At 35.9% G+C, this 72,089-nt stretch overlaps 1 protein-coding gene across 1 annotated transcript; it reads right to left on the reverse strand.

Annotated features, from left to right (window-relative positions):
• Positions 1-48,703: 48,703 nt before the first annotated feature.
• Positions 48,704-56,061, reverse strand: Nmbr (neuromedin B receptor). The gene is made up of 3 exons (XM_048354195.1): positions 55,640-56,061; positions 51,209-51,557; positions 48,704-49,155 (listed from the first exon to the last, which is right to left on the reverse strand). The coding sequence occupies exons 1-3, from the start codon at positions 56,059-56,061 to the stop codon at positions 48,754-48,756; spliced, it is 1,173 nt and encodes a 390-aa protein (XP_048210152.1). The 3' UTR covers positions 48,704-48,753.
• Positions 56,062-72,089: the final 16,028 nt, after the last annotated feature.

Raw genomic sequence — 72,089 nt, forward strand, 5'->3', positions numbered from 1 at the left:
ACTACCTAATCTGACCTTAATGATTATCATGGAATTATTTTCCTTCCTGTTCTTCTATAGGAAGGAGACATTGTTTCATTTTTCTATTTTTCCTTTGGACTTCTCCACTGATTTATCCTTGAGATCTAAGGCCCTCTAGCCTTGCTCTTAGAAGTAATGATTAATTCTTTGGGTTTTCTTCTCAGTTTATCAATCTGTTGGATTTTATTCTCCTACTATTTCACTCTGCCTCTGAAAGAGCCCCTAGATCTCAAGGGGATAGCACCTTTGTGTCTACTGGTATGAGCCTCTCAGATTTCATCTAACGAGGAAGCAGGGGCATTTATTGCACTATCAAGAAGTTTTTTCTCAGTTGACAGCTGATACCTCCATACGACTGGAAGTTGAGTATGCTCCAGAGTGGAGGTTTCAGTGGGGATAAGGAGGTTAAACTTACAATGTCACTCTGTGGAAATCAAGAACTAGTGACTTAAAACAAGCTTCATAAGTTTACTTAGACTTAGCCTTCCATGTAATTATAATGTTGCTTAATAACATTATCATCAATGAAAGACATTGTGTTGGTTGTGGAATGAGAAGAAACACATCAATGTACTTTACTTACATAATAAAAGATAATTTTATTGAACAGGAATAAATTCACTATGTATATGTTAATATGTTTTAAAGAAAAAGTATTCATAATGTTTCAGAATACATTAGGGAACAGCATTACTTGAAGACTTTTTGCCTCCGTAACAAAATGAGGCGAGTTTTAAGAAGATAGTTGAGAGGGTAGAAATGCCAAAAAGAACATAATTTTTCTTGTCATTAGAGAAATTCTAAGTAGGAAAAGATGTAAAATTTATATTAGCTTTAAAACATGTATATTATATAATACGACAATATGATAACCTAATATTAATATGACACAGAACACAACAAGTTATTGAAAATAGTATGTCATATAGTGCACATGTATATAACATTAAAAGATTATACATGCAGCTACAACACATATAAATAATTATTTTTATTTCAAATATAAGGGTAAAAAGGAAACTGAAAATAAAAGTTGAAAAGTGTGGATTTTCAAAGTAAAATTTGTATAATATCTCTATCATTTTTTAAGTTCTTGAACTTGGCAAAGTTACAGAATCCTGATATAGGGTCTTTCTTATTAAAAAGAACATAGTGCAGTTTCATTTTGTCCTGTTCAACTTTTCATTTCATAATAACCTGAGTGGCTGTCTATATAGCAGATTACCCCTACACATCTCCAGTTAGATTTGTCTTTAGACTAATATTTGAGAAATGTAGGAAATGAATAATTTCCATCTATAGCAAATAATAGAATAAAGCTAAAATAGGGCAAACAGGGATATTTGTAATTTTAACTGCTTGTTTTCAATGAAAACAGTATTTGGTTCCTTTGGCATCTGAAAAGTCTGAAATATGATAGGTACTGAACAAATATTTATAGAGTCATGTTCCATGATAAATGAGCTACTAACATTTTCTATGCATTCCACTCAATTCTTACACATTTATCTTTACTATAAGATGGATAAAAGTAGATCTCAAGTAGTGTAATTTCCCAGGAAAGCAAAAATCAAAGTTCAGCAAAATAAAACACCCAGAATTGGGTCCTCAAAGGGAGTAAGGCAGGGTCAAGTGGAAAAGAGCAGATCAATGAAAAGAAGAGGGGGACATGCAGTGAAGAATTCAATATATATCCTTCCAAATTAAGAAGAGGGAGGGAAGAGATGTGTGACAATGTTGAAAAGAGTGACATTAATCAATATATATTATATTCACAAACTGCTTTGTTGAATGGCAACTCTTTTGTACAAATAGATGTAATCATAAAAAAATGAAACTTGAAGAAAGCTATCTGTCACTTATGATACTGACAGATTTCACATTCATGAAAATAATGATATTTTCCAGGTGTATTTCATTTGTTTTAACCTGTACAAAAGCCTGTTATTCATCTTTAAAACAATTACCAGCAGAATTCCTGCACACCTGCAATTTTATTTCATCTCTATGCACTGTTATGACAAGTATTTTTAAGGATACTGAAAGTGAGATAGCGGTAGTTTCAATACTTTATCAAACTCATACATTTGAATAAATGTGTCATTTTTATAATGACTAAAGTAGCGTTCTGTCTGTATGAATTTTGTCTTCTGTTGCAAAGCCTCTGAATCACTAGAACCAACTAGTCATGAGTTAATGATAGCACTCTTTCCTTCATGTGATCTCATTAAGTATTTATTTCTATTTTCCTCCTTTTTACAGAATTGATTAATAGAGACAGAGTTTCATGTGAAATTTCCCTTGACCTGTGCAGTGTATTTTGACCAAATTCATGCTTTCTACTATATCACCTTACCTCCTCTTTTCTTCTATGTCACCCACTTTAAAAACAGTACCTTCCAGTCAAAAAACAAACATGTTGAATTGAAAACCCTTGTACAACTACTTAAGGGTAATTAACAAAGAAAGTAAGTAAATTTTTTTTAATGATTGTAGGGCCTTCAATTAATAAAAAAAGACATACTGTGTGTGGAGGACTTTATTATGATATCGCCATACATAGATGTGAAATACTTTTCTCTCATGCCCACAGATACCCCGACTCTACCCATTTTGCTCAAGCGATAAGACCTTGATGTTTAAGACTGATTTACAGTACTTTGTGATTGCCAATTCTATATACTTCTGTTGTTGAGTTCCTTAATGATTTTATAGTTCACGTTTTATATGTATAGTAGCCTCTTGTTGTGATTTTTATGGCTGAAGATTAAACCTAGGGCCATGTATGTTGAGTACAGTTCCCAGCACACCAATAATATGCCTTTCAGACCAAAAAGAAGTAAGAGGCTTTAGTTTTAGAATGAATTCTGATAAATATTTTGTGGAGCTGATTGCCTGAATCTGAGAATATTTAAATTCTAATGAAAAACTATAGGAGGGGGTTGGGGATATGACCTAGTGGCATGAGCGCTTGCCTCGTATACGTGAAGCCCTGGGTTCGATTCCCCAGCACCACATATACAGAAAATGGCCAGAAGTGGCGCTGTGACTCAAGTGGCAGAGTGCTGGCCTTGAGCAAAAAGAAGCCAGGGACAGTGCTCAGGCCCTGAGTCCAAGCCCCAGGACTGGCAAAAAATAAATACATAAATAAATAAATAAATAAATAAGATAAACTATAGGAGGAACGATTATGATAACCATCCTGCATGAAAGCAGTGGGTCTTGATTTGAGTCCTTTGTCCTTTTTTAGAAATTACTTTTTTCTTTCTTTAAATAGTTGTGATGGAGTTCCAATTCAACATGTCAATTTTGAGATTATTACTTTTCATGTTGTGAAATGTTGACATATGCTGTAAAGGACAGTCTTTAAGGATTAAAACCTTAACTTTGACATTTTGACAAATAAACATGAGTGCTAATTTCTCAAAGCAGACACATATAACTGATTATTTCATCAAGCACTCAATATAAAATGATAAGTGGTGTCAAATCAAAATTAATCAGCAATTTAAATGACTGACAAGTTGCTTAGAATCTAGGACCCCACCATGCAATTTTATGTGCTCAGGTCTTAGTCTTGAATGTCAATGGTGATAGGAAAAGGAAATACATTTGCTTGAAATGTGTCTCATTACTTTAATACAAATACAATATCTGTTGTATAAATAGGACAAGTGAGATTACAAATGGGTATAGATTATTTGAAAACAAGTACTTGTAATTTTTTCCTTGAGTCATATTTTATAATACAATTCATCAAGGGAAAAGATTATTAAGACCAGAGAATAATGTATATAGTTCAATGCATCATTTTTCAGACTTTATTTTTCATACAGTTTTATCTACATCTGATCACCGATCTCAACCCCCACCCATAAACAATCAAGAATATTTTCTATCTAATATTCTACACATATTTTTCTGGATTTCTAGTTAGCAGTGGATTTTGGATCATTTTCTGATACTTTGTAGAGCTCTGATTCTTCATGATGTTGCAATGTATTTCATAAATTTGTTTTTGACAGTGCTGAGGTTAGAACTCTGGTCCTACTTTTACTAGGCAGGCACACTACCATTTGACTTACACCCTCAGCCACTTGGGGTTTTATTTTGCATATGGGGTTTGGAATTTCTGCTAAAGTTTTGTCTGTTCTCCATTTTTACTCAATGATTAGTATATTATCACAAACCAAATATCTGTGGGGTTTGTTGGTTTTTTTATAGTTTCATTCAACAATAAAGAGCTTTTAATTTTAATATTGTCAAGATGATCAGTAATTTCCTCTCTGTTATCTAGGGTTTCTTAGATATGGCTATCCACATTGTCCTGAAATTAGTTCACAGTTTCTGAATAAAGATATTGTTACATACATGTAGTAATTAATACCACTACTGATTCTTCTCGACCCCAACACTCTGCTTCCAGTGAGAGCCAGTTGTATCTTGCATAGTCCAGGTTTTGCAGAAGAGGAAGGAAGCTCAAAAATAAGAATCTAGTTTTAAAGATAAGGGCAGAAGTCTCTCCTGAGACTCAGGCAGAAAATGTATTTCCCTGATACAAACAAATTTTCCTATGAACGCCTAAAAGTTTGGTACACACTCTGCAGTCTACATTCCAGGGTAGAAAAACATCTCCAGGACTGAAGGTCAGACTGGTCTCTCCTGGGTTTATACCTCACAGGACATCTCCATGTCATCTTTCCTTGAAATGTGAACACACACATTCTGGGAAGGAAGTCTCTGGGGTTTCCACTGTTTATTCAGATATCACTTAATTTCTTTGGTTTGTTTTTCAGTCTAGTAATCCTAATTGTGCTATGGGGGGGGAAATGATTTCTTGACATTCTCACAGCGAGAGTACACTTTTTTTAAAAACACATTTAAATAATTATTTCCTACCACAAATTTGCAAAGATAATCTTCTCTATTCCTTCAAAAATCTTTAAATATCCTACATTGTGTATTTGAAGCTGCCTGTAATTTACACGGATGTCAAGTGTGAGATAACATAAACCAATTTTATTTTATCTTTCCTTGTGGATCATCCATTGTACATTTGCAGTTTATCGATGGATTCTCCTTTCCCCAGTTATCAGTTTCTTTTCTCTAATATAGCAAGGTATCGACAGCATTTTCATGGTTTCCATGATGTGGGTGCTCACCCCTTTCTGCAAATGTGAATGTATACGATGCAAACTGACAGCAAATAGATCTCTCACTCTCTCTTTCTCTCTGTCTGTGTCTATCTGTGGGGTATGTCTCTCTCGCTCTCTGTCTCTCTGTCTCTCACGTTATAATTCCCACATTATCAGTGGCACATTATTTTATTTACCAAAATTGTTAGCTAAATATCGATACCTATTGAAGTACCCTTACCTTCCTTCTCTCTCTCTCCCTCTTTAACTCTTTCTTAATTTCATCCTTGCCTCTTCCCCTATCTTCCATTCCTCTCCCTCTCTCATTGCCTTCCATCTTACTAATGCTTTGCTTTCTCTCCCAATCCCAGTCAGACAAGTATTTGTAGAAAAAATGCTTACCACCTTATATAATCAGTTACCATAACAAATAAGATGTGACAATATTACTTCTGATACAATGTCATTACACTGATCAAGAGGTAGAGAGGATAATAAGAATGCTGCTTCATTTTTGATGGGAATGTACAGTGTATAGTCATGTTGTAAGACATACTTGGAAATTTCTTACAGATCTAAAAAAAATGTTAACATGATGCTGCACCTATTGATTGTCTTGCTATTTAGTAAATGAATTGAAAAGCAATGTCTACACAAAACCTCTGCAAAGGTTTGTAGTGGCTTAATTTTTATTGTTAAAACTTGGATTTTACAGACCATCCAAGTTTCTCCCTCCTCTTTGGAAAATCCTACTTTTTTTTTTTTTTGGCCAGTCCTGGGCCTTGGACTCAGGGCCTGAGCACTGTCCCTGGCTTCTTCCCGCTCAAGGTTAGCACTCTGCCACTTGAGCCACAGCGCCACTTCTGGCCGTTTTCTGTATATGTGGTGCTGGGGAATCGAACCTAGGGCCTCGTGTATCCGAGGCAGGCACTCTTGCCACTAGGCTATATCCCCAGCCCGAAAATCCTACTTTTAAACTTGAATAAACTATACTAGCAGTAAGCAGATCAACAGAAGTTGAGATGTAATCATATAGAACTTTTTTTCAGTAATGACAACAAAAAGCTGTCAAGCCATAAAATGATAGGAAATTCCTTTAAATGTTTATTGCAGTGTGAAAGAATCCAGTTTGAAAAAGCCCATTGTATTTGGTGCAAAATGTATGGCATCCTAGAAAAGGTAAAGCACTTTAGATGATACAAAGACCAAAAGCTTGTGAGTCCAGGTTTATAGAAAGGATAACTAAGTGGAGCATAGAGTTTTAGGGCAATAAAAGTATCCTTTTAATACTGAAATAATGACTATATTATTTTATGTACTTTTAAAAAACCCCTAGGGATGTACAAAGAAAATGTTAAAACCTAATGTGAACTATTGACTTTAGTAATGATGAATTATTAATTCATTCAATTTTAGTTCATCAATTTTAACTACTTATCCAAATTCATACCAAAATATTAATAATAAAGAAAACTATCCAGGGTCAGAGAAAGGAGTAGGTATGAAATTATACTTTTTTGTTTACTTTGTCTCTAAAGGTAAACCTCCTCTAAAAATAAATCCTAATTAATTGAGGCATTCATCTTTTTTTTCTCATTTGACAATATTGAATTTCACAAGGAAAACTAATTTTAGAAATAGTAGGGTTACCATACTGCCTAGAAAAATGCCAGACTATGTATGTGCAGGTCTAGAATAAGTCTATAATCATTTCATTGGAGGAAATGATTGCTCCTCTACATTAGCACCTGCTAAAAGCTTGTTGGTGAGAAAAGGCTTATTTATTGCATTGGCCAGTAGTCTACCTGAAGGTCTGATTTGTAGACAGTTGTAGTTTCTTTGAACATTTTAAATAGTTACCCATCAGATAAGCAATAAGTCTTATTTGGTATCTGTTTCCATCTTACAGAACTAGGATGATTACAGGAGACATAAGGACAAAATGACTTTTGATAATTATCATCATTGATAAAAATAATTCTCCTATGCTCATTTTCATGACTAAAAAATGAATACAGAGCACATAATTTAGCTAAATTAACTAGAATCTTATTGAATGACTGCATTATATAACAATTTCAGAGTTTAATTTATTTGAGGGTGTTACCAGGCACTTGATAAATGACAAGAATTTTAAGTAACTTTGCTTAAGCTCTTGTCTTTTTCTTGAGAAAATAGAAAAATGAAATTTCATATTAAACCTATATCAGATTTCATAGTCATGATTTAAACTGTAATATAATTCTAATTGTTTCACCAGAGAAGGTTTGGGGCTCTTATTCCTGGCATTTTTTGATGATCAATTTCAATTTGCTTTCATGTATTTCATTTTTCCTTTCATCATCTGTCTTTTAATATGGTGAAACTTGGTTATAATACATTCATTTGAATTTTATGAACCCAGTAAGTGTCGTTTTATGGTGCTTTTTTCATTTCTGGAGAAAAAAAGACATTCTCCACCTCCAGAGTTTATTCTTTTAAGCGTTTTATAAAAGCTAGTAAAATTGCTTTATCTCTTCTGACCCCTTTGGTTTTAGTCAGTTTTCCATTTCACAGTTGCAAATAAAAGTGCATCTCAGGTTTTTAGAGGCTATCAGAAACTGAAGTACCAGGGATCAAATTGAGAGAAAAACAAACTCCATGAAGATAAATCCTATAAAAGATATCCTACCATTATTGCACTTATATTATCCCTGTTAGGACATAAAAAGTAAAGAAGTTTTATATTGTGACTACCCAGAAACTCATACTAGAATAGTCTTACCTTCTAAATATTTCTGCATATTTTCCACATGTAGAACAAGAGCTACTGTCCCCTCAGCAATTTGCACTATACCTCACCGTGCTGACAACAGTCAAAGAAGTATCCTGCACCTTAGGAAAATACTGAGAGTTTTTAATCACAGAACAAGTATTCAGTAAATGTCAAGCAATTTTATTCTCCTAATAGTGTCTAATAATGTTCTTAATAGATTAAATTGTGTATGGAGACCTGCATGAATGTATATTCTACTTTAATTTTTTTTCTGAAGGGAACACATGATCTTGTTCATGCTAGACAAGTACTGTACCACTGAGCTACATCACCAGCTCTTTACAAGGACATGAATATTAGTGAATATCTCCCTTATGCAATCAAGACACAGAATAGTTTAATACTCCCATAAAAGTTCCTCTTGATCCTTCTCAGCTAATTTTACCCACTACGCAGAGGTGATTTCTGTTCTGAGATCTAACTAGATAAGATATTGCTAGATCATCCTCTTAGAGCTTAGTTCCTATGCCTTGTACCTTGAGTATATAGAATAGGTGTGGGACTCAGACCAGATTGGGGCAAACCAGCAAAATGTGTGGACAATAAAAAACAAAGAGAGAAAAGAGAATTCTTGAAGCCATACAGCATGTGTCAATGTAACACAAAAATAAAAGTCCTGAAGAGAGAAGACATCAAATTGGGAGAAAAAGTAATCTTGGGGCACTGCTATTTACGATGCAGCTGTGATTATGACCACAGCTGTGTTGACAGATGAGTATGACCACAATTCACTTTTTTTTTTTTATTATCAGGTAGTTATACAAAGTCATTAAGATTTCCTACATCAGGTTATGAGTACAAAGCCTCTTGAATGTCACCTCTTCCTTCATTTCCCCTCATTTTCCTCCTTCCATCTCTACCTTCAGGTTATAAAGTTCCATTTTTACATAATGTAACTGGCTGTAAATAGCATTTTTGAACATGACAAAAATGGAGCTGTGTGTGGCTGGAATGTAAGTGAAATACAGGCCATTCATGATAGACGTTAGGAGACAATGTCAGATTGGTGTTTAATCTGAATAAACCCATCTCTACATCTTCCAAGAATGGAAAGTGTTTTTTGATACCACCCAGAGGGGAATGAGTGTGTGAACTGGCATGACACCAAGTAGTAGCATATTAGCAGGATACTTTTCATAAGGCACTGGTAACTTACTACTCCCGTCTGAATCAAATAGTGAGAATTATTTTGAATCATTGAAACTTAATAATTTTAGTTAATGTATCAGCCTTGTATTTTTCTTTGATTTAATTATAAATGTGATGTACAAAGGGGACACAGGTATCTGAGTCAGGTAATGAGTACATTACCTTTTGAACAGTGTCACTGCCCGTCCCCCCCATTCTTTGGCAGTTTTCTCGTTCCAACTCCCATCCCCACTAAAGTTGTATAATTTATTTCCAGCACAATGTCTAATGGGATTCACTGATTAATTCATTCACCCTTTGCCCCACAATTTCTGACCATTGTTACCTAGTAGTTATTACTTCTGTAGACAGAAAATATGGAAGTTAAGAGAGCTTAACTTTGTATGTGACAGGGCTGTATTTGTTCAGGCAATTTTTAAAATAAAATTAATAAATGAACAAAAGACAATAGGTATAGAATTATTCTTACTCATTTCTTTACATTACCAAAAATAAAACTTTCAAATTCTTTGACCATCATTTTTACTTCCAGAATTTCTCTTATCAATGCTTCATAGATGATTCCTAAATCATTTTTGTTTGATTTGTAGTCATTAAAAAACCAGACCTGAATATCCTTGCTGCATTTTGCTGTTATTTTCCATTATCTAATGGAGGAAGTGGAACATTTAATAGGGGAGGAGGGACTAGTGAAAGGAAGATAGTCACAGAGGGCCTACTGTCCAATGGGTGTGGTTTCTCTGTTCCCCTCCTGCCTTGCTCAGTGCTTTCAGATTAATACACCTGGCTGTAAATGCTCCCACATAAAACAAATATCATAGACTCTCTCTTATTTGATCAATTTCCCTCAGGAGTACCCTCTGGCTCTAACTAAGGCATTCCTGTGGAACATTTTAACTCTAGCTCTTAATTTGACTTATCTTGAAGTCCCTGCTATCATACTACCTTCTTACATGCTACCTACTTATTCTTTTATTTAAAAGTTCAATATTTCTCAAAATAGACACAACTGATGCAGAGGCAACTGCCTAAGGTTTTATACATCTTGCAATCACAATGCACAACTTTGAACTAAATTTGTCCAAAAACCAAGACATAGTATACTAATTTCTTCTTGGCATTGCATCAATGATACAAACATAATGCATCAATCTGGCACTATCATTGTTCTAACTTGATGCTCTGACCTTCTACAATGGCAATTTCTTCTCGTTGAAATTTGTACCTATGATACTTGACTGTATTTCATTTATGCTTTCCTTTACACTGGATGCTCAGTCATTAAAACTTGCTAAGAGAAAAGGCTTAGTAAGTCTTCATCTTTCAATTTATAGTGTTAGAATTATTATTAATTTAAGTCACCAAACAAGACCCATGTTTTGTAGTTATGCAAAACCATACAAAAATACCAAAATTTTGTTATGAATAATATTTTAATAAACTTACCATGTTCTCAGAAGAATACTAAGAAACTAGAAGTTGGGTGATTCAAACAAGATAAGAGATGAAACAGGTAACATCACCACAGAAATAACCAAAATTCAGAAAATAATAAGGGGACTATTTTGCAAACCTTTATGCCAACAAATTCGAGAACTTGGAAGAAATGAATGATTTCCTAGAAAAAATTCACATCCCCAAACTCAACCATGAAGATTTAAACCTTCTAAACAGACCTATATCCAGTATTGAAATAGAAACGACAATAAATGATCTCCCATCCAAGAAAAGCCCAGGTCCAGACAGATTCACTGCAGAATTCTACAAGGCCTTCAAAACAGAACTCACACCAATATTTCTCAAACTCTTCAAGGAAATTGAAAGAGAACATTATCTACCAGACTCATTCTATGAAGCCAGTAAAACCCTCATCCCTAAACCAGGCAGGGACTCATCATGGAAAGAGGACTACAGACCAATTTCCCTGATGAACATAGACGCAAAAATTCTCAACAAAATTCTGGCCAATCGACTTCAACAGGTCATCAAAAAAATCATACACCACGATCAAACTGGATTCATCCCAGGGATGCAAAGTTGGTTTAATATACGCAAGTCAATTAATGTAATCCACCACATCAACCAGAGCAAGGTAAAGAACCACATGGTTTTATCTCTGGATGCGGAAAAAGCGTTCAATAAAATCCAGCACCCATTTATGCTAAAAGCCCTGGAAAAACTGGGATTGCAGGGAACATTCCTGAATATAATCAAGGCAGTTTATGACAAACCAACAGCAAGCATAACTCTAAATGGTGAAAAACTAAAGCCATTCCCTTTAAAATCAGGAACAAGGCAGGGTTGTCCACTCTCTCCCCTGCTCTTCAACATAGTACTAGAATTCCTAGCCAGAGCAATTAGGCAAGAAGAAAATATAAAGGGGATCCAAATAGGAAAAGATGAAGTTAAGCTTTCTCTCTTCACAGATGACATGATCCTATACCTAAAGAATCCCATAGACTCTACCCCCAAGCTACTAGAGCTGATCCAAAACTTTGGCAAAGTTGCAGGATATAAAATAAACCTTCAAAAATCAATGGCCTCTCTCTATGCTAATGACCCGAAGACCGAGGCTGAAATCAGGAAAGCAACTCCTTTTGCAATAGCCCCCCAAAACATAAAATACCTAGGAATAACCTTAACCAAAGAAGTGAAAGACCTCTTTGAAGAGAACTTTAAAAGCTTGAAAAACGAAATTAAGTCAGAACTAAGGAAATGGAAAAACCTCCCATGCTCCTGGATTGGGAGGATTAATATAATCAAAATGGCAATATTGCCAAAGGCTATCTACAAATTCAATGCAATACCCATTAATATCCCAACACCATTCTTTAATGAAATAGAGGAAGCAATCCAGAAATTCATATGGAACAATAAAAGACCACGAATATCAAAAACAATCCTAAGCAGAAAGAACAGTGCTGGAGGAATTACAATACCCAACTTCAAGCTGTATTATAAAACTATAGTAATAAAAACAGCTTGGTATTAGCACCGGAATAGGCCTGAAGACCAATGGAACAGAATTGAAGACCCAGAAATGAACCCACAGAACTATGCCTACTTAATCTTTGATAAAGGAGCTAAAACAGTAGTATGGAAGAATGATAGCCTCTTTAAGAAGTGGTGCTGGCAAAACTGGCTCGACACATGCAACAAACTAAAACTAGATCCTTATATATCACCCTGCACCAAAATCAATTCCAAATGGATTAAAGACCTCGAAATCAAAACAGACACCCTGAAAACACTAAAGGAAGGAGTAGAGAAACACTTGGGCTCCTTGGCGCAGGACGGAACTTCCTTAACAAAGACCCAGAAAGGCTACAAATCAAAGAAAGGTTGGACAAATGGGACTACATCAAACTGCAGAGCTTCTGCACGGCAAAGGACATAGCTCTCAAGATAAACAGAAAGCCCACAGACTGGGAGAAGATCTTTACCGGACATTCAACAGACAAAGGCTTCATATCTAAAATATATGCAGAACTAAAAAATTACCTTCTTCCAAAACAAAACTGCAAAGAACCAATAACCCCCTCATCAAGTGGGCTAAAGACTTACAGAGACTTCTCTGATGAGGAAATGAGAATGGCCAAGAGACATATGAAAAAATTCTCTACATCACTGGCCATAAAAGAAATGCAAATCAAAACAACATTGAGATTCCATCTCACCCCAGTAAGAATGTCCTATATCAAGAAAACGAACAATAACAATTGTTGGAGGGGATGTGGCCAAAAGGGAACCCTACTTCATTGTTGGTGGGAATGTAAACTGGTTCAGCCACTCTGGCAAGCAGTATGGAGATTCCTCAAAAGGCTAAATATAGAACTCCCCTATGACCCAGCAGCCCCACTTTTGGGTATCTATCCAAAAGACCACAAACAAAATCACAGTAATGCCATCAGCACAACAATGTTCATCACAGCACAATTTGTCATAGCAAGAATCTGGAACCAACCCAGATGCCCCTCAGTAGACAAATGGATCAGGAAAATGTGGTACATATACACAATGGAATTTTATGCCTCTATCAGAAAGAACAACATTGTCCCATTTGTAAGGAAATGGAAGGACTTGGAAAAAATTATACTAAGTGAAGTGAGCCAGACCCAAAGAAACATGGACTCTGTGGTCTCCCTTATTGGGAATAATTAGTACAAGTTTAGGCAAGTCATAGCAGAGCATCATAAGGCCCAATAGCTATACCCTTATGAACACATAAGGTGATGCTAAGTGAAATGAACTCCATGTTATGGAAACAATTGTTATATCACAGTTGTAACTACTTTCAACGTCCAATGTGTATCTGTAGCTTCTATTATTGATGATGTTCTTGTATCACCTTCCTGTGGTTGTACCTACACTAACTCTGTAATCTTATCTGAGTATATTGGAAACCGTGTTTACTGGTATTGGAAGTAGGAAATTCAAAGGGAATACCAAATTTGAGAGACACAGGGTAAAAAAAGACAAACAACTACAAAAGCAATACTTGAAAAACTGTTTGGTCTAAGTGAATTGAACACCTCAGGGAGGGAAAGGGAAAGGAGGAGGAGGGAGGGGGGCATGAGGGACAAGGCAACAAACAGTACAAGAAATGTATCCAATGCCTAACGTATGAAACTGTAACCTCTCTGTACATCAGTTTGATAATAAAAATTTGAAAAAAAAAAGAAGTTGGGTGATTCAGTTTCTCAGTTTATGGCATTTAAATACAAAGGGACATGGTTTTTAATCCATGTTAAATGGGTAGGGAAATACCATTTTCCTTATATTTTTATTAGAAATACAATGAACTAAGTTCTTGCACTAATCTGTTAAATAGAGATTATTCTCTCTAAGGTTTAAGCTCAATCTAAATGTGCTCTGAATAGGAACTTTTACGGGAATTATCTAAATTCCAGAGTGGAATTTGTTTAGATTTGTTTACATTTGTTTTAGTTGTGTTGTAAAGATTCCATGAATGCAAATTGCAAATCACAGAGCTAATGTGTGAGTGCTACCTTAGAAACAGATTCCCTGGTATGTTATTTTTTTTATGATTTATTTTCATATTTACTCAAACACCTCATATTTCTGACCATTTGAATGAAGAAAAGTAGGTTCCTGAGAATTAACAACATTAATTGCACATTCCTGGTATTCTGTATACAGGAGCGTGTAGCATTTTCTTATCAGGATGTTAGCTTTCAAACAAGCTAAGTGACATACAGAGACATGGTACTCATTTGTAAATACAGAAACTGGTGTGCAGAGATATCTCCTGAGGACGCTGCTGGGAAAGGACAGAGGCAATCATGACTCTCCTGCTGTTCTGCTCATTCATCTTTTCTTTCCCACTATCAGGTTCGATAGATGCTTTGAACATTCCTGAGGGCTCAGAAGCACTGTTTGTTTTCCCTAATGACTATAATCAAAACCAAAAGGTTGACTGTCCTAAATACCACCCCTTTAATATCTTAAAACCCATTGAAAAGAAACCCAAGTAGATCTACCCAGGAGATGGATATGTAGGACTATGTAAGCGTCTTGAAAATAAAATCAAATGTAACATATGATTTCTGTATTATAATTCTGAAAGTCAAGTTTTTTCATCCTAGAAAATTCCAAATAAACTATAAATGGAAAAGAGAATAATATTAGTTGAAGAGAACTATCATACAATGTTCTTTTTTCCTTTTTATCACTCAAATCTGAACCTGTCTAATCACATTTTAGGGTTGATGTGTATTAAATAATTTTCATTATTAACTTCACTGTTACCTTATGCATTCTTACAAATGACTCAAAATAAATGAATTTGCTGATGATTGCTTAGTTGACAGCATTAGATAATTTTTACTTGTAAAATCTACTAAGCAACCATATGGGGGAAAACAGATTTGTGAATATTGCAATATGTTTAAAATGGTTAATTTTGTTAAAACACAGTACACATAATTAGAGGGTATTTAATGAAGAAAACCATACTTGACTATTTCCTGCTTCTCTTTAGATATCTTTTTTTGTATGTTAATTTTTTTATTATTATTATTTTTTTGCCTGTCCTGGGGCTTGGACTCTGGGCCTGAGCACTGTCCCTGGCTTCTTTTTGCTCAAGGCTAGCACTCTGCCACTTGAGCCACAGCGCCACTTCTGGCCATTTTCTGTATATGTGGTGCTGGGGAATCGAACCCAGGGCCTCATGTATATGAGGCAGGCACTCTTGCCACTAGGCCATATCCCCAGCCCCTCTTTAGATATCTTAAAGCACTGGGTACATAATACCCAGCCAGTTGTAACAAATGACATTCCACTGTTATTAGTCGCTCCTTCTAAACGTTTTCTGGGTAGAGATGTTTTGGGGACTCTGCTCCAGGTTGAGTACGTGGCTGAAGAGTCCCTTTCTATGACCCTTCCCTTAGTGTCTAATTGTGTTACTCAAGTTCTTGTCTCTGCAACAAACACCAGAGAACACGTTTAGTTTGGCTCGCAGCTATAGAGGCTACAGTTCCTATTGGGTTGGACTTGGGGATCTGGGGCCTGTGGTAAGGCAGCACATCATGGTGGAGAGCTCATGACAGAGGAACATACACACCCCATGGCCAGGAAATGCAAGACAAGAAGAGGAGTCTGGAGACTCGCTATTCCAATGAAGAGCACAGTCCCTATGATTTGCTAAGGATGCACTAGGCCTTACCTAGATTCACCACCAATCAACCATGAGCCCCAAAGCTACATAGCATGTACCTCAAGCCCAAATCATAGAATTGATTAACCACACATTTGAATATTGAAATTTTTTTTCAAAATGATTTGTCAAACTCTCTCTACAGAACATTGACTTCCTAGGATTTTAAATGAGACGGCAGAAACTTGCAAGTACTACATTTTTCAGGGTTATAGGACAGAATCTATAATCAAGATCACTCTCTACCATCGTTCTACAGAGCTAGGACAGCTGGAAGCATAGATTTCCTTGAATTTCTCAAATAAAGTTGTTATTTTATAGATTTTATGTTGTTGGTGGAGTTTTCTTTCAACTATTTCTTGCAAATTTTAATTATGTTTCACTGAACATTAGTACAAGTAATGAAGTGTGATGAATTTGGGTGATAGGTATGGGATTTAAGGGCCTCTTTTTCATTTTATGACCAGTATCAGGCTCGGATTGGACCCTTTGCTGTCTCTTAAGTCTTTTGCTTGTAGCACTCTATCACTTGAGCCACACCTCCAGTATAGCATCTTCCTGGTTGGTTGTAGATGGAATCCTGAAGACATGTAGACTTTTCTACCTATGATCCTCCAGGTCTCAGGCTTCTGAATAGTTAATATTATAAATGCTCCTCACCACTACCAAGCTTCAAAGAAATCCTCCTTGCATTGACAGAAATTACCAAAATGGAGACATTGCCATTTGAAATAAAATTTATGACAGTACACTGTGACCTGCATTAGATGTTACTCTATAGAATACGTTTCTCTGAACTTTTCATATTTTACCACTTAAAAATTTTGGGTGTGGGCTGGGGATATAGCCTAGTGGCAAGAGTGCCTGCCTCGGATACACGAGGCCCTAGGTTCGATTCCCCAGCACCACATATACAGAAAACGGCCAGAAGCAGCGCTGTGGCTCAAGTGGCAGAGTGCTAGCCTTGAGCGGGAAGAAGCCAGGGACAGTGCTCAGGCCCTGAGTCCAAGGCCCAGGACTGGCCAAAAAAAAAAAAAAAAAATTTTGGGTGTGTAAAAGATGTCGATGTTCAAACTCTGATTGAGAATGCCAATGTACTCAATAGTTTTTCACCAATCGCTTCTGAAATAATGAAAAAAATAAACTTTAAATCACAGCATGGGTGAAAACAAATGTCTGTTGCAGGGAGATTTAGAAAAGATTACATAAGGTATTTCTTATATCTCCAGGAGAGATACATGAAAAAAATAAAAGACAAGCTCACTTCCAATTTTACTGCAGCCTAGATGAGCACTTCATGTGTTTTTAGCTCACCTGTGTCAGTGTTCATTCTCACTACTTGTCCTCACGTAATAATGACCCTCAGGCTACTTTTCCTGTCATGCGAGTGGTGTTAACAATAGCACATCTCTTTTGCAATCACCTTGAGTGGCAGGACAAGAATGCCTTTCACACTGATGCTGTCTCAAAAGGTTCTCCTGACTCCTTCCAGCTCCAGATCAACCCAAAGCCTTGGCTAGCACATTGTGTTGCTGTTAGTATTATATCTGCCACAAGGATACAAAAAGATAGAAATCTAATGATTAATATGTATTTGAAAAAACGAAAACCAAAGGATGATTGACTTCTTATTAAAGTAGAATCCATTGAATCAAATTTACTCTTGTCAAAAGATTCCAAATGGACTTTAGAAAACTGTAATAAAAGAGCTTTCCAACTATCACCGAAGCCATTTAGTAGCTGTAAAGGTCAGAAATGCCAGCTAAGGCTTAGAGAATCAGAAGAATTACATCATCTTATCTTTTCCTCTGGATGTGAACAATGATGCCATCCAACCTGCCTTAGGAGGAAGCTGTATTTTGTGATTCTTTGGATATCTGATATTGTCTGGGAGTTGATATTAATTTCCTTGTTTGCTGAAATCAGCTGGACAAAACAGTTTTCTGTTTCAAACTGCAAAATGCTATCTGGATCTTTTGTGTATTTATGAATGGGTAATATTGATTACATCCCTGAATAGAGAATTATGGTTTTATCTGGGTTCATTTCAATTTTATTTCTGAAGTAATGGTCTTAACATTCATAAGATTTTAATTAATATCCGTCAATGTCACAGCCAAAAACAGATGGCATAGACAAATTGAGATTCTTTGAGCAGATTTAAATAGGAGGCTATTAATAAGGTGCTGAAAGGGTGTCACAAAAAATCATTCTCAATAAAGCAATATCTTAGAGTTTCTAACAGTGAAAGCCATAATTTAACAATGTCTGAAGCAGCAGGATAAAAATAACCAGAAGAGGCAAGAAGTTGGTGCAAATGGGACTTTCTGTTAAGAGTTGTAATCTTTACCTGATACCACAGGGAGCTCTGTGCAATGTAAAAGCCAGAGGATAAATACTGGGATCATTTTCTCCAGCTTTTTATTCTGCTGCCATGTTCCAATAAGCAGGATCAAAGAATCCAATGGCCAAAGAAAATTGTGAGGTAAGAAAGAGGAGACAAAAAATGATAGAGAAAAAAACATGTGTATGAATAGATGCACATACATATAGATGCATGTTCCTAAACACATATACAAATTTTCGTACATTAAGCTTTTCCTTGTTAACTTTCTTGTTCTTTCTCATTCTTGTTTTCTTGCAAATTCACTTTGTATTCAAATTCTGACACGTGAGTTTTCAGTGTGATATGATATCCTTTGATAATTCAATACACTTTTCAGTTTCATTAAGATATTTCAGATATTAATTCTCTCAGTCTCTTAAAGAACTTATGTTTTGCCTTAACTGATAGTTTAGAAACTTCTAAAGTTAGTAAGACTGTGAACATAAACACAGTTAAAACTAAATACTACTTGAAAAATCCCTTGTTTCAGTGATATCGCCTGTACATATCCTTTGTTCTATGAAAAGTTTATAAAAAAGACATCTGGGCATTCAAACATCGTGTGTTATGTGCAACTAACAAACTCAGTTATAAATGAAGAATGGATAAAATTCTGAAATGCTCCTGACACTTGTAAGATTTATTAGTTTAAATAACAAGCTTCTATAGGATCAATACAGATGTGTGTTGCTTCTTGTGGAGATTGAATGAGTGGTGAAGTCACATCTTTGGGAAAGACAATTCAATATATAAAGTAAACATATATACATTATATTTATATCATACATTGACTTTCCTGCAAATTCTAGTAACTGTCATCTTGAAGCATGATTTCTAATATTTCTTTTACTACATGATATTTAGACTTGGATGAGCACAGTAGGCTGTCATAGTTCAAGGGATTAAAACTGAATGGAAGAAATGAGATATTTAAGACAAAGCCTTCGAGCATGGAAACTAAAATATTCTCTATCAAGTAGCAACTCACTCACTAAAATAATGTTTGAAATTAATGGCCATGAAAGTATTCTAATTTAACATATTCAACAAATATTTATTGCATAGCATTTGGCAGTAAAATAAAATTCTAATTGCTGCAAACAGAAAGGGAGGATATTCTTAGGAGAGGATCACTTAGACAATAGCTATCTATGTGCATCTGGTTGTTTAAAATAATATTTATTGAAATGAACTCTAGGAAATGGAAACAAGAGGTCTTTTCCTTTGCTGCTGTGTCTGATTTTCTTTTTCTTTTGTCTCATTTGTCCATTTACCTGTCTTTGGTATGGTAAGAAGAGAGCACATAAATGGTGGGGAAAGGGTGAACAAATGCAACAGTGGTACTCACTGGATGCAACGTTGAAAATGAACTATACAACTTGTGGGTGGGGATGGGATGGGAAAACTGGGAGACAGTCGGGAAAGAGGAGACATCTTTGAGAATTCAATGTGTTCTTTATTTGACTTATATAACTGTAGCCCCTCTGTACCTCGCCTTTACAATAACAAAAAGTGCACAAAGCAAATTCTACTTGCTGGGTAATGTAGGTGCTTTAGATGGAAAGCATGCATACTCCAATATGAGATGAAATGTGGCAAGGTGTATGTAGTGCCAAGGAACAGGTGTAGGTAGCCTTTGTGGTAATAGAGACAAGTGATTGGAGATTATAGGCATGTCAGAACTTCTTCATAGAATTAGGTGTAGAGGGGTGATTCATGACTGTAAATCCTGGATTTGAGGCCAGCCTGTACTATATAGTGATTTTCCAGACCAGTCTGGGCTACAGAATAAGACCACATATTTAAAAGAAGAAAAAAATCAAAGAAACTATAGAAAATGTATAAAAATATTGTAAATTGTAAAACAGTAATAAAATAAGATGTACTCACTGAGGAACTCATTGAACTTGGTGATAAGATGTTGTTGGTAGCCTTTGTTAATGAAGTATCAGTGTAAAAATTATGGTGTAAATTCTCAGTGTTGTATAGACAATCCCTTTGAACAAGAGAGACAGGCTCGCTGGTTTAGCAGAGTCTACATTGCTGTGTAAAGAGTAATCTAGACTAGTCATGGATGGGGAAGACTTACAACCACAAGAAGAAGAGTATCAGTGAAGGACATTCACAGGAAAGAGGGGAAGATGATGAGTAAAGAGAAGGAAGAACTCCTTGGTGGGTAGAAAACTGTTGAGAATGGGAGGAATAGAAAGTGAAGTAGATGTAGGTAAGTTGGAAGTTATGGATTCTGAGAAAGCCAACTCCTAAGAGCCCAGTGGTTCACTGTTATTTCCTTGGAGTTGTTTTAATAGGAATTGGAAGAACTGATAAGACAGAAAAAAAATTTCACAAGCCCTCTGAGATCGTGTTTCAGAATGCATGCTATTTTCCTCCAAAAATTGATCTTGAAATCCTCACACCAAGCACCTGACCTTGTGACTGTATTTGGGAGTTGGATAGTGAAGAGGAGATTATCTTAAACTGAGACTATCCCAAATCCTTTAGGCCTGGTCTCCTTATAAGGAGAGGATAATTGGATGAGTGAATCTGTGTATACACATACAACTGAAGGATGACTGCCATCTGCATGCCAAGTCAGGACACCTGGAAGAAATTTTCCCTTGTGGGCCTCCAAGGGAATCCAACTTCATTACCATCTTAATCTTAGTCTTCTATTTTTCAAAACTGAAAGCATACACTTTTGTTATTTAAACTACGCAGTCTATATAGTAGTCATGCAGCCTAATTAAATCGAGAGTTCAATCAAGATGAAATATAATAAAATTTTGTAGTGATTTGTTAGCTTTTTACTTTTGGATTTGACACGTAATATAGTTATACAAAGCACATGTAGGAAGGTACTTAAAAACAGGGTATGTGTCTTTATTTTTTATAGGGAATTTGAAATATTATACATTAACTAGAATTTTACTTTTGAGCTATATGTATAGAAGCAATATATACACGGGATACAAGATAATTTTATATTTATATATGCATATATTTGTGTATATAATATAATAGTATACTATGCATAGTAGTATAACATTATGTACTTTATATAAATATATGTACATTTACATTCATAAATAACATAAAATTGGAATTATACAAGCAAGGAATAAGTTGGAAAAATGAAAAAATCTAAAGTCACAGAAACATAGTTAAGAAGCAGAGTTACTGAAAGTTAAATAGATATTTATTGAGGGTCTATCTTCAGGTAGCAACATTGAATACTTTCGGTTATATTGTGACCGTTAGTCAGTAAAGTAATATTTTCTCATGTTGTTATGTTTACAATTGGAGTAATTGAATCTTTCAAAAGATAAGCACCTCTCCAAGATCATATAACTACTAACTATATCAGAGCTGGGATTTAAACATGTCAGCTTTATATAACACAAGAGGTACTATAATAAAGCACACAATTAATTGTTTTATGAATCATATTTTTCCCATGGCTTCTCTGTTCTTACTCTGTGAAGGCAATTAGTTCCACAACAACCTTTGGTGAAAACACATTCAGGCTTTCTTTTAATTAGTTTCAATTCTGACTAGAAAACAGGAACCAGTTGATGTCACTGATAAGCTGCTTTGTATTGAATCATATTTGAAAGCTGAAAGATAACATGAGACTCTTATTGGCAGCAAAATAAAAAGTAGATCATGTTTGGTTATATTTTGCATTACTTGTGATAGTTACATAAACATTACTAAAAGATCAAACAAAACAAGGGTATGATTCTTAAACTGTAAACATAGAAATAGTAAAATAATGTTATGGCTAAGTAAAATGTACATCATACATATAGCTATTGTTAAACATCAATAAATATATTTTGTAATAAATTTTAATTACAATTGAAAGAGAAGTTTATATTATTCAACAGTATTAAATGCATATTATTGAACATTAATAATAAAGCCTTTCGCCCTTGGAAAATATACTCTGTACATTTAACTTTAAGAAATTCAATAAAAACAAAGCCAACATATATTTGCTGAGTCTTGAATACATGTTTCTTAGGAGTGACAACTTCCAGCAATGCATTATTAGAAAAATACCTCTTCCACTTTCATCTCTATTAGCTAGGATCTCCAAATACTGATTGAAGATTTCTTTAAGGTACTTAGTTCTCTGAAATTTGGGACAGTCATGGCATAAGCAGATAAGCCCTAGGTGAGGGTTGACCATATGAAGTTAAGTTGAGGCACACTGAACATCAGGCAGGTGGACACCCAGATCCACTTCCTACCTCTTGCACTATTCAGATATAGATAAAGTGATAGATAGATAGATAGATAGATAGATAGATAGATAGATAGATAGATAGACTGTGAAACCTTGGTGCAAACATTAAGGGGCGTTGTCTCTTAAAATGTATTTGGTTTGCTGTCACATGCTCTCCCCTTAAAAAAAGAACTGAAGTCCTCAAATGATAACTCCTGTCAAGAACACAGTTACTGGGGCTGGGGATATGGCCTAGTGGAAAGAGTGCTTGCCTTGTATACATGAGGCCCTGGGTTCGATTCCCCAGCACCACATATACAGAAAACGGCCAGAAGTGGTGCTGTGGCTCAAGTGGCAGAGTGCTAGCCTTGAGCAAAAAGATGCCAGGGACAGTGCTCAGGCCCTGAGTTCAAGGCCCAGGACTGGCCAAAAAAAAAAAAAAAAAGAACACAGTTACTGGCACCACACACCGGTTGCTCACATCTATAATCTTCCTTATTCAGGAGGCTGAGATCTGAGGATCGTGGTTCAAAGACAGCCTGTGCAACAAAGTCCATAAGACTCTTATCTCCAATTACCCACCAGAAAACTGGAAATAGAGGTGTGGTTCAAGTAGTATAGTGCTAGCCTTGAGCTAAAGAGCTCAGGAACAGCACCCAGGCCCAGAGTTCAAGCCCATGACCAACAGAACACAGTCAATGGTTAGTCTCAACCTACTAGTCATTTGAGTAAGCCCATACCTTCAGCTTGCTCCATGGAACAGAGATGAATTGTCCTTGCCATGTCCTACCTGAATTGTAGACTCACTGAACAAAGTAAAAGATTGTCATTTTTGTAAGTTAAAATTTGTTACATTGTTTTATTATGCAGTGATGAGTAATTGAAAGGAGGGGAATGTTCCAAATTATGCTACTTCTGAAATTTTCTGGCATTTATTTCCCTCTCTATGTTGCAAATATAACTTATAATGATGTAAAAAGTACCCGATCATTTCTGCCTTATTTCTGATTAATATGATGGCATTTGTCTCATAGACTTATATGACATTATGTAGAATGTTACACGGTCTAATTAGGGAAGATCAGTACCTTCTTTGTTAAGAAATAGGTTATAGCTACAAGAGTATATGAATAGGTAACAACTTAAACAATATACTTTATATCTCCAAGTGTACATGAAATGCTGCTTCCTGCATACTTAAGGTGTGGGAAAAGGAGGCAGACTATGAAAGTTGCCCTTTATTTTTTTCCTACGAAAACCACTCTCACGCACTCATGACTTAGAATCCTATTATTGATATCTGAAGTTGGTCCTAGAATAATAAAGATTTTGAAGCTTGGATAAAATAATAACATAATGAAATAATGTGGACATCCTAAAATATAAAACTATGAATAAGAAAATTAGTCATTTATAAATCACTTAAAATAAAGCAAAACAAAAAGGTATGGTTAAGCAGATAATTGTTGTAACTGACTGAAGTGGGTGATATTCTTTTTCTTTGAATATTATTTTCAGTATCTTCTGAATAGTACTTTTTTCATCTTTATTCTGTTAAGATTTTCCAAAAAAGAGGAGCCTTTGATTTTGCAGAATATTTCACTTTTATGGAGTACAGAAAAAAAGTTAGTATTCTTGATATGTCAGATTTGATCATAAGACAGAAGTGTATGCTATCAGTACACTGATAGCATGTTTCATTTCTTATGAGACCACATTTCGATTCAAAATTATTAAACCATTTTTGCATTCACTGTCTTAGTAAATAATGATAAAATTTTCACTTTTATGCATTATTTGAGCATACTGAAAACTATTTTTGAGGCTATATGTTAAGTTGAAAGATTGGTTTTATATATATACATATATATACACACATATGTATGTATATATATACATATATATGAAAAATAAAAAGGAAAGTAAAATCTGAAACCTAGAAAACGTTTTGCTAGTCATCTAAAGTATTCACTCGCTTTTCATTCCTTTGGTCAACTGTGTTTTTATCAGAAGCAGAGGATGCATGACCGAACAAGAATGACTTACACCTACCTTTTATATGTCTATATAACATATCATGAAATGGAAACATGTTTGTGGGGGGGGAAGGAAGGGAGGCACAGGAATAAAGGGAGAAAAAGTGACCAAATGGGGTCATTGTATTCAATGTACATTATGTAAAATGTAAACTATGTAACTTGTGGGTACTGATTGGAAGGGGAATAGGAAGAACAGAGGAAAGAGTAACATTGACCAAGAAGCTTCCTACTCACAACCTGACTTATGAAATTGTAACACATTTGAGCAGCTACTTAGTAATAATAAAATAAGGTAAAAATGAATCTTTATATTAGGACTGTGGTCTTTGTCTTTAAGGGAAGTACAAAGAAAGTAACAAGTTTCAAAATGAACTACCTACTTCTGCCATCCCCCCCCCAGCCAATTTCTATCACATATATGATATATTATATATGATGCAATCACTAGTAAGCCAGAGAGACTTTGCAGGGGACTGGCAATTCTAACTGCACACAATAATCACATACACTTTATACCTTTGAGGATTTAGTGTGAATGTGCCTTTTAGCTTAACTTTGCTACAAGTTCTATTCATTTCTATGGGTTGGTTGGACAAAAATGATGAAGGGCTATGTTTAAGTCTGGTTTTATATTTTTTATCACCATGGGCAAACACTTAAGTTCTATCTTCCACACCACAGGTGTGTGAATACTGAGAATAACTGTTCTTCTTTACTCTTATGATCTTGTTAGTCTTGTCTTTACTTGACCATGGGGGTAACATGTGCTCAATGAACTAATGCAGAAAGAAGTAGAACTTGAAGTGATTGGACCTAAAACAACATACATAGGTGTATATATCTCTGTGTGACTGCATGTGTGTGAGAGAGAGAAAGAGAGAGAGAGGAGAAGCAGAAAGAGAGAATGAGAAAAGAAAGAGGTGAATAACATAAATCTAAATTCTGGGTGACATTGAAGTATTCTTCACCATAGTCCATAATATAGCATCTTAAATTAAAAAGTTGCATGTGATAGGAAAGATAAAATAGCCAGATTTCTCAGGGTGGATATACTGAAAGTTAAGTAGGCAAGATGTCCATAATATGTAGGGGACAGTACAGTTTATATGAATACGGTTTCTCTCCCAGTGAAAGCAGCTTTGATACGCTCATGCTATAAAAGGCTATACAGTTTGACAAACAGTTTAAGAGGCACAGAAAGGCTACGAAACCAGTAGAGGAAATGGAAATGTAATGAGGAGTTGAAGCAGAGCATACATTAGCAGCAGTCAGAACTGACACTAATTGCATTATCTTACTTATTTCTGTATTAATTAGAAGGTGAAACAGAATCTGTGATACACGTTCAAAAGTGTCCTAGCTACACAAACTACTTACCAATGCTGTTAAACAACCACTCATGCTGAGCACAGTGCAAGTATCATGTCTGTCATCACAGAGCTCTGAGGAGTGTTTCTTATTCCTGTTTCGTATTCCCTATCTCTGTTACAGAAATCAATGATTTGCTCTTACCCTTCAGAAGGGAAAAACTCAGACAATTATTCTTTTAGGTACTGTCCCTTATTACTTTATTGGGAGTAAAGTCACACACTTTATGTGATATGTCTGCCTTTTATACCTGGAGAAGGAAGATTGACAGAAATAATATTTTTGAGAATTTAACTGCATTTTTGTATTTTCTTACTAATAAAAAATCCTAGAACTTTTCCTCCAAATACCAAACCATAAGTTAATATGAAGGAAAGTCACCAAGTACAGTACTAGAAAGAGATGTCATGTCATGCAGATTCATAAAATGTCATTCTTTACCAGCTTCCCAAGGGCCACGAAGCACAAGGAACTTGAGGGCTTGGTCAACATAAGTGGGGTAACAGTGTGGACACAGGCTCCAAGGGAATTAGAGGAGAAATGGGAGACAGCTACCTGTGATCAGACAGTGATGAATATTCAGAGACCCAATCAATAGTTGTTGAGGAAAAGATTTCCCCAAATTTAGAAATTGCTTTAAAATGATCACTTAGCATGCTTGTAAAAGGTGTTCAAGGTAAATACAATTATTTACAAAAATTAAAAGAGGCAATTTAAATAAGTAAATTGAATGAATCACTGGCACCTGAGTATATGACCGAGCGCTCTCTCTCCCTCCCTCTCTCTCTCTCTCTTTCATTTATTGTTTCTATTTTCCTTGGCCTCTCTTCATGTACTGCAAAGTATGTCTTTGAAATTATAATTGCAGATGAAGCTAATAATAACATGTTTTCCTGAAGCTGTTTCTACCAAAGTGTAAAATTCCACATAGGCCTGCCCTGTTAGAGTCAGAGAAAGCCAAAAATAATCAAAATGACACAAAAGATAACAGCACTTCTTTCAAATTTGCATATTCTGGAAGAGTCTAAATGATTTTTACATGTCTTCTGGTTGGGCAGATAGATTTGTAGATTTTATATGCATTATAGAGCAAAGCTACATACCTAATTCTACTTTGATAGGAGCACTCCTTGCCCTTTCTAGTATTATATAGAGTGTTTGTAATTTTCTGGTATTATATAGTGTTCGGCATTTTATTAAGTTACAGACTAGGGGATATTTGTGAATAATTCTTTGACAAGTATCCAACTGTTTTAGAAATTACTAAAATTCCCTATACATAGATAAAACATTGAGAAAATATTGATAAATAAGCACTTAATGAAACCATTAAGAAAACTACGTAGAACTTAAATTATTTAGTTATTTAGTTACCTTTATTTATTTTTATATATCAGAACAGGAGGGGGAAATTTGAGGACAATGAAAAAAGTGATGCCATAAACCAAGAAGCATTGTAATCATAATCTGACTTACAGAATTGTAACCCCATTGTACAACTACTTAATAATAATAAATATAGTTTAAAGCGAGGTGCTGGTGGCTCATGGCTATAATCTAAGCTACTCAGGAGGCTGTGTTCTGATGATGGAGGTATGAAGCCAACTTAGGCAAAAAAGGCTATGAGATTCTCATAACCATTAAAAAGTCAGTATCAAAGGTCTGGCTCAAGTGATAGAGTGCTAGCCTTGAATAAAAACCTCAGGGGCAATGCCTAGGTCCCCAGTTCAAGCCCAGGACCAGCACACAAAATGATTTCAGAGATCAGAGAATGAGAAAAGATTTTTCAAAATTCTGATGCGCTGAATGGAAAACAAATACTAAAGAGTCTTATTAAATCCCTTAAAGAAATTAAGTCAATTTGGTGTAATCATTACCAGCAGCAAAGAGTGTCAGCTTAATCAGAATGGGTGCCAGATGCAAGCACCTGGCATGGTTATAATATTGTGCTTCCATGAAAAAATTAGGCTTCATAATTGTTCTATTATCTAGGTGCTATCAGTGTACGTTGAGAGTTAAAATTACTTTCCAATTTTATCATTTATATTCCGATTTTCTTATATCATATTGGAGGTCAACTCAATTTTTAAATTTTTTATGATTCACCATCTGCGTTTTCAATTAGATAAGTATTTCAAGAATTTTTGTTAATTATTTTATTATTCAGTATAGGTACTTTGAAATTTTAGCATAAAAGACTAAAGGTATTTAGGTACTGTATCAATATGTATGGTAAGATAAAAATAGAAATCCATCACAATTTTCTAAGTAGTTACTTAGCTTTATTTATTGATCAGTTTATTTTTGTTTACTGTTACCTTGAAAGCAATCTTGCTTGTTGACTAAATCCCCATATGAATTAGTACTCTCATTGGGTTTCATTGATCTGATTTTATTAGTCTCTATGAGTTAAATTTTGTAAGTCTAACTTCATAATAGCTCTTCTTTGCCAACATTTACTTATTCCTTTTTGTTTAGTTTTGTACATTTAATATTTTAAATGTTTCTATACCCTTTCTGTTTCAAAAGAAACATAGGTGTCACTTTATTTGCCACTGGTAAAAAAAAACTAATGAGAAGATCATAATATTTAGAAAATTTCATGTGCATTTGATTTTATCCATTAAACAGTCCTAAATCTACAACGATAACCCAGAGATCATTAGCAAAAGTTTAAATTAAAAAAAAAGAAATGCTCTTTTTTCTATATGACTCCTGTATTTTAAATTTCCAATAGCAATATATGACAGTTTTAGTTTCTTTACATTCTGCAACAGTTTGATGCTAGCCATCTTAATTATGATCTCTTGAATTTATATACATATGATATATAGTGAATATATTATATATAAGGTGGTTTTATTTTGTATTTCTTGGTTATTAATGACATTGAGTGTGTTATGTATACTTAAAGGTCATTTGTAAAGTTTCTTTTGAGAGTGTTATTTAAAACATTTTTCCTATATTTAATTGGAATTTTTAATTTGTCATAGCATTGTAGAATTTTATCATATATTCTAGATACCAATTGTCTTACAGTTACCACTTTTACAAATATTACAACCCTGATGTGATCTATGTATTCTTCTTAACAATGCCTTTTGAGAAATATAAGGGTGTACATATTTTTAAAAAAAAACAACTCTATCAATTTAACATGCAGAACAAAAAATAAACAATCAGTGTTATTTTTAGATCATGGTATTTTAGAGTGTCTTGATAGCCAAGAACATAAAACAATACTTCCATATCTCTGTAGTCTAACAATTAGAAAAGGATTTTAAAAGAAAAGAGACTTGAACTCTGTCTCATACATTCCTAAAAAACTCTGAACTTGTTCAAACTAAACGTTTTTACTAGAAAATATGGTGAAACATGATTTTCTGATATGATACCCTGTCCATGCAAGTTTACAAAAGAAAATAATCTTCCATGTATTATGCATGAAAAGATACAAAAAATCTTAAAACCTTATGAGAGTGGAGTTCTACTTTGATTTTGATTAGCGCTGTTTTTAAGTGCTAGCTCTTGATAATATGCTTGACATAGTCAACAATACCACTTCAATGTGAAGAAACAGTTGACTAAAATTATATAAGCCACAGAAAAATATTGAGACTAGTGTTATATAATTACAGTTGTCTTGATTATAATATGAGACAATCAAACAAATTGTAAGAGTATCTCTTCTCATTCACACCAGGGGATAATACTTAATGATATGATATACTCCTACTGAGGGTATTAACTAATGTCAATGAGGGTTGTGAATTCTTCCCCTGAGAAGACAATTACAAACTAAAAAGCTCTGCAAATCACTCATACTTGCATGCAAAAATATTAACATAATAAACCATTTTGTAAAGAAATTATTTTTTAAAGCTCCATGCTCTTAAGAAGTGAAAAAAAATGTAAGAATAAAATAGCAATCTAAGTTGAAGCAGAGATTGAAAAAGCTTATTCACTAAAATAATATTCTCCCTTAACTTGATACCAAAAAATATACAAATAACAAAAATTATGTTATGAAGAATATATTATAAAAGAATAGTTCTGCATTCAGAGAAGACTGGATTTCTAAGGCTTGTTTGTGGGTCCTGGAAATGTATGGCAATATCCATGCCCATTCATTGATTCCACAAATGTTCATTAGGTATGGACTTTATGTAAGCTAATTTTTGTACATTCTACAAATACAAGAACAGCCAACAATTAAAAGTTTCTTCCTGGGCTGGGAATATGACCTAGTGGAACGAGTGCTCGCCTCCTATATGTGAAGCCCTGGGTTCGATTCCTCAGCACCACATAGATAGAAAAGGCCAGAAGTGGCGCTGTGGCTCAAGTGGCAGAGTGCTAGCCTTGAGCAAAAAGAAGCCAGCGACAGTGCTCAGGCCCTGAGTTCAAGCCCCACAACTGGCAACAAAACAAAACAAAACAAAAGTTTTTTCCTTCATGGCACTCATTTTATATTAGGAAAAATAATAATTATTGTTATGCCTAGATTTCCGGTCCCCAAAGACCACCAAGGAGCAGATTCCAATGCCAATGTATGAGAAGCTTTATTGCAAGCTGGAGCCTTGACTCATGACCTTCACCGACGCAGCGGTCGAGAATCGAGAGCCCCGACCCTCAGATAGGCAGGGTTTTTAATGTGATTACAACAGGGGCAGGGTATTTCCAATACTTAATTGGATGGCATTTAGCAAGCAAGTCTTGTCCTATTTCTATTGACCATGTACCCTTTCAGTTATCTATGTTGGCTTTGATATCTGGAATTGGCCTCAATATCAGGGACTGACAGCAGGGGGTTATACAGGGGGTAGAGCAAGTCACAAATGGGTTAAGCAAGCCATTTACAGAAGCAGAATTCTGTGATCAGGCTGACCTAGTACCAACTTTATTTTAACAATTGCCACTATGTTTTCCCATTACCACTACGCAAACATGAGCCGGCTAAAACAATCCACTACTCAATCATAAGTAAACCAACCCAACAGCTATCATGGCATTTCTAATACTATTATGGTTATTTCTATAATCTATGACTATGATCATTTTTTACTGTCCGTTACCATGGCTGCTACCTAGATACAGAGGGGAACAAGGGCTCCCTATATGTTTAAATGTCAAACTACAAGAAACTAGTCTCACGGGTGGGGGTACAGCCCTCTAGCATGGAGTCATCACCAGGGTTTAGAAGCTGTTATAATTTTAACACTAAAACATGTATTTAGTCTCTCAGGTTCTCAGGTTATCCCTTACATTATTAATATATCAAATGGTAGTAAGTACTGTAGAGAAAAATAACATAAAAGGTAGCAACTGTTAGAGAAAGGAAGGGCTTTTTTTTTTCCCCAAGAAGGCCCTATCTATGAGAATTCTCAGAAAATAAGAAAACTAGCTGGTAGCGGGTGAAAATGGCTCAGGGAAATGGGTATAATGTATACAACCTAAAAAAAATCCAAGGAGGTTAGAGCTCAGTGACATTAGTGAGTTGTAGATGAGGCTGAATTGTGTGGAATCTATCAGGCTACTATAAACATTTTCCTTACTAAATAAATAAATAAATCACTGTGTGTGCATGTTAAAATAACTCCCAGTTAATTTTCATTTAGACATTGAATTGAGGAATGTCTTCTGTCATGATTTTATCTGATCTACAAAGTAGTATTTTGTGGGTAGACATATATACACATGCATATGTAAAAATGGATGTTATATCTCCTCAGTTCTTTTTTATAGTTTGGATTCTCAGCTGCTGAAGGATGCAAGACTCAAGAAGAAGTCAGAATAAAATCAAATATTTTTATAGATTGTGACTCAATAGGTGTATACATTTAAGAAGCCATTTTTTCCTTCCTTCCTAGTAATAAAATCCAAGTGCTCTAAAGAGTAGATTTTGAGAAATACTCTCCTGTGGAGTGGCCCCTAAAAGGAAGTTTGTTGCATTGCATGTAATTCTGTCTGTTGCCTTATGTGAAAGAAGGAAGGAAGGAAGGAAGGAAGGAAGGAAGGAAGGAAGGAAGGAAGGAAGGAAGGAAGGAAGGAAGGAAGGAAGGAAGGAAGGAAGGAAAAGAAAGAGGACACGTTTCTCTCTACAATAATGATATTAGCAGATTTTAGCATGACACAGAAATTGAAGCCGGAAAAAACATATACACTGGTGTGCCATTAACAACTGTTTAAAATGGATAGCTGCCTTCTTGAGCAAGACCTAAAGACCATTTTTGGTTTGGAATCAGTGCTACTAGGAGCAAGTCTGCTTCTTCAGGGCTACCCCCTTGCCTCGTTTTCTCTTATATATATATAAGTAAGAGCCTTAAGAAAACAACATATTCTGCACTAAAAGGTCATATAAATCTATGAACTTCTACAAGGGAGGGCAGATATAAGTTCCCTGTTTGAATCGTGTCTATCCCTAACAACTAAAACACAACTGGGTTATAGCTTTTAGGCTTCCACCTCCCATAGCTCACCCTCCATACAAGCATGATCCATGGGAAGGGAAAATACTAGACCTTTCTGAACTGAAACCTTACTTATATGGACATCCTAAGTTCCCAGAGAGATACTCATCAGGCTCAACTTGTAACAAGCTAAAATTCTCATAGTCACTACCATGCTCCTGGTAGAAAAACTTTTATAGAGATTACAGAATTTAGTGAACAAAAAATCCAAGTTTTGATAACAATGCACAGTGACAAACTCTTGATTTCGTGCCATAAAAAACATTTGTATGATAGGCACTATCTCTGAAAATAATTTTCAGCTGATCAGGTAGACAATAGGAAACTAAAACCAAACAATATTTTTTACTTAGCAGAGTACCATATTAAGGAGGTAAATACTGTCTTTTATATCCTAAAAACATCTTTTCATATGTAGAAATTTTCTCTCTCTGATTGCAGCTTTCGCTACAATCCTCCCTTTCTAACTCACATATGTGTGTATGTGTGGACACAACATGAAATAAGAACTCTTAGGTTCAAATTAAAGTTATACTGTTTCTTACATGTGCAATATTTAGTAAATTGCTCCATGGACCAATTTTGTTTTCTCATTATAAAGCACCAATGTAAATTCTTAACTCATAGGATAAAAAAGAAATGAGAGGGGGGTTGTGAAATATGCCTAACTTGCCCAGAATTTGGTGCACAACAAATACTTAGAAATGTAGCTGTATCAAAATCTAAATGTTCAGGCTACCCAGAATCCTTCACTTTACTTCTGCACTCACAAATCAGAATTTACAATGATGCTAACATAAGTGCACTGCTTCAGTACTCCCCTATTGGTTACAGATGCAATAGCAGATAATGATCCATGAAGCCCTGACACGTACCTGGTGTGGGGTCCGTTCCAGGAGAAATCATTTCATAAGTGTTACAGGTCGGAATAGGCATAATAGCAAATGCTATGACCCACACACTGTTCTAAGTGCATTACTTGGATGGATGTACTTAATCCATACAATTGGCTCACAGGCAAACACACACACACACACACACACACACACACACACACACACACACACACATTATTCTGTGCCTAAGGCACAGGCAACAAAGAGAGTAAAACCCCCTGTGTTTTAGAAATGCTTTTAAAATAATGAGAAGCTTGACTTGTGCAGCTATTCTTTACATCTCCTTCCCTCCAATTCATTATAAGAATACAGGACTCTCTCCAAATCCAGGATGCAGAATTCCCTAGAAATGGTCCAGGTGGCTGGCTATAGGAGAAGTACTTAAGAGCTAGAACCATGAACTTCTGCAGCTAAAAAAAATAGAGGAAAGGTCAGCTTAACTTAATCACACAACTATTAATCAAAACAACGTTTCTGTAAATCACTGGGGTTTGTAAAAGATAATAGAAATTTTCTTCCTTTCACATTTGACTCTTTCTTGCTTCATTGTGTACTCTAAATCAAGGACTGCTTTTTTTTTTTTTTTTTGGTACATTGATGCCTGCTACAGTCATTACTCAAATTCGATGAAGTGGTTGAGTATTGAGTTCTAATTTTCAGATGTCAAGAAAAAGACAGAAGACAGGCTCTTGTGAAAAGTATTCGTTGGTGTCTGATGACACCTTCACCTTTGCAGTAGCTGTGCCTTTTATTGAACCTTTATCTTCCCGCTAAATGTGTTGCTGTATTATTAATGTTTGTAGGATTTAAACTTCTTTGCTTTTAAAGAACGTTAATTTTTCAAGTTTTTTGGTTAATTAATTTATTTATTGTCAAAGTGATGTACAGATCCCCCATCAGGGAAACAAAAAAAGAAAAGAAAATAGTGATGTACAGAGGGGTTACTGTTTCATACATAAGATAGTGAGTACATTTATTATCAAACTTGTTACCTCCTCCCTCATTTACTTTTTGGGTACATTTTGTACATTTGAAACCTAGTAAGTGTCAAAATAAATATGATATTCATCAGAATATATGATTATTATAAAAATTAAATTTTTTTGAAAGGCATACTAAATTTTGTATAAGGATAAGGAGACAAGTATCTTCCCCCTCTTAAAATACTTATTTATTTATAAAAAATTCTTCAGCACATTACTATCTCATTTACAAAAGTATGCAGCCCTTTTCAACATTTTCCTTGTAATAGTAATATACTGATACCAACCCAAGAAAAAGTTACTGTGTTATCAACAACAATTTCACATAAATTCAATATTTTCATTACAGAATTAAATTTGGGGGATTTTGTTGTTTTGTGTGGTGGTACTCAGTATAGAACTCATGGCTTCCTGCTCATACTTGGCTCTTGCATTCAAAGATGGTATGCTACCACTTGAGTGACACCTCTAATTTTTAATTATATAATAATTTTTAAAAGGAAAATTATGGATTCCTGAGTCTCTCTAAACTCACCTATTGTTAAAGATGTTTAACACTCATATAATTTTACATCTTTCTAGAAAAAAAATATTTCAATAGCAACAGTAAAGAGATTTTAGTTGTTCTATGTCAATACTATACATAAAACTATGGTTATAGTTTATTTGAAACAAAAATAAGAGCTTAAGGATTTTTCTAATAAAATGAAATAGGTCGTATTCCACCTATGCAATATTTCCAATTGCAATATCAAATTGTCTTTAAAACTTATGAAATTGCTGAGTTATTCCTCTGAGGAAAAAAATGTATAAACCAATTTAATTTAAATTAGTATTAGACTACTTTAAAATGGTTAGTGTCTCAGCCATACCTGATAGTACACGCCCATTATCCTAGCAAGTTTGGAAAGCTGAAGAAGGAAAAATCATAAATTCAAGGCCAGACTGAGCCATGTAGCAAGTGCCTGCATCAAGTGGCCATAGTAGTAGTAGCAGTGGTAGTAGCAGTAGTATTGTAGTGGTAGTCATGAGGAAGAAGAGAAAGTGGAGGAGATGAAGAAGGAGAAAAAGAAGAACTACAAGTCTACCTTAGCAATTGCAAAATTATTTGAATTTGTAAGATTTCCTGGAAGAGGAACAGGAGAATTTTGCTTTCTAAACCTTGTTACATTCCTTGTGCTGAAACACAAAGTTTCTACTTACAAATTTCAGATTAGTTTTTATAGATGTATGACATTTACATTGATAAAAGTTTGTTTAATTCATTTTATAACAATAAGAGAGTCCAAAAGACCACTCTAATGTCATTCTATGAAAGGAAAAGTGACTCCCCCAAAAAAGTTGGTAAAACTTACTATAAGAAGGAAATGTTAAGCTTCTGTATACCCCATTCATTTTTCCTAGCATTCTTTTTTCTTTTTTTCTTTTTTTTTTTTGCCAGTCCTGGGCCTTGGACTCAAGGACTGAGCACTGTCCCTGGCTTCTTTTTGCTCAAGGCTAGAACTCTGCCACTTGAGCCATAGCACCCCTTCTGGCCATTTTCTGTATATGTGGTGCTGGGGAATCAAACCAAGAGCTTCATGTATAGGAGGCAAGCGCTCTTGCCACTAGGCCATATCCCCAGCCCCTCTTTTCATTTCTTTATTGTTAAAGTGATGTACAGATGGGTTTCAGTTTCATACATAAGGCAGTAAGTACATACTTATCCAACTTGCTACCTCCTCCCTCATTTCCCCCATCTTCATTTTCCTCCCCCCAACATGAGTTGTATAGTTGCTTTACACCATGTAGTTTTGTATTGCTGTTGCATTGGTTTGTCTTTTTATCCTTTGTGTCTGATTTTGGCATTCCCTTTGTCTTCCCTCTTCCCAGTACATGTGTATACAATATCCAGGGTACTAAAATCAGTTACAGTGATATCAGGGCTAAAAACATGGGCATAATTTCTCATGGCACGTTGAAAATAGCAACAACAATGGTGAACCACTTGTTTCCATAACTTGGAGTTCATTTCTCTTCGCATCATCTTACGTGTTCATACGGACATAGCTATTGACCTATTGTAATCATCTGCAGAAGATTACAGTAGCTCAGAAGCTAGTGTTCTTAATTACTTTTTTTAACCTGATTTTTAGAAACTATTTCTTTAAGAAAGGAAAGAAGAAAAAAAATGAGTGACTTCATTTGGTTTCTATAGTAACAAAAACTAATTTCTGGATTTCTTCATGAGCTATGACCATGCTGAAACCAAAGAGGACTCTTGGGTCTCGCAAAATTCATAAAGTCCTGAACAAATAGGACTGCCATCTTCTGGAACTTTTTGAAATGACAGTCAATTGTAACGATACATCATTCCAACCAAAGACTTCCTCCTCTTATTCTCACAGGCTATTTCTGTCCGAAACTATGAAATTCTATGGCGCATGCTCAGACAACTCCTGGAGATGACCTCATAGGGTTGCAAATAAGCCATTTTTTTCCAGAGAACATGAAAATTTGAAGTTATCTTAATACAAATATTTGGTAGTAAAAATTGAAGGTTAATGCCCAGGGTAGGAAAATCTGTATGCTTCTTTCAAAAGCTTAGTCATTGTAGAACAAAACAAAATTCAAAGCATAAGCCACAGGATTCCAGGGGAAATTCACCGACGATTGCTATGGTAGACTTTTATTTCATAGGAAAGAATGGAAAAGATACTTACGGAAGAAGGCATGAGGGCAATCTGCAGAATTCCTCCTACCCTCCCAGCTGACAGCTGTGAGTTATGAGGTGTTGCACAGTAAAACAGAGTTACCGTAAGAACTGTCCAGATAACTTATGGTACTGAATCACAACACCATCGTCAGGAGATAACTCATGTCCCCAGCAAATGTGCAGTAATGTGGATTTGTTCCAAACGCCATATTTAACAGGCAACACCACTGAGAGGTGAATGTAATGGTAAAGTGAATTATTAATAGAGTTTGAACTATACTCCAAAGTGGAACAAGAGCTGATTAATATTCATGAATAGACTGTAGTCATTTAAATTAAATACTGGACCTACGTATCAAACACTTATCAGTCAAAAAATGTTAAAATGCCAACCAAATGAAAGATCAAAGAAAGCAATGGATAATATAATTAGAATTTGTTTATATTCCAACACTACCCCTTTATCATTACAGATATGAAAAAAACTTCAATTTTAAGTATGTAAAACAGATGTTCATTCTAACAGAAGAGTTTCTTGTTATAACATCTTTTTATAAAATAGAGTTAGAATTAGTGGAATAAAAGAAAAATCCCATGCAACCTTGAACTTATGAATAAAATACTCTACACATAGACTATCTCCAAAAAATAAGCTAGAATTTTCTCATCAATACTATATTAACTGAGATAACTTCAGGACATCATAATATGAGAACATTATAAAATGAAAACATCAGATCCCATTTGAATATTACTGCTATTGGCCTCCATTCTGAAAAAGAGAAAAATGGGATTTAGCAGCTGTTACGCTGAAACCTGCCTCCAAGGGAAGAGCTGGTGGATTATAATTAGCCATTGGTCTTAGCTCTACAATCAGCTTGACATTCTGTCCTAGTATTGTCTTAACAATTATTGATTCTTCTGCACTATTTCTCTGCACACTGTTTACTTCAAGTTTCTCTCCCTGATTTTGAGAATTGGTCAGAGTGTCTTTGCTTTCTTTCCAGTCAAATAATTTTCCATCACATAGATTCTCTCAGTGAAAGAGCTAATTATATCAGTTACAAGTTCTTTACATAGGCAAATAGCAAAAGAATAAGTGGCTAGTATAATTTTACACACTGTTGAAAACCCATTTGTTCCCACTTTATCTCTAAATTATCTTCTGCAACCTCATTTTCATTTTCCTACCCCAGCGTGTCTTGATCCTGCTAGCTTTGTATCTAACCTGTTTCAGGAAATACTCTACAATTTATTTTCCTAATAATGCCTTACCTCATAAAACTATGCACATAATACTTGCATTTAGACAATTGCAAGGAAAGCTCTGAAGAATTCATTCTAACCCTGAGTCAAAAAGTGCCTCTAGACTGGGAATGTGGCTTAGTAGTAAAGTGGATTGGCAAAAAAGAGTGCCTCTAACTTATCTTGCAATATAGAATCATCTTAGCATGCCTTTCAAACTGTGTACGGTGTCACACCAACTCACTTTCTTAACTCTTGCTTTGTCAATTAAATTTAAGAAGTCTCTGATTCAGCCAAAATAGATCCACTATCACTCTTGAAATTTTCCTGATAAACAGTATTTCTTCTCTTTGATATTTGCTCATCCTAACCATCCAGTTATTAAATCCTAACTATCCTTCAAGGCCCTACTCAAAACTACCAGCCCATCAAGCCTCCTCTGATAACCCAAGATCAGCAAACTTTCAGTCCCAGAACTCTCATTGTTTTGTATTATACAATTTCTTGAAATGTCTCCAAGTTTTACAACTATCTGTTTCTTCATAATTCCATCCAAAAGATTAATATCTCAAATCAGTTACCAAATTGCATTTTAATTCACAAATTCAACAATATTTTGCTGACTAAAACACCTACTAAATAGCAATCACCCTACTGGGAACTGAGGGAGGGTTATGCACATGACAAGTAAGATGCTACTATTATAGAATTCTCATTTTCACCCCCGTCCACAGGGCTGGGGGTATAGGTCACAAGTAAAATGTGTTCTTATCATGCTTGAGGACCCAGGATCCATCCCCAGCACCACAAAATAAAGAAAGAAATGGTAAACACCACAGACAAGGTAATAGATGAACAAACAAGACGCCCGGATGCAGACAGATTCTATAAAGAAAATAAATGTGGAGGTATAAAAACGAGTGACAATTTCACTTGGGTGAACAGACAAGACAATTGCTAAGAATGAAAGAATGAGGAATTGAAGGAGCAAGACCTCGGTATGGATGCACGCACTGAACAAAACAGGGCAATTCCATGATTGAATATCTTAGTAAACTAAACCCAGACAATTCATAAAGAAGCAGCAGGCATGCATCTTGGCCTTGGTAACATGTTTGGGGATAAAGTTGTGTCTTAGAAAATGTGTGCGTTGTGTCTGTGTGAAGCTATGACTACACCGTGGAATTGCATCTTCCCAATCTCTCATGCTTACAGCAGGGCCTTGTGTGACATCAATGTACTATAAAGTTGTTTTTTGTGGAAAAGATGACACCAAGGTGTGGCTAGAGTCCAGGCCAGTTTCTGAATGTCAGGGAAGAGGTTTTCTTTTCTTTTCTTTTCCTTACTCCAAGATCATCGTTATAGTTACAGTGTATGGCTTGTTTTGGAATGTAGGGTAAACATTCTCCCACATGTGCATTAGAATAACAGCTGCTGCCCCTCTAGAGATAGGCAGACAGACAGGGCATCCTGATCATCACTGCACATTGATAAATGAGAGTCGCTCTCCAAGACCCAAGATGTGCATGAGGAAATTTCTCTGATATTCTTAAGATGGGGCTCTTTAAATCACAGTGACTTACACTTAAAAAATGGTGAACAGCACACTTTTTTAAATGTATTTCTTTTTTGTCAAAGTGACCTACAGAGTAAGGCAGGAACAGCACCCTTTTTAAAGAATAGAAACAGACATGATGTTGGTGCAAAATACATAAGCCATCTCTGGGCTGGCTTGGATAGAGCTTCATCTAAGGCCCAAATCTACCCTTAAATTTTGTAGGCATGTGACTCAATAAATTCTTTGAATATAATTCTAAGTCATTTTCTAACATTTACAGTCAAATAGGCTAGTATAATAGATAACTATGCCTACTTAATCTTTGATAAAGGAGCTAAAACAATAGTATGGAAGAAAGATAGCCTCTTTAACAAGTGGTGCTGGCAAAACTGGCTCAACACATGCAACAAACTAAAACTAGATCCTTATATATCACCCTGCACCAAAATCAATTCCAAATGGATTAAAGACCTTAAAATCAAAACAGGCACCCTGAAAACACTAAAGGAAGGAGTAGGAGAAACACTTGGGCTCCTTGGCACAGGACAGAACTTCCTTAACAAAGACCCTGAAAGGCTACAAATCAAAGAAAGGTTGGACAAATGGGACTGCATCAAACTCCAGAGCTTCTGCACGGCAAAGGACATAGCTCTCAAGATAAACAGAAAGCCCACAGACTGGAAGAAGATCTTTACCGGACATTCAACAGACAAAGGCCTCATCTCTAAAATATATGCAGAACTAAAAAAATTACCTTCTTCCAAAACAAAACCGCAAAGAACCAATAGCCCCCTCATCAAGTGGGCTAAAGACTTACAAAGAAACTTCTCTGATGAGGAAATGAGAATGGCCAATAGACATATGAAAAAATGCTCTACATCACTGGCCATAAAGGAAATGCAAATCAAAACAACATTGAGATTCCATCTCACCCCAGCAAGAATGTCATATATCAAGAAAACTAATAATAACAATTGTTGGAGGGGATGTGGCCAAAAGGGAACCCTACTTCATTGTTGGTGGGAATGTAAACTGGTTCAGCCACTCTGGCAAGCAGTATGGAGATTCCTCAGAAGGCTCAATATAGAACTCCCCTATGACCCAGCAGCCCCACTTTTGGGTATCTATCCAAAAGCCCACAAACAAAATCACAGTAATGCCACCAGCACAACAATGTTCATCGCAGCACAATTTGTCATAGCGAGAATCTGGAACCAACCCAGATGCCCCTCCATAGATGAATGGATCAGGAAAATGTGGTACATATACACAATGGAATTTTATGCCTCTATCAGAAAGAATGACATTGTTCCATTTGTAAGGAAATGGAAGGACTTGGAAAAAGTTATACTAAGTGAAGTGAGCCAGACCCAAAGAAACATGGACTCTATGGCCTCCCTTACTGGGAATAATTAGTACAGGTTTAGGCAAGCCATAGCAGAGCATCACAAGGCCCAATAGCTATACCCTTATGAACACATAAGATGATGCTAAGTGAAATGAACTCCATGTTATGGAAACAATTGATATATCACAGTTGTAACTACTTTCAACGTCCTATGTGTATGTGTAGTTTCTATTATTGATGATGTTCTTGTATCACCTTCCTATGGTTGTACCTACACTATCTCTGTAATCTTATCCGAGTATATTGGAAACCGTGTTTACTGGTATTGGAAGTAGGAAATTCAAAGGGAATACCAAATTTGAGAGACACAGGGTAAAAAAAAGAGAAATAACTACAAAAGCAATACTTGCAAAACTGTTTGGTGTAAGTGAACTGAACACCTGGGGGGGAGGGAAAGGGAGGAGGGTGGGGGGCATGAGGGACAAGGCAACAAAGAGTACAAGAAATGTATCCAATGCCCAACGTATGATACTGTAACCTCTCTGTACATCAGTTTGATAATAAAAATTTGAGGAAAAAAATAGATAACTAAAATACATCTAAAAAATATTTCACGTTTTAAATAGAAGACTTCCTTTTCTAAAATTAGGATGACATCAATAACCCTTCAAGTATATTCCCATTGACATCTTAAATTAGGTCACCTGTCTCTGATCTATACTCTGACCATGATGATACAAGATGAGTGACTATCAAATGTGCTATTTCAATAATTTCTTCTCCTATTATGACAGGGCAGACAGTCTGTTATAAAATAAATAAATTATATACATACATACAATGTACATGTGTGCATATGCTAGGTTAAAATTCATTAATACTTCCAATTTCAACTCAAATAAATTCCAAAGTCTGGCATGAGTAGATCACAGACTTTCAAATTCAATCTCACTATACACTGCCTTTCTACAACTCTCCTTCTGTTACACTGAATTCCTTTCGGTCCATGAATTATACTCCCCACCCATTCCTAGTCTTCCGAATGTCAGTCAGAAACTTCAAGTGTGAGTGCTACAATGACACAACACTGGTTATGAAACATTATTTAAATGCATACAAGGGTGATCCTTTTCAATTTCTCCTCAGCTTAAACATCAGTGATCTCATCCCATGCCATCCATGCATAATTACTTTTTTACCCAACTTCTATTCCTTCACAGGAACAGCATTTTTCTATCACTAAGATAGAGTATCTCTCCAATGGTGTATCTCTCCAAAGATTGTTTATAAGATCTATGAAGCCTTTCATTTTTTGATTATTTTGCATAAATAATGGTTCCTGACCAAATCTCTACAGCTTTTATTTCCATTCACACTAAGAATTTTCAAGTGTTTTCGAGGATGCTGACAATGAAGTTGGCCTAACCATGCCTGTCAGTTACACAATATATGCCAAACAAAATAGACCATCCACTATCTTTGTTTTCACATAAATAGCCATTAAAATAATATTTATTCTATTTTATGTAGAAAGCATGTTCGTATACCATAACCTTGAGAAGTAACTAAATGAACACAGTTGAAGATAAACTCTGCCTTTGTCTAGATCCTATTGTCTCTTTCCTTGCACTAATAATCAATTTAACCTGGATTACTGACCTCAGTGTAAGACCCAAAGTCATTATTGACATAGGGACCCAACAAACAGGAGAACTATCTAATGGAATTGCATTCATCTTAGAAGCTTCTGCATAGGAAAGGTTATAATTACTAAGCTAAAAAGATACCCCACAAAAGAAGAGGTTTTTGCCAGCTGCAAGAAGAGACCTTTGCCAGATACATATCTGATAAGCATCTAATAATAAGAACATATAAGAAACTACAACACACACACACACACACACACACACACACACACACACACACACACACACACACTACTCATTGGGCCCTGGTAGCTCATGCCTGAAATTCTAGCTATGCTCAAAATATCTGGTGGTAAAGGAACTGCAAGTCAAAACAACACTGAGATTCCATCTCACTCCACTCAAAATGGCTTTCATCAAGAATACAAACAAAGACACATCCTGGTCAGGATGAGAGGGAAAAGGAACCTTAATACACTACTGGCAGGAATGTAAATTAGTGCAAATATTATGGGAAGTCAGAATAGAAATTCCTCAAAAAATTAAATATAACACTACCCAATGATACAACTTTTGGACACTTATCTAAAAGATTGTAAGTCAGGTTACAATAAAGGCACTTGCACACCCATGCTGATGGCTACACTATTCACTATAGTCAAATGATAGAAACAGCCTAATAACTTGCAACCGATGAATGGATCAAGAAGATGTAATATACATACATAACATGGAATTGGATTATCTATCAGAAAGAACACTATTATGTTACCTGCAGGGAAATAAGTTTGCATGGAAAAAATCACAGTGAGTGAAGCAACCCGGACTCAGAGAGACAAGTTGTGTGTGCTTTCCCTAGGATGTAGAAATGAGACCTGAAATACAAACATCTATGAAGACATACAGAGGGCCATGTGCAGATTTGCGCACAATATATTCAGGACCCAGGGTTATGGTTTTACCTCTCTGGCAAATTAACTGATCATACAACAGACTGAGTATCAGAAATCTAAAACTTGTCTCAACTGAGGTGGGTGGAGACAAAGGAAAAGGGGGTGGAAGAATGAAAAGAGGAATACTGGTCAAATAGTGTCATAAAACTTCATGTACATTTATGAAAATGGAAGTAAGAAACTGGAGGAGACCAGTGGAGATGTGATAGAGAGAAGATGGGGAGAATTATTAGGGGCGACTCTGGTCAAGGTGTATTGTACACATAAATGGACATGTTAAGTTGAAATCCCTTTGTACAACTGTAAGAAGTATAATCACTGCATTGCTTATGAAACTATAATCCCTCTGTCCTTCACTTTGACAATGAAAAATATTAAAAATAAAGAAGAATAAGTGTATAAAAATAATGTAATTTTCCAACGACAATTTTATTAAGAAATGTCTTGTGGATTAGGAATAAGTCAACCTAACATTTGAATATGTATTGTTGCAAACTCAAGAACTAAAATATACTAAAACACTAAGAATGTTTAAACATTTGTCTTTGTTTTTCTTTCTTTCTAATTATAAACTCTGGAAGTAAAATGTATCTACTGTTTTGAGAAGAAATTCCAAGCCATTTTATTCAAACAAGGTTCCATTTCATTTGCATATTTCTTGGCACACTGCCAGAAAGGAGAAACAATTCTAATTTTTAAATATTCTTGACAGTTTACTATAGCTTAGCCTGTAATACAAAAATAAGGCCAATATAATAAGCACACCTGAATTTCTCCATGTACTTTTATACAGTCCTTGTTAATTCCCAGGGATGTATTTGATTAAAAATATAAGAAATGAAGAGCACTGTCAGTTATTTGTTCCTGAGATAACGTTACCATTTTAAAGTGGTTTATGAGAACATAGTAAATTCAATTTGCCATTGATTTTATTTAGTAAAGATACTACATAGCTGTCTGATCAACCTTTTCCTACTTTTCCATGGAAAACCTTCCGCCACTGAAAACCACCAACTTATGAGGATGAATAACTTTGCTGAAGGCAATAAAAATGTCCTATTTCTTCTCACTCAGAGGAAATAAAGGAAGAAGAAAGGGAGAGAGAAAGTGAAGAGGAAGGAGGCAGAATGAAATATCTCACTACTGAAATCTTTCATGTACATTTGAGCTAGAAGGATATAACAGAATATTCCTACTAGAAGAAAATATCACTAATATTCAATAATAAACTAAGTTTAGAAATTGATTCATTTTCCTTAATAAAATGTTTTCAGTGTGTGAAAACAACAATTTGAATAGTCTAACACGTGATTTTCAGAATTGATCATTTACAGTGCTAAAATGCCTCAAATTATTATAGGTTTCCCATTTCAAATGATTCCATTGAGTATCATAAAATATTTTGTAAAATACTTTCTAAGCTTCTACTTAGTGCTATTTATGCTATTCCTTTATATGTGTAAAAATGGATAATTCTTACCTTGTTATTGCCCGAGAAGAATTAACTCCCCAAAATGAAATCTTGGCTATCACTTCAAATATAAATCTTCTACTACAGATTATCTTGTCTTCATAAGAAAATGTCTTGCTCAATAATATAAGGAAACCTGGTGTGGTGGCTCACCCCTGTAATCTTAGACACTCAGGAGACTGAAATTTGTGGATCATAATTCACAGCTAAAAAAACACAATGAGAATTTTATCTCCAATTAACCATTAAAAAAGAAAATAAAAAGAAATAGATATGTTGCTCAAGTGGTAGAGAACCAATCTTGAGCAAAAAGAATATGAGGCCCTGAGTTTAAGCCTTAGTACTGGCACACAAAAAAAAAAAACAGTGCAAAAGACACAACACAAGAAAAAATTAAAACTTCACATTAAGTACACTTGTTAGCTGTTTCCTTTTTACTCTTATAATTTTATTTTTCCATATCTTTTCCACCTGCTATATCTTACCTGTTTGTTAACACTCAATTTCTCTGTAGGAATTATAACACCTTAAATCTGATTTAATGATTCATATGAAGGATATAGTACTGGAGCTGGCATACAGTAAATAATGCATTTCATTAGTACTTATTACATGACAAAAGTTAAATGTGATAATAGAAGCTACCTTTACTAAGTATTGTGCCATGCACTGTGACTACCTTACATACGACATACAATTTAACCCATCATTGTCCTTTCAGTTTAGAAATGAGACAATCGAAAGAACAATCAATAGTGCAAGGCTTTCAAAACTTCTATCTTTATTTCACTTTGGTAATTCCTGGCTTTGCAAAGAAGATTCACATAAAAGGATGAATAGCATATATACATTAAAAAATAAGAATTCAATAAAGTATTTCCCTGTACCAGAAGGTATAAGCACGTTCAACATGTTTCTCAGAAATATTTCCTTCAGTTGTGATACATTGCTTGGTAGAATAGCATTAAACAGTAATTGATTACCTTTTGTATATCTATTTTCATCTATGTATGTTTATTTTAACTAGATTATATGTTGGTATTTTTGTTCTATACCTAAATGATGTGTCATTAGAACGATTTATTTCTGTAGTACGCATTTCATAGATCAAATTGAGGATAATTTGTTTTTGGAAATAAGATACATTTAGTCTGTTTTCTGCTGTTCTAATAGAATACTAAAGACTAGGTAATTTATACACAATAGAAGTTCAGTTGGCTCATGATTATAGAAACTGGAAAATTCCAGATCAAGGGGCTGCACTTGAAAAGAGCCTGCTAGCTCCATGGCAACTTTGTGAAAGGTATTGCAGATTAGAGAGTGCTCAAGAGAAGGAAGGAAGCCAAACCCATCCTTTGTAAAGATACCATTCCTGTGATAATTAACCCACTCCAAAGACCCATCACTCTATTCATGTATTTGTGAGGACAGAGCCTGTAAAAGATCCCTGCTTGCTAGACATGCGAACACTTCACATGTGCAGAGACAAATATAGGTGACGCACAATCTATGTTATGCCCTAATAAAACCACTGATCAACCCATTGTCAATTGACACTGTAGGTAAAAGATGCAGATATTGCAAAGTATAGAGGAGATGTGGTGGCTACCATCATCTTAATGTCATCAAGGACGATTGAGCACTGACCAAGGATTCTTACATTGAGCTCATAGCTCTTAGGTTTCAATGGATGAACCTAATGTCATCAAAATTGATATAAAACCTGAACATTTTATTATGTGATTTCATGCTGAATGGACCTACAGCTTGCCTCAGAACAACTGATTAAGGTAGCAGAGAGCCAGTTTGCTGACAGGGAGTAGAAAAGTATAAACATCATGATATCGTATCTGTTTTTGTTTGTTTGTTATTTTTCTTAGTCATGGAAATTGAACTCGGGACCTGAGCTCTATTCCTTTGTCTTTGGCTGAAGGCTAGTATTCTACCACTTTGAGCCACAGCACCACTTCTGGTTTTCTGGTGGTTAATTGGAGATAAGAGTCTCTAGGACTTTCGTGTCTGGACTGGCCTTGAACTGTAGTCCTCAGATCTCAGCCTCCTGAATAGCCAGGATTTTAGGTGTGAGCTACTGACACCTGAGTAATATTATATTTTATTTCCCCAAAATAGTCCTCTTTAAGTTTTGCAATTTTACTTAGCCTCAATTTCCTAATCTATAAAATAAAGCATATAGCAAGCCTTGAGAGGTAGATTTATAATGAAATTTCTGAAGTCCCCATTTAGGATCCTCACAATGTACTCATGTGACTAGATTTTTATTTAATTTGAACAGTTATGTAATCTTTTGAATAAAAATCCTTCCAGCTTGGATTTATTCATATTTTATAAAAGTTGGATGTCTCCCTGGTTCCTGTCAGTGGCTTTATTGGGTACCAAGTGAAATAATGCACTTGAAGCTGAAGGATTACTCCTGTAACACAGAAAACACTTGGTGATTGTTCATTGTGATTATAATGATCAAATATCATGGGCAACTTGCTTGTGTTTATTTTCTCAGTCAGTAGATGCAATCAGTATTTCATATCTTAAATTATATGGCTTAGGGTTATTTAAGGAACTAACAAAATTATCTCAGCAAATGTGAAAACAGAAATAGTTTGAAATACTTTAATTCAACAATTAGACTTACTGAAACATGCTTAAGAAAGGGGGTAGCTTTTAGGATTTACTCAAGATGATGAAAATATATCATGTTTATCCAGAGAAAATTATGGTAACATGCAGCCAAAAATTGCCTAAGTGAGATCCTACACACTTGTCAGCTGCCTATTGTAAAATAGGATGTGAACTCATCAGAATTATACAAATCTTATGACATCCATACAAAATCATCTCAATTGTCAAGAATTTTGTAATGTATACAAAGATGTTCATACAAACATCTGAGTGCTAGTTTTGCAATTTGAGGTCCACAATAGCTGTTTTATATTCTAAGACAAATCACACTTACATATGCATATTTATACTTCATAACACAAATGTCAATATATCTTTAATCACACACTTAGAGGTGACAGACATGAACTATTTCTAGAACTTATTAATCACCAAAACAATTGCAATAAATATGACTGAGCTGTAATTAAGCTCTACCTGTTAAATTTTCCTCCTTTTTTCAAATGAACATATATGTATATGTGTATACATATATCATTCATAACTACTATTTATCTGTAACTACTATATAACTACATAGACACACATATAATTATGCTAGTTATAAATACAATTCACTCAGGAAGATATGATTTGTATTTCAAATACAATAGAATTTCAAAACAATACAGCTTAGCATATTGCCCTTTGTTGAATTATGGAACCAATATAGGAATTTATTTTATGCTTCAAGGAAAAACAAAGTTAAGGTAAATATGTATGAGTTGGTTTTAAAAATATATCCTAATTCTTGAAGCAATGCTGATTTAGACACATATTACATTCCTTTTTTTAATCATTCTCAAAAAAAATTTATGTATGTATATACATGTTTGTAGATAAAATTGTTTCTTGCTTTTTCTGAGTCAATTGTGAAATCATCTTAAAAGTTAGGATGAAGACATAAGTAAAGATGAAGACAGTATTTAGTTCTGCTTGGCTCAACAGTGATACAAAAAGTAGCAAGTTCTTTTCAGTGGTGAGTTGAATGGTTCCAATCACAGAGCCATTTCCTGTTTCAAGCCGTGCCCATTTAGTAAACCAGAATTGGTCATTGTGTTCTTAGCATTGCTTTTCAGAGATGTCATATGCACAGCTGAGGAACTGAGAAGGTAGCTAGTTGATCTCTCTCCATATGACTTCTTTCCACAGCAGAGCTGACTGTTGAAATGCTTCCTGAAGCTTTCACTGAGTAAATACAGAGCAAATGGATTGACACAAGAATTGCTAAAGCTCAGAACCCGTGCAACTAAGGTGACAATCATATGACCTAAAGATGGGTCAATCTCCTTGTAATTGAAAGACCGGTACATGTAGAGGATGTGATTTGGAAACCAACAGAAGACAAAACATCCCACAAAGACTAGCACAATTTTAGCCAAGCGTTTCCGTGTTTCCATCTGTGAATAGAAAGAAATAGACCCGTTGGTTAAAATAAAAATGGAGTCAGCCACATCCAAAATGCAATACGAGTACAAATGGGGAAAGGCTTGTGTGAATGAGACAGTTTAGATAAAACACATGATTGATTATTTTCCTCAATGAAGTGATCATTTTAACAGTTTGATCAAGCAGATCAAATATATTTGACAGCTTACACAGAACTAGGTGGTGAATTATTACTAATGGCTAAGTCTTCATGCTACAAGTGCAGTCTTAAAATTCTCTTATTTTGAAATTATTTTTGTCTCATTGTGTTGAGAAATGACACATATAATTTTGGTATGTATTAAATACACTTAATAAAATGCTTAGGATTTTTTTTCCAATATCAGGATTTTCTGAGTAAGAAAAACTGATCTATTAACACAGTACTTGATGCTTTTAACTCTTATTACACACTCATATACATAAAGAATTTGATATGTAAATACCTAACTTACATAAATCAACATCTGGGAACCCTGTAAACATGACTACATTAGAATAAATTTACAAATATAAATCTATTTTTTTGCTTACATAAAATTTATACACTGAAGTTCTTCAGCCAAGTGCCCGTGGTTCAGGCTTGTAATTCTAGCTACTGAGAAAGCTGAGATCTGAGAAGAGCAGTTCAAACCCTGCCAGAGCAGAAAAATTAAGATGTCCCACCTCAAATTAACTAGCAAAATGCCAGACTGGAAGCGTATCTCAAGTGGTACTGAATAGGCCACGGATAAAAAAAAGCCAAGCAGACCTAGGGCCTCAAGTTCAAACACTGACACTTATGAAACAAACCAGAACAAATCTTCAGAAATGCAACCAACAGACAAAATTCAAGTAGCAGGGCCTCATACTTGATAGGTGCTCTACTACTGATCCCTACCTGCAGTGAGCATGAATATCTGTTAGAAAATCAGAGACTGATTTTCTGACACCTATGGTCAAAGATATGGCTCATATTTACCCAATCTGCTTAAACAAGGCAACATGAGTATGAAACCAAAATACAATGACAATGCTCCTCATGATATTTTCTTAAGTAGAATTGTTGAGTTTCAACTAGAATATTCTGGAGAAGACTGGAAAGTTTTAAGAGTGGAATAGACTTGACAATGGGAAACACAATGTGATGGTAGATGGTAGACATGTCCCAGGGACATAAGAAGCTCAACAATATTAACAAAGTTAGATGTGAAAAGCAGATCACTCAGCAGTGACCTCCCTAACAGGTGGAGTTCAGGGAAGAAAACTGCACAACAATCTTTACCTGGAGATTTGGGTGAATAATGAAATCCACAAAGACAAGGCAAACCCAAGCCAGTATAAACAAAAATAGGGGAGATGTGTTGTATGTGTTGTGAGGGTCAGGAACTCAAACAAACAGACAAATTGGATTACAGAGCTCTGAATGAAAGAACTGGAAATAAATAAAATTAAAAGTCCAGTGAGCCAATAACCTAGACATTTTGCTTTGATATCAGATATTTATATATGGAACCACGCTTTGAGATTGTGCTCATCTCTTCCTGTTTCTCTGCTATTCTGACACTCTTTGGTTCTAGAATCTAACCCAAGTCCCATTCCCAGATATATTTTCTCATTTTCTTCATCATCCTTAGCAGTCTATGAAGTAGACTAGTAGCCTAGCAGCAATGATCCTTAGGTAGTCTAGAAGCAATGATAATTAAATACGTTTCAGCCCAATATGTGAAAATTTCTTGTTATGATGTTGAGCATGACAAAGACTGGAATGTAAAGAAAGGCTTTCCAGAATTTAACTTGTAACAGTGGAAATCCAAGCCCTGTCTCGGGCTCAGATGTTAGATTAGCTTACTACAAGTAGAATTTCATAGAGCTATGACACAACCACAAACTAAACCAACAACCCTTCCAGTTCATGCTCATGCAGGTCCAAAGCTCTCTGCATCATTCCTGACATGATGAACCTAGGAAATAGAACACAACATAGCAGTCCCTGGCTCTGACCAGAACCCACTCCCAGCTCAGACACACATTTACTAAACTTACCTGCTTTTTGGTATGTTCATTGTACTCTCCAGGGAGATTATGGGCACTTTTAATTAAAGTCTTTGCAATATGATAATAATAGATGCTAATAATAGCCAGTGGTATGAGGAAGTAGACCAAAAAGATGAGCACTGAATGAATCTTTGGATGCAGTTCATTCGTCTGCGGGTAGGGTATACACGCTGTAAAGCTGCCATTGTCCAAGCTACCTATGCGTGCCAGTTGAGAAAACACAGCTTCAGGCACTGCCAGCAACACGGAGATCAGCCAGATGCCACCGGCCTTCAGACAGGTCCACAGCACAGCCCCTGACGTCTGCATGTCCATGGGGTTTACGATAGCTCTGTACCTAGGAAGACAACACACTTCTGGTCAGTTTCTTGAAAAGACACGTACCTCATTTTGTTAGCGAAGTACCAACTCTTTTCTGTCCTCCGCTGCTTGTATCCTCATGTGCAGCAGGAAAAAAGCAAAAAAGGCAATGTCATGGCGCTCGTGGTAGCATGATTGCCTATGCCAGTACCTAAACAAATAAATAATAAATCATTTTATTCTTTCTTATATAGAATTTTACTAAGTTGGCTGTGCATTTCTCATTCTCTCTTCCTTCATTCTCTCTTCCCACCTGCAAGTCTTATTAGCACAGCAAACAAGAAAAAAGCAGGCATACTAAAGTGGGCATGTCTTATCATGCTATCCTTACGCAATTATGTAAAATATGGAGGAAATGTCTCTCAGTACAAAAATTCTTTCCTCAAACACTGTAGCACAACAGTGTGTGCAAAGTTACACATTCCCTTGCAGAGAGTCTCAGAAAGATAGTCTTACTAAAAACTAAACACTAGAGAATTACCTACCAAAACAGAGATAAAAAGAAGAAAAATCAAAATTCATGTGTAAGTATTAATGAATACATCGAATAGCCAGACACCACCAGTGGCTCATGCCTATAATCATAGTGACTCAAGAGGCTTAGAGAGGGAGAATGATGGTTCCAGGTGAGCCAAAGGGGAAAACAAAGCAAGATGCAATCTCAACAATAAAAGTTTGGTGCTCTCATATATGCTTGTCATCTCAGCTTTGCTAGAAGCATAAATAAGAAAACCATGGTCTAAGACAGCCTGAGCACAAAAGCAAAAAAGGCTGGTATCATGGCTCAAGTGGTAGAGTGCTTGCCTCTTTTAGTACCTAAGCACATAAGTAATAAATACTTTTCTTCTTTCTCATATAGAATTTTACCTGTATCTGTATCCATCTAAATTTACTTGGAAGAGGTCATTAAACTTACCGATCTAACAAATTGAAATATAAAATTGGATCACTTTTTACACCTTACAAAGTTATCATCACATCTCAAAGTTGCCACCTTTCCACAAATGTTTTCAGTAATACTATCATTTTTCTATTTAAATGTTTTATGCAATTAATGGCCAATAAGAGTCTAAGTGTAAAATATATGAGAGCAGGAAGAGAGCCCATGCTCACTGCTAAATCTCTGGTGTACAGTGTGATGCCTAGCTCACCTTAGGGTCTCCATAAATGCCGATGAGTCTAATAAAGAAAACTTGACCTGACTAACAAGGTTATTTGTCATGACCAATTGTGGTAGAATGGAAGAGACTTTGTTAGCTATTGGCTTGAGGTGAGAATGAAGATGAGAAACGGAGTCAGAGTCTAGTGATGCTTAATGTGTCAATCTTCAGAATTGCCACAACTAAAAAACGTTTTAAAAAGATGAAGAGTGTGATTAGCTGCACCCTGAGATTTAGAGATGCAATGTCTTGAACAGGGGTGTGATCTCCGTGTTTGCAGATGATTCTGAATATAAGCCAGATTTAGGAATGATTTTTCAAGAGGAGAGAGCGCTGCAGTAGGCAGCTTTGCCACAGGCCGCCTGAAAGTGTCTGCAGCTGTGTGAGAAGCGCCTGGACTCCACTGGAAGTTCAGCATTTGAAGAATCAAATGTCTGCCCTTACACTATGCCAAGGCATGTTGAAGATATTATTCAAACTGCAAAGGAGGACATCTCTGCATTATGAGCATGTATTTTATGCTGCCTTATCACTTTCCTCCAGGTAAAACATCTAGATATATAAATGTAGGGTTAGGACTCTAGATTCCAGCCTGGTGCATTCCCTTCTTCTTTATGGTGCATCTCACAGTTTTCAGACCAAGACAAATGAATAATCTTCAAAACCCATAAGGCGATACCTAAGCCATGATAAGATAAAAAAGAAATACTGTTAGAATTCTACAGCTGTAATGCCTCTTTAAGAAAAAAATGGAAAGGAAAACAAACTAGAAGAGCTTGGGATCAATAAGTAAAAAGGACAGAATTTGTGGGAGTCAAATATAGCAGTGTTTTGTAATAAACAAACAAATTAAGGGTAGGAATTGTAATTCATCCAATTATTGGTGCTCTAATATAAATAACAGCTAATCTGTTATTCTAGAAGGTAAATTTTCATTTTTGTATTTGACCACTAAAAAGCTCTCAGGAAAATTAGTTACTGACCTACATTTTGGTAAAGTAAAGCTCCTCTACTTTTTCAACCATTAGGATTCCTACCCTTTATTTCTTCTGTTATGGATTGTCAGGTCTTTATATTTCAGCTTTGGACTGGTACAAGTTAGAGAAACGCAAGGGTAACCTGGGCTCCAGGTTTTCTTTATCATTATGATCCAAGTTGATGCTGTATACACAGAGTATGGTGTGCCTATGAGGTCAAAAAATAATTAAATATAAGAGGGTCAGCCCTTTTCTGACTTTGGTCAAAGAAAATTTACCTGTGTGTCTCCATGACAACAGATTTAAAATAAAAGTTACAGGAAATAAATTAAAGCCTGGGTCTTGCTACTCATGTCATGCTTTAAAAAAAATGAAAGTCTAATGATGGTAATTTCAACAATTGTTCTGGCTTACCATTAAGTGTAATTCTAATAATTAGTTTTTAAATTTTCTTGTTAAAATTTGCCCCCTAAAGAGGGACAGCTAAGCTCAAAAGACATATTTAAGCTTGAGTATTCAGAGAAAACGTTTTAAATATAATAGAGGTGATGACATACAAACAAGAATGAGATGTGCAATTTACACAGAAGTTAGCCAATTTTCTAGACACATATTTTCAGAGCACATTATTTTAACTACACTGAGTGCTTTGCAAATTTATGAAATATGACTTCTCATTTCTCCCACTTATACTTCCTTTCCTTCAGCAAATATTAACTCTTTGATGCCACATTAACATAAGGGTATTACTGAAAATATTAAGAAATTTAGATCCACACTCATTTTATTCAAACTTTAATATGCATATTAAACAAGAGCATAATCTGAACACCACCTTCATTTTTCAACTTGAATTGTTGATCTAAATAGCTAAAATCATTCACATCCCCAGGGGAACGAGACCGGAGCTTCACGTGATAATTCCTAATTATGCACTCTGACTTTCTCCTGCGCAGATATTCTCTTCTGCTAAAAATGAATCACTGATAACCTAGAAGAGAGGTGCTGGACCCAGAGTCAGGAACTCTATATTTCCCTCTCAGTTCTTCTGGGAGGACTTACATTCACTGATCTTCAATAGCCACACTTGGAAAAATGACAAGGCTGACCCAATTGATCTGTCACTTACGATGATAGGTTGTTGACTGACAGAATAGGTACAAAGCATGCTTGCTACCAAAGGCTTTTGTAGTACTGTTATTCACATGCTAAAAATAAAATAAAATTAAAAAACTCCACTAAACTTTAGAAATTAAATGGAAAGTAGGTAAAAGTCAGCTGTCTGAAAAAAATCACTAGTCTAGTTGTTTTCATACCAGTCAATAGAAGTCACTTAATATGGGTAAATTATGCACAATGAGAAAAAATCTAATATTTTATCATTTTAATATTTGCCTAACATTAAGGCAGATTATCACCCACCAGATTACCATCCTACTGAATAAGTAGAACACATTTCTAAGGTCTTACACACATGCTAGAAGATCCCACAATATAGCTGTGATTTTGTGTTTATTCTTCAGCCTTCCTATGGCACAAAGATTTCCAGTCTGTATGGGAATGGAAAGACAAGGACGTTTTCATTTGTAAAGTGGATGCGACTTGCACTCGTTTTTACAAAAAAAAAAAAAAAATTTTCTTTTTCCAAGCATCATTAGTTCCACTCACTTCCCAGGTATACACAACTCTGTCTCTCTCTCCCTCCTTCCCTCCCTCTCTCACTCTCTCTCTCTCTCTCTCTCTCTCTCTCTCTCTCTCTCTCTCTCTCTCTCTCTCTCTCTCTCTCCCCCCCTCCCCCATCCCCAGCACTTCCCAACACCTGTCCCTTCCCCCCCCCACCCCCCTTGGTGCCTACCTGCAACATCCTCTCAGTCGCCATCCACCACGTGTTCAGGCCAACCCACGCTGACCCGTCCTCTTACCTGTCGGCGCTGAGGGCGGTGAGTGTGAACACTGACACCCCCACGGAGGTGAGCTGGATGGCCGGGATAAGTTTGCAGCCCAGCTTGCCAAACACCCATTCGTCAAAGAAGTAGCGCGAGGCGTCCACCGGGACGCAGGTGAGCAGCAGCAGCAGGTCCCCCGCCGCCAGGTTAGAGATGAAGATGTTGGGGACGCTCCTCATGGCGCTGTTGGTGATGAAGATCTTCATGAGCACCACGTTGCCCAGCAAACCCACGGTGACGATGACCAGGTAGACAGAGGGGATCACGCAGCGGACCACCAGTTCGGCTGTGGTCCCATCCGATCCCGGCAGGACATCCTGTTTCCACACTTCAGGAACGACATCGCTGTCATTGGCGCCTGACGCCCCATAAAGGTTGGCCAGAGGCCTGGGAGGCATGGTCTCGGGTGGGAGCGAGTCCGCCGGAGTTTTCGTGCGCGCAGGTGCTGTGGAAATGCAGTGCGCACGACTTGGGTGTGATGGACGTCGGTGGCGCCCGTAAGTTTCCTGCGGTGGGGGACGCGTCGCAGGAGAACTGGCCCCCGGTGACAAATCCGGCGAGGGATGCTCTCCGCAGGCATCGCCATGCCCCGCCTCGATCTCCGAGTTTAATTGTTTATCCATAAAGCAGATCGCTTACATCTTTCGTGGTGTCTTCAATGGTTTGCTCTCACTGGCAGCTAGCGCACAGCTTGCCAGATGGTCCCACCCCCACCTGAGGGGCTGGGTCACCCGGGCGCTGTCCAGCCTGCAGCTCCTGAAGTCCTGGGGCCGCTAGGTTGGCCCCCCACCGCTCTGCGCTTTTTCTGAGGTTCCCCCTGCAATGGGTGCAATTGGAGAGGAACGGAGTGGGCTCCCTCCCACCCACTGCGCGCGCCCTTATTGCATGCTTCCTCACCCGCCTTGCCTTCCCCAGTAAGAAGTTTGTGAGCCTATGAAGATGGGGCCCTGAGCTGGCACACCCCCAAAGGCTGAATGTAAGATGCAGAGTAGTGACAGAGCTTGAGAACACGTTGCTCTCTTCCTATGCCGCTTTTCCCATACATGAAAACTCTTTCCTGCAGCTCCTGCAGGTTATTTATAAGGTTCAATTTTGTCAGGACATAACATGCAAAAAAAAAGAAAAAGAAAAGCAGAGAATTCTTAAATGAGTCGCTCCATCTCTCCACCTTTCTGAAGAGGCATGAAAGCTCCGGTCCTCCACCCCCAAACGAATCCACCTGCTTTCATCTTAATTACTTTGCCTTCTATTGAATATCACATAAACATATACTACCCTATACTACAGGCTGGCTTCTCCCACACAATATTGTATACTTACCTATGTTTTTGGTGTGGCAATTTCTCGTATCTGTATAACATGGTCCTTATTTCACCATTTCGGTCAATTTAAATAGTTTCTCAGGATGTTCTTCATGTCTTCTGAAGCACATTTGGTAAATTCCGGGTATGCTTTCACTAGTCAGAGTGCTTGTGCTTACATGGAGGAGAACTGATGGTGTCTCATCGTGAGTTTCAAGCCAAATGGCCAGTTTCCCTTATCTTGAGGTCCCAGGACAGTGCCTTGACTCACTAAACACTCCCACCATGCCCTCTTTTCCAGATCAGAGTAACTCATGCATCCAGCAGCAGACCAAAATCCTCCCAGGTTGTACCTTGAGCAGAGAGTCCAGATTAGCTCACTCTCTGCCTCCAACTGTGAACTCATTGCCACCAGTTGTCCCACCATTAGTTACTTTTCAACTACCTCTCCTAGACAATCCTAGCATCCTTTCAGAACCACTATAAGTGCTTCAGACTGTAGGCAAGGAGTGAGTTTCTAGCTTTGGGTGGAGGCTTCACCTTGCAGTATTTTTTCTAATAAACTTGCGCTGGTGTTGAGCAGTCACTTTGTCTACTCTTTCTCACACCTTTTTCCCACTCTTTTTGAACCTAGCAGTGGATACCAACCTCTTTTGCCATTGGTAAACTAGTATAATAGTACCTATATTCAGACTGAACCTATATATGCCTAGAATGAAGTGACACCACCATAGGCACATACTTAATGAAAATCTAATGCATTATTTATTTATTTTATTATTTTTATTGTCAAGGTGATCTACAGAGGGGTTACAGTTACATATGTAAGGTAGTGAGTACATTTCTTATCACACTTGTTACCTCCTCCTTCATTTATCTCCCATTTTCCCTCCTCCCTAATCCCCCTCTACCTTACAGTTGGTTTACTACATATTGTCTTGTAAGTATTGCTATTGCACTGGCTCACCTTTTACCCTTGGTTTCACCATGCTTTTCTGAGACAAGGTCTTCCATGTTTCCATGCGGGCATCTTACTGCCATATACTAAAGCGATCCTCCCACCTGAGCCTCCAAGTAGCTGGGACAACAGGCACGTATCACTGATCCATGCTTAATATTCCATTTTAAATTGGAAGAACATATGAAATAATTTCAAATCATCACCTTCTGTGTCTAAACTAAACTATTCAGATATGGTAGCTCAGTTCTAGGTTACATAGATTATACTCTGTCACTATTGTCTACTCTTTGGTTACTAAAAGGGAAGGTTGGGCAATGGCCATTCACAATAGTCAAAAATCATCTAAAATGACCTTGCAATAGGAGAGATGATGATATGTGTACATCTACAAATCTATTTGTAAATTTAAGAATTGTTTTCAGTCATCACCCACCAAGAACAGTGATTTATTACCAAAGTGGAACTTGACAAGGTAAACTTTTGCATTAAAATCATTTGTACTTGTTTGCTAACTCTGTTACCAGTCTTTACCCATGTTTTCTCAAAATATGGGACAACAGCTAAACCACTCAGAAAGGCAATGGTTCCATAGCTACAAAAAGTTAGCAACAGACTGAAGGCAGTTCTGACTTGCCTTCCAAAAAGAAAACTACAATTAATAATAAGCACAAATATCAATTAATTGAAGCTTACTTAATAATGATACAGATGATATAATAAGCAGTTGAGGGCATTGGAAATGTGAATAAAACTATTCCATGTGCTCAAGACAGAAAAAGAAATTAATTACCATAATAAGAAGAGATATGGAAAACATAAAAAGAGGGATTCGAATGTGCTTAATGGTAGCGTGCTTGCCTAGCATGTATGAGGGCCTGGGTTTGATTCCTTAGTACACATAAACAAAATAATAATAATAATAATTTTAAAAAATAGTAAGGAAATACAAAAAGAGATATACATTTACTATGTGTCAAAGAAATACCAGGTGATTAAAGTTTACTTTATACAATTGATAGCAGAAAATTAATTGCAAAAAAATAGTGAAATTGAATGTTGTACAAATTATGTAAAATGATATACACAGAGAAAAAGGACTTTAAATTTTAAGAATGAGAAGAGTTAAAATTTTTAACAGTATCAGTACAGTGTGGGAGTTTTTTAAAGCCAAATACAACTATAATGGGGCCCCAGAAAGGTAAGAGAACAAGAAAATGAAGAAAAAGAATTTTGAAAAAAATATGGCCCCATCTTTCTCATTTCTTCAAAGCTAAAACTTCTAATATCCAGGAATCTCACCAAATGTGAGGCTGAAGAAAAGCTTACCAAAATGTAAAACTAGAAGCTTTCTCATAACTATTAGGAGGGAGAAAATATGTTCCCTCTCACCATCCCTCCTCAATATTACACTGGAAATCCAAGACAATGATATAAGAATAGAAAGAAAAGTGAGGTGAACTACTTGACAAGGAAGAATTAAATTACTTTTTCACAGATGACACAGATGCAACTTTAAAAGATGCAACTTAAAAGTTATTACACCAAGGTTGCAAGACACAAAGTTAGTGTACTGAAGTCAACTATATTGAATCAATAAATAAGTGGAAATTTTAATTTTTACAAAAAGTACAATCATTTCTACTGGCTTCAAAGTGAAATGCTTAGATGTAACTAAAAAATAGGTACAAGATGTGGATGTACAAGGGGAAGACTTCAAAATTCTCGTGAATAAAATAGATAATCAGTAGGCTGAGATTTGAGGATCATGGTTTGAAACCATCCTGGGCAGAAAAGTCCAAGAAACTCTTATCTCCAGTTAACCAACAAAAAGCCAGAACTGGAGTTATGGCTCAAGTGGTTGAGCACCAGACTTGAAAACAAAATGCCAAGTAAAAGCCCCAGTACCATACTAAACAAACAAATAAGCAAAGAAAAGTTTTGAACAAATAGTGGAAAACAATTATATATCTAAATGCAAAATCATTGTTGAAGTATTGTTATAATCCTCTGAGTGCAGATTTTTTTTTTCCCAGTCCTGGGCCTTGGACTCAGGGCCTGAGCACTGTCCCTGGCTTCTTTTTGCTCAAGGCTAGAACTCTACCACTTGAGCCACAGCGCCACTTCTGGTCGTTTTCTATATATGTGGTGCTGGGGAATTGAACCCAGGGCTTCAGGTATATGATGCAAGCACTCTTGCCACTAGGCCATATTCTCAGCCCCTGAGTGCAGTTTTTTATACATTGAACAAAAAAAAAACTTAAAATAAATCATAGACTTGAGTATAAAATACACGACAGGGTAAGAGGGATGGGGAGGGTCATAGGTCAAGCGATACAACACTGTCCTAGCAAGCATGAGGGTCTGAATTCAAACACCAGTGCTATAAAAAAATAATAATCACACAGAAATCTATATAACTCCCAGAAAATCACATAGGAAAAAATATAGATGATCTTGAGTAGATCAGTAAAATCTTATTTATTAATGCTGAAGTCTGAACTCAGGATTCTATGTTTGCTAAGCAGGTACACTATCACATGAACCATGCTCTAGTCCTTTCTTGCTTTATTAATTTTTCTGAAAGGATCTATCCCACATACTGCACTTGAAGGCATAAACCACTTCTAATGGCTTGTTTCTCTTTTTTAAAAAATTAAACTTAATTTTATTGTCAAAGTGAAATGAGGTTTTGCTCAAAAGTGTCTGGACTAGCCTTGAAACATGATCTTCTGAACCTGTATATCTTAAACATACAGAAATATTGGACCCCTGGCCCAATAAAAACTGAAATAAAACACAACAGGAATAATCTCTGAAAAAAAGCATAAGTTGCAATCTGCAATATAATTATAAAATTTATGCTGAGCAAAAGCTACTTCAAGAAAACACAAAAGAGACCACAGATTGAGATTTTGATTCAAAAATATATAAAGTGCTTTACTGTATGACAAATTTTGTGTACAACTAGTTAAAGATGATAAAAATATAAAAAATAAATACAATACCTTAACATATGGACAAAAATTATAGTATCACCTCAACTCAAATTATGCAAAAATGTGCAATAAGCATTAAAGCTTACAAGAAGAAATCAAATTATCTGGAGTGAAAATAAAATAGATTTAAGACCTAACTGACCAAAGAAGACAGGTAGGTAAAAGCAATCACATGAAAAGGTGCTTCACAATTTATGTCACTAGAGAATTGCTAATGAAAACAATGAGCTACCGCTTTACACCTATTTTACAATAGCTGAAGTCCAACACACTAACACCACATGTGAATGAAAATTTGGAGCAACAATAACTCTCTTCTTCATTGATGGTAGGAATGCAAAATATAGAAGGTAGATCAGCAATTTTTAGAAAAATAAATTCAATTTTACCCACAATTATGCTTTTGTGTATTTATCCAAACAAGTTGAAAATGTATGCTCTATGAATTCAGCTTGTCATGTCTGTTGTTAACTTATTTTGAGTTGCAACCTCCAGAATTGCTTCAGTTTATCCCTCCACGTTTTCTTTCACAGTAAATTGTAAGTGGAGAAAACTATTCAGGTGGTACATGGAACTTTATAACCTAGACTAGCTCCAAAGTGGTGTTTGGCTCTTTGCTATTAGCTTACAATAAACCAAGTACATTGCTACTAGGATGAAGTCACTCTTATCCAAACTCATACATATGTCTTTCTTTCTGACACAAATTGTAATGATCGGACTGGTCTTGCTTCTGCCCAGGGTCATATTTCCATCAGCAAGTCCCCCAATTAACCTATTCTATGCAATCCTACCTCTGTCTTCCTTGATATTGATATCTTCATTATCATAGCTTCTATAATCCATTCCTTTCACAACAAGACCAGGTTGTTCAGAGCACAAACCCCCACATAAAGCCAACATAGATAATTACAACAGCCTTATTCCTAGTATGGAGGAAGCTAAATTGTCTTTTAGGAGGATAAATGTTTAAGTAAGCTGTGGTAGATTTGGTATTATTCAACACTGAAAAGTAGTTCATAATCAAACCATGAAAGATGCAATGGAAATGCAAGTATCTACAAGTAAACCAGGACAGTATGAAAAGGATATATTCTGTATGTAATCTAAGCACAGAATATTGATAAAAGTGCAAATACAAGTTGTAGCAAAACCAATGGTTTCTGAGATAAGAAGACAGCTGAATTGACACATAAACTTTGCTTGGAAAATATAATCTGTATAATTCTACAATGATGAATACATACCATTTTAAATTTGTCCAAGTGCATAGAACATACAAGACCAAGAGCTAATCCTAATGTTAATTATGGGCTTGATGTTTACAATGTATTATCATAAGTTCATTCATTGTAGCAAGCAAATCACTGTGACTGAGGATCTCAATAATGGGTGTGCTGCTGATGACTAGACCACGCCATGGGGTATATGGGAAAATCACTGCATCAAATCATTGTCTTAGTCCATGTAGGCTGTGGTAGCAAAATACCAGAAAGTTGATCACTTACAAACTAGGAACATTTACTTTTCACAGTCCTGAAGATTCGGAAGTTGAAGAAAAGCATTGGAAAGTTTAGCGTGTAGTAAAGAACAGTCCTTTGTTCTGCACATTTGTCACACATGCACAGGCCACGAAGCTCCTTTTGGTCTCCTTTATACTAGCAGGAATTCCTTTACCCTCCTCACCCACTCACTTCCTCCACCTACTATCTTTTCGCATTGGATATTAGCCTTCAATGTGTAAATTCAGAGGATCCCACACCTTCAGACTGTCGCATTTAACTTTCGTTTTAAGGAATATGATATGGAGGAAAGTAAAGTAAACACCTGTAATCCAGGTGGCCTATGAGAAATGCTCCAGTACACAGAAAGGTATATTTAGAGATTAATACTACAAAGGCGCTTGGTCTTGTAAACATAATTTTTTGAGTGTAAATGTTTCCTAATTGAATCAGGAAGCTACCACACAATGGATACTACATATATGGCATAAAAATATAAAATTATGCTATGAGATCCAAGTGACACTCAAAGAAGACTAGGCAAAGAAAATAGAGTTTCCCCTTAATAAGAAGATATATACACAGAAAATACTTCTTGTAAGTGCCCGGCTCTGATAAATGTGTTTTCCAAATTAAGAAAAAAGAAAGTCAAGACAATGTAGACAATGTAGCTTGAAAAAAACAATGGGAAAGGAGCTTGAACTCTAAATCTAACAAAGCCTTCTGATGAACTGTTATGTTAGATAAACTAGTGGCTTGGGATGAAGAAAGTTCTAGCATGGTAGTATGAAGAGCTCCACAAACACTATTCCCAGTGAGAGACCCATAACTGGTAAATATTGCAAGCATATAAAATCATTTGATGGCATCAGAAATTAACCAAAGTGCCTTCAGCAAGTGAAGAAACGCCAAGTGCATCTATTAAATCTGAATGAAACCAGCCCAAGCCTGCGTGGCTGTGAGACTCCACCTATTCCCACATCCCTAGATCAGCATGGCAAACGCTGTCCATGAGCATGGCTCCAGCAACAAGATGCTCCTTCTCCCTACACCCCCAGTCAGGTGCTGCAATCGCTACAGGAAGACCAGGCCATTACTAGTTATCATAATCCGTACACCCTGGCTCTGTTCCAGGCAAGAGAAGCTGAAGACAACACCCAGTTCTCACTAGATGGACTGAAGTTCTGCCCCAGGCATCAAAACCATAAGCACTGGGATGTGGCTCATTCTCACTGAGTTACCTTGCAAGGTGAGATACCACACTGGGGGGAGGGGCAAGATGAGGAGCTATGAGTCCAAAATCACCACCCAAACCAGGGTCCTGCTTATAAATCAATAGTGGCCCTGCCAGAAAGCAAGTCACTGCCCCTTGCTGTCAGAGCTGTAGTAGAAGTTTTGCAAAGTAGCAGAGCAGTGGGAATATGCAGAGAGACACTGCATGAGAAAACTCTTAGGGAACTGACTTTATTTGGGATTGACTCTAGGGGAAGTCAAAGGAAAGGACGCTCATAAAAACAATGAAGATTGAATATTGTGCTGGCAAGAAATCAAAAGGTTTGTAATGCCACAAGAACAGTAAGCTAAGCTGTAACCCGGCTATATAGTTTATGGTCTTCACACACAGAACCAACAACACAGGATGGAATGAACTTTAAAGACTGGCCTCAAAGACTACCCATGCAAAAGGGACTAGATTTAATTGAACCATGCAGTGAAGCAATCCATGTCCCTAAGGTATTATTAAAAACAACAGAAAAGTCAGTCAGCAATTAGTGGAGACTAACAGCTGGGTAGGATATTTACAAAGGCAGACAGATTAATAAAGACATCAGTGAAATAGAGGATCAAAGAGAATATTTCGAAAGTGCCTTTATCCCACGGTGACTGTGCGCTTATCCAAGGCTTTCACCCCTAAAGGAAAGGGTGACAACTGAGGTCTCACTACTTGGGAAAATAGACATCACTGAACTAGTTCAACCTAATAACCAAACATAGAAAGATGCACACAAAACAACCTATCTGCCGGTGAGGGGTTGGGGGGTAGGGGTGGGGCAATGATTCAATATACAGAAGACAGCAATGAAAAAAGAAAATGGAAAGAACAGGCAAACAAATTTGCTTTACAGAGGATCTAAATAGTAGCTGAGTATATTTAAAGAACTGAATGAGACATGGAGGTGTGGCTCAAGTGGTAGAGCCCCAACCCCGATCAAGAGAAACCAAATTGGGAGTATAAGGCCCTGAGTTCAAGCACCAGTCCTGTCACAAAAGACTAAGTGACTACATACTTCCAAAAGTGAAAGAAGGTATAACAACAATAAACAGGAAAGGTGTTTTTTTAAAAAAAAGAACCAAAGGAATATTTTGAAGTTGGAACTTGTAATAATTAGAAAGAAGCATGCATTATGGTGCTCAGTTCTAGATTCGAACTGGTATAAGAGTCAGTAAAACTGAAGATAAATGGATAGAATCAGTTTAGATGAAACTTGAAGAACACAGAAGGAAAACAAAGAAAAATAAACAAAGACTAAAAATAAAACCAACACTGGGCATAATCAAACATGAATAAAAGAAGATGAACAGTAATAAGCATTAAAATATTCAATGAATTAATATCTGAAAATGTCTCAAATTTGATGAAAATAATTTCAGACTTAAGAAATAATGTCAAATTTGTAAAAACAACACATAAAAAGATCCATACCCTGACATTTCAAATAAAATATCCAGGGGACAAGATAAAATGCACTGAGAAAAATGACTTGTCAAATGCAAAGGAACACGAGTAAGCTTAACAACAGACTTCTCTAAGTATCAGTTGCACAAAATAATGGGTTTCATTGTGATAATTTGGTACTTGAAAACTACATATTTTAGTCATATTCACCCCCACCATGCTCCTTTGCCTTCTTTGTTCCTCCTACTGTTTCCTGTATTTCCTTGATAGTCCCCATTCTGTTTTATGCCTTTCTGTTTTAATCTTATACATATGTGAAACAACATACAATATTTGTGCTTCTGAGGCTAATTACTCAATGTTGATGAAGTCCAATCTATCCATTTTCCTGAAGACATTATATAATTTTATTTTCCTTATATCTGAAAAATAATACTCCATTATGAATGTATGTTGAATTTTATTATTCTTTCTTCGGTTGATGGGCTCATAGTTTGATTCCATAATTTGGCTGTTACAAACGTGTTGAAATAAACATTGGTATGCAGGTACCTGTACTGTGTGCCATCTTTGTTGTTTTAAGTTTTTATTTTATTTTATTTTATTTTTTTTGGCCAGTCCTGGGCCTTGGACTCAGGGCCCGAGCACGGTCCCTGGCTTCTTCCCGCTCAAGGCTAGCACTCTGCCACTTGAGCCACAGTGCCGCTTCTGGCCGTTTTCTGTATATGTGGTGCTGGGGAATCGAACCTAGGGCCTCGTGTATCCGAGGCAGGCACTCTTGCCACTAGGCTATATCCCCAGCCCTTGTTTTAAGTTTTTAGAGTTTCAGCTCAGAGGTCTGATATAATTCTGATGGTTTTACCCTTATAGTAAGCTGTTCTCAACTTTTCATATTAGTTCTTTCGGGTTTCTTTTTTCACCTTGAGGTGTTAACCATAATGTTATGTGGAGTTCTTTTCTGATCATGTCAGTTTGGGGATTCCAAATGCCTCCTGTACTTTGATGTATGTATCTTCCCCAAGATGTAGGAGATTTTATGCTATAACACTGAATAGATTTTCATGCTATGACTTTGCCTCTGAACTGTTTTTTCCACCCAATAGATTCTTAGGTTAATCCCCTTGATAGTGTACCAGTGTTCATGGAAGTTGGAATCATGCTTATTTTTAAATTTATGACAGTTATTGTGTAATATTTCCTCAGGCTTATCCTCAATTCAAAGTATTCTTTTTATAAATTTATTTATTATTATTGTGATGTACAGAGGGGTTACAGTCACATAGATCAGGTAATGAGTACAATTCTTTTTGTGCAATGTCACCTTTTTCATTGTTTCCTCCCAGTTTTTCCCCTCCTACCCCTTTCCCCCATAAGTGGCATAGTTCATTTTCAAAATATTGTCTAGCAAGCATCACAGCTGCATTTGTTCACCTTTGGTCCCACCATTTCTGTGCTCCCTCTAACCCTCCCAAGTCAGATGAACTTACACTTAAGATAAAAGGTACAGAAATCAAAAAAAGTGACAAAGGAGAAAAAAAAGGAAAATGAAAAAAAATAACCAAATTCTCATTTCCATTTCTTGGAGTTCATTTCAATAAACACCATTTTATATGATCATATGCACATAGCTATTGAGCCTTTGTGATCCTCTCCTAAGAATATCAAGGGCCTCGTATCTAAAATATACTTACAGCTCAAAAAGTTAAACCCCCTATAAGCAAACCCTCAAGTAAACAACAACTCAATTAATAAATGGGATACTGACATAAAGAGAGACTTCTCAGAAGAAGAAGAATAGGCAATAGACATTAAGAAATGGTCAACATCTCTGGCCATAAAAGAAACACCAATCATGACATTCTTCTGCTTGATCCATTCTATTGATGAGAGTTTTGTTTTAGGTTATTTTTCATTTCTTTTCCCTTTCTTTGATTGTTTCTTTTCTTTTTTAATTACAACCCCCCTCTTTCTCTCTCTGGGCAGAAAATTTGAAAAGAGTCCATCTCTAATTAGCAAAAAAGCTTGACCAAAGACATTTCTCAAGCAGTAATGTACTACCCAGCCAGCCTTCATTCCAAGCAACCAAGAATCCCTGAGTTCACACCTGAAGGTCTTGAAAATAAACACAGTACCACCAGAAAAGGAAAAAAAATAAGTAAATAACCAAACTAGGGGGTATACTTTTTCTTCCAGCAGCAAACAAGCCACCACAATGAAAACCCATAACTGAAAAATGAAAAATGGTTATATAAAAACCCATTACTGAAAAATAAAATACAATTATATAATTACAAAAGATAATATGAACTCAAATTCCTTCCCCTTTTCTCTTTTATTTCTAAAGAGAAATTACATAAAAACAATGTGCATATGAATGCACTGTTTGGCTTGTGATATAAAGAAATGCAATAATATTTGAGAATAAATTACAAATTTCAGAGGTGAACGTATACCTGGTGTGAAAGGCATCAAGAGAATGCCGAGAGGGACTGGGGATATGGCTTAGTGGCAAGAGTGCTTGCCTCATATACATGAGGTCCTGGGTTCAACTCCCCAGCACCACATGTACAGAAAACGGCCAGAAGTGGCGCTGTGGCTCAAGTGGCAGAGTGCTAGACTTGAGCAAAAAGAAGCCAGGGACAGTGCTCAGGCCCTGAGTCCAAGCCCCAGGACTGGCCAAAAAAAAAAAAAAAAAAAAAGAGAGAGAGAGAGAATGCAGAGAAAGAAATTAATATCTACTTGGACACAGGCACAAAAGAAGAGACCTGGAAATCATGAACAGGAAGCTTAATTAAAAGCAACAACAACCACATACCCATTTTCTTTAAAGCACAAATTATAGAACATAAAAGTTACAATATATTATCAGCCTTGTAATCTTTGTAACTGTAATGTGTATAATAGGAACACAAAAGTGGGGGGAAGGAAGACTAGAGCTATTTCTGGGTAATGTTTTCGTATCTCGTTAGTATATATTTGAAGTAGATTTTTGAGAAGATAAGATGTGTTTACTAATCCCCAGGAGAGCCACTAAGAAAATTAAACAAATGCACATCAAAAATTTTGGAAGAATGAAGATAGTAAGCTATGAAATAGATTAGTGATCACCAAGAGGAGTCAAGTAATGGAAGGAGATGAGAAGGGTGTGAATGGTAGGTAGGTTGATTGTGGCTATATGTACTTGCTCAGCTTTGTGAAAATATTAAAAGCCAATTAATTGCATACTTCAGATGAATGTTTGTCACAGTATGTGAATTATATACTAGTAAAGTGTTAAGAAGAATGACAAAGAAGAGGAAGAACCCTGCCCAGTCTCTCTAGTTCCTCATGTGTACAATTAAATCTATTCCTAGAAAATCTGTTAGACACACTTAAATTATAAAAGTTCTTAGTGGTGAACGTAAGCATTTTTATTTTTAGTCTCTGACAGTTTTGACCACATGGTGAGCTCAATATGAGACATTTCCAACTATGGAGCTTGAGGAAATAGGAATTTCATTCCTTCTTCTTAGATAATTTCAGTGAGAAGTAGACAGGTTAGCTCAAAAGAATCCTTCCATTGAAAAAAAGCCTTTTTATTTCATCCTGTAAGGAAGATAGAAGATCTCTGCCTATTCTTCAAAACACTTGTGCCATGATTTTCCTGTGACATGACCTTTGGTTTGTATTGCTATGGAAAACCCTGGGCCTGAGGTGAACATTTCAATTAGGAAGCAGTAATGAATACAATCATCATCGTTTTGAGTTGCGGATAGAAAAAAATAGAATTAAACAATGGACATAATAGTCATCGTTGTTTGGGTTATAGAATATGGTTTCTGTGAATTTTCCAACTATGTATGCTACCTTGTTTTTTTAAAAAATAGATTGATAATTAAGCATTATTCCTATTAGAGGCACATCTTTGATAAGAGTTTTGCCTGTCCAGTTATCTCAAATTATATTTTAAAAAATGAGGGAGGAGGTAACAAACAGTACAAGAAATGTATCCAATGCCTAATGCATGAAACTGGAACCCCTCTGTACATCAGTTTGACAATAAAAATTTTTTTAATGTGAGATTTATCAATTTACTCTAGTACATAGAATAATGAGATTTTTTTTGTTGGAAAAATCCATGGAAAAGTGAAAATGTTTGGACATGGGAAATGTTCATGGTAATGTTGTCCATGAAGAAGTTGTGACATGAAAGAATACACATTACTCTGCTTCTCATCAACACTTCCTACTCCTCATTTAACTGTGACAATTCCTTCCTTGGGAACACGGCTCTCAACATATCCAGGAACCCAAAGTACTTTCTTACACACACACCCAGGGACACAGCCACATGTTTTCTGGTTTATCCTTTAAATTTACGAGGCAAGCAAATATGTTAACCTTTCTAATGTAGTACCTGCTTATTAAACTAAGTCTATTAATTGCCACAATGCTTTGTTCCTAATGCATAATAGAATCAAGGAATGAGGATATCCCAACTTAGAATACTTGGCCTGAAACAGGATAATGGTAAATAAATCTGCTAGATATGTGTCAATGGTGAACATGATTGTAATTTATAAGTGATTAAAGTTTCCAAAAGTCTCATTTGAATTCTATATTTCATGTTTGTTCAGACAATGTGATCCAGTTTCCCCCTATTATAGCAAATTATTGAAAGGCATTTCACATAGGAGAAAAAAAAGTCTAGGCTTGGTTTTCATCCAAATCACTTTTTTTTCCAAACATAAAGTAGACAAGAAAGAGTAAACATTTATCTTCAGATTCCATATCCAGAAAGGATTGAATAAATCTCCAAAGTCATCTGGAGTGACATTAGCACTCCTCAAGGCAGAAACAATGCAGTCAGTCTGTCTTTATCCCCAACATCCCTATTACTGAACTTTGTAAATAAATCTCTGGCAATAGCAGTTGACAAGTCACTATTGTATGTCTCATTGGCGCCACCTACTGAGCACTGGTCCCTTTTCCTAAATCTCAGGAACAAGTCACAGCTGAAAATGCAAAAGAAACTAAAGCAAACTAACAAAAAAATGACAGAGATGACTATGTCTCCAGTACTTGATCTCTATCCATGGTATTCAAGTACAGATGTCATCATCAGAAAAGAACCTTAGCTTTACATTACATTTATATAGATATAACCAATTTCCTCCACAATTTCTGTAGACCTTGACTGAAACAAAGTAATAATTATAAAAGCTAAGTAATTTAGACTCAGAGACTGATGTCTCATGTTCATAAGCCTAGCTATTCAGGAGGATGAAATTTGATGACTACAGTTTAAAGCCAACCCAGGAAGGAAAATCAGTAAGAATCTCAGCCCCAATTAAGCACACACACAATTTATAATAAAAATAAGAGTGAAGGTAATCTATTTTGAATTAGATTCATTACACTCATTCTCCCACTATGTACATAATAGAGGCAGAACATCAATATCAAGTGATCAAACAATGTTCATGTCCTAGGGTTTTTATCTATAGTAGTCATGTGTACCAAGCCTTACCAAATTACAAAGCTTCTAAATGTCTATATAAAACAAGTGGGATGCTCTTTCTCTGTCCTATTTGTCTTCCAGTAAACTTTTCTATCATCTTAAAAAAAAAACAAGTGATTGCACAAACAAACCCAAAAGGTAACTGAGTGAAATGTTACTTTTTCACATGAAGGCTTTCATATTTTACATATACATGTACCTGAAATCATGATATCAAACCCACTCTCCACATGCAAATAAAAGACATTGTTTAATGGCACTCATCCTTGATGCAATGCCTCCTATATTTTCACGTTCAAGACTATACTTTCTGATCAGTTCCCCTACCTCCAGGTTTCTCAGCATGAAGAGTCCAATTGTAAAGCAGGAAACGCTCTCACTCAAAGCCAACACATCCAGTCACGAAGTGTTCTGCAGAGGTGAAAAGACTTATATGAATTTGGCCCACTGAATATAACCTGCAGTGATATTGCCAGAGAAGACAAGAATTTGAATGAGGCTAGGTTGGAAAATAAATTACCTTGTTGCCTTGAAGGCAATCTTCTCGGGTCAAGGATAAAGCCTTTTCTTTAGTGTTCTGGGAAGAATCATCTCTATCAGTTGTGGGATGTTTTTTTCACCCCTTCTTTTCTTTTTCCAGATAACTTGGTGGTTTTGATAGTGTTGTGTTAGTAACTGTTAGTAACCTGATGTTTTATCACAAGTTGTATTTCAGAACATAGAAATTGTTCTCAAGAGAATAGGAACAAAGAAGTATGCTAACAAATGTCTCCCACAGTCTCTCATAGATGTAAACCAAATTCAAATATAGATAATGCTACTAACTTCCTCCTATTTATTTTTCTCTATCTGGAATTTCTTATACTTTAAGCGGAAAAATGGCACAATACAACAGTTAAAAATACTTAATTGTGTTAATATTTATTTAAAACTTACTGGCGTGATAATAAACAAATATCAGTGACAATAAGCATTTCTGTATACAAATATATTTGGCTTGAATTTAAGGGTACAGGATGAGGGATAAGGAATTAATTTTAATCTGTCATTAATATTTACCATAATCATGATTAACATCATTAGAAATCTTCCATCTGATCCAAAATAAAGATATATGTGTATGTGTGTGTGCATGCATGTGTGTAGTGTAGTGTGTGTGTGTGTGTGTGTGTGTGCAGGTGTATGTGAGTTAATATATTAACATCTATTTGAAACTTGTACTATATAAATTTGTATCATGAATTGCTTCCCATTCTCCAAAGTTTGTACAGGGATTGGCTTACATTTATTTTGTTGCATAATAGCACACTTGTATGATAATGTCATTGAATTGCAGAAGCTACTATTCCACCTAGGAAAGTAAGAAGTCCTTTATATAAAAGGCTGGAAAAAATTATTCATTATGAAACTATCAGAGAATATGAGAAGATTAAAAAATGATTTTAGTTTATCTGAGTTACAATACTCAAATAATTATAGTAGGTAGCAT

Source organism: Perognathus longimembris, chromosome 9 (genome assembly GCF_023159225.1).
Source record: "Perognathus longimembris pacificus isolate PPM17 chromosome 9, ASM2315922v1, whole genome shotgun sequence".
Lineage (NCBI taxonomy): Eukaryota > Metazoa > Chordata > Mammalia > Rodentia > Heteromyidae > Perognathus > Perognathus longimembris.

Excerpts from the sequence above, each read along its gene's own strand:
- Nmbr (XM_048354195.1), bottom strand. The coding sequence starts at position 56,061 with ATGCCTCCCAGGCCTCTGGCCAACCTTTATGGGGCGTCAGGCGCCAAT. Across the intron at positions 51,558-55,639 it reads ACCGCCCTCAGCGCCGACAG|GTACAGAGCTATCGTAAACC; the intron begins GTAAGAGGACGG and ends TTGTCTTCCTAG. Across the intron at positions 49,156-51,208 it reads ATGAACATACCAAAAAGCAG|ATGGAAACACGGAAACGCTT; the intron begins GTAAGTTTAGTA and ends TTCTATTCACAG.